Raw genomic sequence first — 72,089 nt, 5'->3', positions numbered from 1 at the left:
AGGGATTTGTGAAAATTACTTGGGGGGCAAAGCTTTAGCTTACAAGATTCTACGAGAAGGATATTATTGGCCCACCATAAAGAAAGATGTGGTTGAACTTATCCGAAGGTGTGAACCATGTCAGAGATATGCAAATATACAACACCAACCGGTAAGTCAGTTAACATCAATTGTTACGTCATGGCCCTTCGCACAATAGGGGATTGATATATTTGGTCCTTTCCCTCCGACATCTGGTCAGAAGAAGTTCATAGTGGTCGTCATTGATTACTTCATCAAGTGGATGGAAGCTGAACCTCTGGCATAAATCACTGAGAGTAAGATGAAAAACTTCATTCAGAAAGCAATCATATGCAGATTCAGTTTGCCACACACCATTATCACTGACAATGGTCGGCAATTTGACAATCAAAATTTTAAAGAGTTCTATGCAATATTTCATATTAGCACAAACTCACACCAGTCAGCTATCCACAATCCAACAGAAAGGTAAAAATAACCAACTGAATAATTCTGCATGGACTCAAAATTAGACTGAATGAAGCTAAAGGTCTCTGAGTAAAAAAACTATATCCGATCTTATGGACATACTGAACGACTCCTCGTATACGAATGGGAGAATCACTATTCAATTTAGCCTATGGAACAGAAGCAATGATCCCACTTGAGATCAGATTACCTTCAACAAGGGTTGAGCAATACAGTGAGCCGAGCAATTTTGAATGTCGGAGAGTTGATCTAGATCTACTTTCAAAAGTCTGACAACAAGCTTAAGTTCGGATGGCAACATATCAACAAAGGATAGCCCGGTATTACAATACAAAAGTTAAATCGAAGATCTTTCATTCTGAAGACCTGGTTCTAAGAAAAACGAAAGTCTCAAGACCTCTTGATCAGAAAAAGTTATCTCCGAACTAGAAAGGTCCCTACAAAATAATGGAAACACTTCGACCGGATGCATATTGGCTAGAAACTCTGAAGGGAGTAACCATCCCCAAATATGAAATACTGACAACTTAAAAATGTATTATCAATAAAGTTATCCATGTATACATTATTCAAAATAAAATATTGAATTTCAGAATTACAAGTTTCAGTCAACTATGAAGTGATAATGAATTGACAGATAGATGGCCAATTCATCGATTATCGACTATATTTTGATTTTTTCACTATAAAAACTGACATATCAATTATACTTTGGATTTCATTGTAAAAGTCACAATACCGACAGTGTCTTGATACTAAATATATCTTGGCTTTTTACTGTAAATGTCGATCATAGTCAAATGACTATTATGCTGACTTAATCTTAACTAAACAGATGCTATGCCAATACGATTAAGGTTGGATTGAAATTATACCGACTTGACTACGATCGATCGAAAATATTCGGCTTACCATCGATTATCAAATAACTTGACGTACTAATCCGACTAAGGTCGGACGTAGGGTATTCGGCTTATTACCGTTTATCCTAATGCTTAAAAGTATGTCAAATAGATATTCGACTAACGGACGATTCTACAAGTTCTATCAAACATTCGGCTTGCCAATTGATATTCAATAGTTAAATAATTACTCTACAACATTACAAACATACAGAAAAGAGAGTCTATACTTAGAAAAAAAATTTCATTCATTTATGGAAAAGAAAATTATAAAATTAGACCAAAGTCCAATTACAAAAATTTTAAGTACAAAAGGAAAATAAAAATTGCATCGATTAATAGTTACCATCTCCATCTTTTTGCTCCGATGTAGCATCAGAGACTAGAACAACTTCTGGTGCTGTCGGTGCTCCATTTTCAGTCAATGCAACTTCTTCAGCAACTCCATCTTTTGAGACAGGAGGGATGCTGCTGCTCAAGTCAAGATCTAGGTATAACTTTTCGACCGCATCTCGATCGTCTTCGTACCCAACGTAGTAAGAGGTGAATCCATCTTCGAGGATCTCTTCGTTGAACTCTTCTAAATTCTTAAAGTCTTCAATGGCATGGTTCAGAGCCTCCCTTACCGACTTTGCTTTCACTCTCGCCAACTCTGTGTCAACCCTTGTGGAAGCCAATTCGTCATCGGCCAGTTCCAACCTTTCTAGGTTGGCCCAATGTCTTCTACGTTCGGCTTCAAGTTCAATGATGCACCCATCTCTTTCTTGTCGAAGCCGATAGATTTAATATTTCTTGCTTTTGATTCGCAACTCAAGAGCCAAGATGTTTTGGCGAGCCAACTCAAGTTTGGCTCTAGAAGATTGAAGGTCGGCGATCATATGGGAGACTTCCTCTTGAAGCTTCGCCTCCCGTTAGGTCGCCGTTCGAAGTTGTTCAAGGGTAGCCACCTTTTCAGCATTAGCGACCGTCATTTTATCCATCCATGTTCGATGGAAGCCTGCAACCTTTCGATAGCCGACTTTCAAGTCGAACATATCATGTGCCAACTGAAAATAGAAGATAAGTCAGATCAGTCAAAAAAAAAATATATGTAAAGAAAAATTTACCCCGAGTATCATCGGATAAAAAGAGAAAAATATTTTGATGATGGTACGGCTTTTCCTATTCTCTCGATCAGTCAGGAGAAGGGTAGAGTGAATGAGCCATTTGGCCAACTCTGGATTGGCTAAGGCCGACTCATCCTCAAAAAGCCTGATGTCGAAGTGAACGGTGTGCCCTGGCAATAATCCATCATCAGCCGAAGTCACCGGTGCCTTCCTCTGATCTTCTGTTTGCAGTCCCGCGCTTGAGAATGTGGAGAAACTAGAGCTTGACTGCACTTGAGAGAGTCCTGCTGGAGCAACATCCGACGTAGCCACTGATTGGTCCGACTCGGCCACAACTTCTGCTTCGGTCCAAGCCTCTGTTGATGGAGCCGCCGATGGTGCTACAGTAACTTCATCTTCTCTTGCCGCCCCATCTTCGGTAGACGGCACTTCAGGAAGCACTGTCGAGGTGAACAGCACCAAAATCAACTCAGGAAACCAACGCTGATGGTACATCAGGTTTTCTCATCGGTGCAGATGTAGTTGCTCGACCCTTCTTCGACGGTCGGGAGGATCCAGCTTTGGATGCCGCTGTCTTCTTTTTGGTAGCATACTGACGAATATCGACAGTCGATACTCGCACCCTTGGCTGCATAGCTGCAATCGAAACAAGGAAGTCAGTACAATTTAGAAACAAACAAAGGAAAATAAAAGTGATCGACTATGCTATACCTAAATTGGTGACCGAACTAAGACCGACATCGTAGAAAGCTTGTTCAGTCATCAGCTCTCTCTGCGATAGGACCACCATGTCCTTCAATCAGTGAAAGTCTTTTCGATCATCGACCTCCACCCGACTGTTCTCATTGGGGTGGTCCTTGGATCACCCCAGCGTGAAGGGAAGCCCCAGGGAAGAGAAGAAGTAATGAAGAAAAATTGATTTTTTCATCCATGAATGAACAATAGAAGATCGATGATGAAGGAAAGATCTTTTCTTGAGTTGAAGAGCCACCAACCCTTGGCATTAGGATGGAGACGGAGAACAAAGAAGGAGCGAAAAAGAGAAGGATGAGGCTCGATCGGTATTAACCGATACAACAAAGCAAAGCTAATTATAAGCCGGACCAAGTTCGGTGCCAGCTGAGCAGGATAAAGATCATAATAGTCCAAAAGATTTCGAATGAATTTCAGAATCGAGAACCGAAGACTCGTCCGAAGATCTTCAACAATAAAAGCAACCTGGCCCGAAGGAGGGGAGTTCACCCGACCATCAGCACCAGACACAAAAAGCTGATACTACTTCGAAATACGATATTGTTTCCAGAACCGTTCAACATTGACTTTGAATAGTGAAGAGGCCTCCATTTTCGGATCCGATGGGGAGTCGTCGGTCAGATTCTCCAACCGACTATCTCGAGAAGAAGAAGCCCTAGCCATGGGAGAAAAAGACTAAAGAGAATAAAAAAAAAGATGGACCCAAAAAGGAAGGATAAAAACACTTAACCTGAAAGCTAAAAGCAAAAAGGCGGAGAAGGAACCCTGATCTTCTGGTGCTGGGGCGACTTTCCGGTAGAGTTTCTACAGCAGAGGATGAAGACAAAAAATAAAAGTCTGGCTGAAAGTGACCCTATATATATAGGATCCTTCAACGGTCAGTATGGAAGCGATCAAATCGGAGTCTTATCAGATGACGACATGTGGCAATATCCGAACCGATCATTGATTGGACGGTTTGATGCACCTGCTCCTGATCGTGCCACCTCACCGTCATCTGCATGAACAGCTTCGATCCAATGACATTCAGACACATGGTCAAAATCTACTAGTCAGAATCGTATCGTCCGACACCGAATTATTTTTCTGAAACGACGTCCGACATCGAATTATCCTGTCGACGTGACAGCCCAATAATGATTTTGCAACCACCGAAATGACAAAACAGTCAGAGAATTCTCGACTAACAGTCAAGTCGGGGCTCGAGGCAATACGTGACAACTTCCTTCATCCAACGTGATAGACCACGTGATAATATACACGTCGGATCACTTTAGACTTGAGAGTGGAAGGTAACTATTTAGGCAAATCAACCGACCTCTGACTCTGACTCTACATCGGCTGAATGAACATATTACTCCGGCTCATAATCGGTGACCGACTGACAGTCGGCTATTATCAACCAACAACAAGCGACTTCCGACTGAAGACTATCAACATATCAGAGTTACCAGCCAATGGTCATTCGGATCTTCTACCGACTTATCTCTATTGACGTATCAGTATTACCGATATATAGTCGGCCAATTTGCTCAACATATTCTACCGTTATGAATGGTTATCGACTACGTATTACGGTCATTAATGAGAATAAATAGCCCACTAACTCCACGATTATAGTCCGATAATCTAGCGTCATAAAAAATGGGATCACGTGCTCGATGGTTACATCAGAATCATCTATAAAAGGTTAAGTAAACGAGCAATACGGATAAAAAAATTCTGAACCAAAACTCTGCCACTCTCAACATTCTCATTAGCTGTTCACAAACTTCCTCTCTGACTAAGCATCGAAGGATCTCCGTCGGATACAACTTCGATCTGCGAGAATTTTATCTTGCAAATGCTCTTCACCGACGACAAACGACAGTGAGTTGGCCGCAACGAGGCAGATGCAGTAAAATCTGTTTACTATGTTATTTATGTAAACATGTTTATATATCTATATATTTATGTAAACCTGTTTATAGTACTATGTATTTTGTGTAACGATCATAAATTAAATCCGCTTTTTTTTTTAGGTTGGGGGGGGGGGGGGGGGGGGTTTGTGCGTGTTCAGCAATTTATTTAATTCAAAAACTATAATTTAACTCTAAATGTATATCATAATCCAAATTTGCATCTTTATCTTCTAACTTCAACCTAAACCAACTTGCCAATGTGTCCGGCTTTCTCCAGACCAACTCCCAGCTAAACTGCTGTTGTGCTCTGCTGGGTTTGTATTTGGCTAAGTTGGTTAGGTTATGCCGAGTCGGTTTTCCCATACTCTTATCTTATATATATATATATATATATATATATATATATATATATATTAAAATGAAAATTTTTCAATAAAAAATCCTTCATTCGATATATATCGAAATATAAAAATCTTTGTTTCACACACGTCAAAATGGAAGGGATCTTTATTTACAAAGATGAAGAAGTGAAAAAGGATATCCGTGTATAAGAAGAAAACTATGGGTAACCAGGTGCAACTCTTTATGTGGCTGAGCCCCACAACAAAAGCCAAGGGACATGCGAGTGGTTGGGCGTTGTGGGATTGAGAAATTATTGCCTGGACCACACCTAGGTACACCAACATAAATCTTGGAGCACATGCATTGTGGATAACGTGCGGATAACGTGCAATCGGGAATTCGTGAAATATAGGGGTATTGTGGTGTGTCATCCATTTGGATTTAAGTGATCTACCTGGGCGTGGTCCAGACAATAATTTCTTTATGGGATTTAAGTGGTTGAGTGTCATGGGATTTGTTTAATTAAAAATAGGACTGTTGCTTATTCACCACGGAAGGAGGATAAATAACTTTTAAATCATAATGTTATTATTTTCTTGATGAGTGACACATGTATTAATTATCCCATGGATGAGTTGGAGAATTAAGTCAGTGGCCTTACAAATGGATTGTTGACCGACCATATCCTCAAAAACGATATAGACCTCCAAAGTAGAGTCGAGATCTAGATCGTGGATATATAAGTAGATATCGATTTATTAAATTCGAATGAGTTTCGACTCTCTCATAGCATCTTGAGCCCCGTTATCATGACAACGGAAAAGAAAAAAGAAAGCGAGCTTCGAAGATGAAGAGAAAAATAGCAAAAAATGAATGCTAATACAAAAAAAAGATAAAAATTTTAAAAGGAGCTAGATGACAAAAAGCTCACAAGAAATTCTAAATTTTTTAAAAAATAAAATAATTTATAAATAGTTTATAATTCATATCATGCATAAAATATTTTTTTATTATTTTAATTATTTTGAAAATATATAGAATGTGTAATAATAAATTAATAAAATAAAATATTTTTTAAAATAAAAATTATATTTCATGCATGATATGGAGTTATAAGCTAGTTATTATATGTAAATTCTAGCCCAACAAATTAGTTGTTTGGACATCTCCAGGTAGAGGCAAATCTAATTGGAACCTTGATATGAAAGACTATATTTGTTGTGATAGTTGCAAGCAAATAAGGTCTGCTGCAATGAAGCCAGGATATGTATTTGGTTAATCCTATATGTCTTAACATGAGTGAATCTATCTTTTTTCATTGGATTGGTTTGATGCTTATGGATCAAGTCCCCTGACTTTGCAAAGGTTGGATCAAATCTCTATGGCCCACAAAATTGAACACGCCATGACGTGAGAGAATCAACCCAATAACGAAATTTGGTTGATTATACAAAATCATCTCAACCACCACCTACCATGGTCCCTACATCCGCTTCCATCTCTTATCTCCGTTCTTCTTTTATGTCAAAAGAGATAGATAGACGTACATCGAAGGCTCTCGTATGCAGAAAATTTGGATAGAAAAAATTTATTTCATAAAAATTATTTATAAGAGTTGTCAAAGTTTAATCGCGAGTCAAAAAAGATTTTAGTTTATATAAGAAAAGTCCATTGTTTCTATATAAGATATCTTTTGAAAGATCAAATCATAAGCCTATAGATCAGAACGGATAATACCTCGTATGTCGAGTCATGAGTCTTTGATCACAATAATGACACGTCAAGTAAGGTACTACTACTGCAACTGTGAAACTGTGGACTCCTCTTATCCATATATAATTTGTGATAAAAATAAGTAGGATCCTTGATTGGAGGACTATATTTTGAATGACAAAATCATAAAATCTATAATCAGAGCAGACAATATCTCATATATTTTGATTATAATAAATTTTTTTTAGTTTTTCAATATCATGATAAAAGAAAAACCATTAGCACTGCAAAAAAAAATAAAAATTACCAGCATTTAGTAAATACCTGCAAAATGTGAAAAATTGCTAGAAAACCAAGTACCGATATTTTTAGCAAATACAGAATAAATACCACTTAAAGTTAATTAGAGAATTATTTTCAGTATTTTTATAAAGTGCTAATAAAAGTTTTTTTTTTTTTTTAGTGGTGTGCCTGTTAGGCTTCTCTGGCATTATGATAATGACGTGACCTTAATCTAGGGCACTTCCAGATGTCGGAAGAAAAATACTATAATAGTCATCTTAATCAAATATAGAAAAACTTAGCAGGCAATAACTATGCTGATGTCTGTCTTAATCATTTGTCGTTTCGAATGGAAGAAAAAAGATAAAAAAAGATAACTCTTCGGAGAGTTGCATCTCACCGAATCCTCAAATTAGCGAGATAAGCCTACCAAACGGGCCTACAAGTAATTATCTACTCGGCCAGCTCCAAAGTCAGTAGTCCAGGACTCAGTGGAAAATTCTAGAACACAGAATTCTTTGAGCGGCACTTGATGCCCCCCAACAGTAGCCGTTGTTTACTTTGTATTTATCGAGTTTACGAGTCTTGTCCTACTCACATGATGTGCCTGACCCTTATCTCTTCATCTGAAGCCCATGGGCAGCCACTGCCCTCTCCCCATCTTTCGGCATAGTTTGTGAGACCCCACTAAAAAGAGGAGATTCCACCGTATGATCATGATAAAAATAGAGTAAATTATAATGATTTTTTTTTCAAATTTAAGATAATTATAAATTTGTATCTAATATTTTTTTATTAAACAAATTAATGATCTTACTAACATAATTACTATCTAATCTATTTGAAAAATATTTTATATTTTATATTTTATATTTTAATATTTATTTTATTTTTTTAATTTTTAATTTTTATATTTGATTAGGAGATTATGTGTATATTTTTGAAATATTAGATGGGATCATGTAGTTATCCTAAACTTTGAGAAAAATCAGAATAATTTACTCAAAAATATATAACATATGGATGATGACCTCGACTGGCTGTCTCCTCTGTAAAACCTCTTTACAAGTTCCTAGACTCAGGAAGCGCTTGCAAGGAAAGGGTATTTCTGTGTGAACTTGACACTCCACTACTAATTCACCAAGGCTATCTGGAGATACTTCTATAACAAGATTTTCAGGTTGACCTGGGTCCCTGCAGTACTCCTTTTAATTGGAGTGAATGGACAAGATATTCCAACTTAAGATTAGGACTTGGGACCAATTAGTGCTAGCTTTTTGCTGGCCTATCTGAAGAGAGAGAAACAAAAGATTGTTCCTGAGCAAGAAATCTTCAGTTGCAACTGTAATTGCCAGAATAACCAATCGTTTCCTCAGTGGGGGTTGTCTATGTTCTGACAAAACAATGGATTCTCCTCTAGCTCTCAGCACCATCCTGAGGCCCTCATCTACTAGCACTTGCCCTACCATAGCGCCACTGTCTACTGATGCCCACTAAGATGGAAAAAATCTGGTCATTGTCACTATAACATCATCTTATACTCCTCACTGAATTCACCAATAGGGCATGCCCTCTCCATTTCACAATAAAGAAGATAAGCCAGAGGAGAAGGCCAACTTTTTTTGTAGGAGGATACCAAATGGAATATTAGAAGGACAACTCCCATGAGATAACTAATTAAGGAGTCAGTTGTTTTCATTAATGTGGCATCAGCCAACCCATGCCACTTATTCCAAATAAATTGATCAATTGAACCCTTTTTTTTTTTTTTTGGATAAACTAGTCACTTATAGAAGAAAGCATCAACCAGCTGAACTAATAGCTACTGGATCATCTCACGTAAACAAGATAACGGACTTGTCAACATAAGATGTGGTCTCGCTGCATTTTTATCTGAATTAAAATATTTTTTCATAAGATTCTTGTCTAGCATTATTATACAAGCCATCTATTTAATTGATTTGGCTCTCATAAAATTTGTTCCTTAAAGTTTTGTAATTGCAAAGACTATTCTAATACAAAATCTTGTTAGAAAACGAGCTATTTGGGGCTGGGTGAAACTTATTGATAGATGTAATACTTCATCTAAAGATAAGTATTTTATCATGTGACTTTCTAGCTTTCAAATGCTTCACTACTCTTTTTTTTTTTTTTTTTCCTTCCTACCCAAAAAAAAAAAAAATTGCTGCACGACTTTTGGCCCCCCTTTCTCAAAAGCCCAGTACCGTCTGACTACTCTGAAACGAAAGACCTGGTCAACGGCCGAAAAGATTACCCAATGACGGCAAGTGGAACCATAACAGGAAACTCCACCCTCAGGAAATATAAAACCGTAGCCAAATGCGGTAAAGCGAATCCAACCGAGATATGACCAATTACTAAGTTAGAGTCACCTCCCATGGGATTAAGGAAACTCTCACCGTCTCCCATTCAGCTCCAGAAGCTTCTCAACATTCGCCTCAGCTTTAAGCTACCATGCGAATATGTTAGTGCCCGGTGATGGGATCCAGGTGATGGGATAAGGCCGAGGACCAGCTTCAACACGTCCGCCGAAGGCCCTGGCATTTTAACCCTCACCGGTTTTGGCGGTAACCGGTGGCCCCTCCTTTTTAGACTCATAAAAAATTATTCATGAACCAGGGCCCCGGACCAATCGAAATCCTAGATGCTCACGATTTTGTAAATTGGAGTGATAATTGGAGTGGTCCACTGGATCTAGTCCATCGAACAATTAGACCTGTTTCTAAACTCCCGCGGCCGCCAAACCGCTCCAGACCCTCACACTCAATCCCAGAGCCCACCGAAACCCTATACCTCCCCTTCAATCAATGTCTCTTATTTATTCTTCGAATCCCTATAAATAACAATAAGCCCCCAAAAGAATCCCTAATAACTTCCGCCACAAACTTCGTATTGGAAAGGAAATTTCGCTTTCTGTTACCATCTTCGACAAAGAGAGAAAGAGGATTAGGGTTTTGAAAGAAGGAAGGATGATACTGGTGGCGATAGTGGCCGAGCTGCTGCAGGAGTACACGGCGCTGGTGGCGAGGGTGCTGGAGCAGCTCCTCCACGACGCTCCCTTCCCCCGCCGGATGCGCTTCCTCATGCTCAGAAGCCTCCCCTTCGCCTCCCCGCCCCGCCCCCTCCCTCCGCCCGCCTCCGCCCGCCCCGCCGCCGCAGCCACCCGCTGATCGGTTCGGATGTTAGGGTTAGGGTTCTTCGCGGCCTGAATCGGTGTACATGAGCTTGGTTTTTGTCTTTTTTTTTTCGATTGTCTAAATTTAATCTTTAATCTCTTTCAGGGGTTGGAATTTCTCTGTTTTTTTTTTTTTTTTCTTTCTTGTTCTTGTAAATCATATTATGTGAATCGATTTTCATCTGCTTGGTCTTCTTCGTGTGTGTGGATTGGTATCTTTATTTCTGTTAATTAGTCTCTGTTGTGGAATTCGTGAAAAAAAAAAAAAAGAAAGAGAGTGAAACAATGGTGAAAATTTTGGCCTGGTGATCTCCTAATTCAAACGAGAAGGGGAAAAGCAAGGTTATGAGGGGGTTAACATACCAGTATTTCTGTTGAATGAAAAAAAAAAAAAGACTATAAATAAAATAAAAAAAAATCTAATTGTTGAAGAGGTCGAGACACTCTAGAATTGTTAAATAGATGGGTTTATAATTTTTTTATTTTTATTTTTATTTTTTTTGATAGGAAGTAGTTTTCGAATGGTAAATAACAGGTTTTCTTTGCAGGTGTTAAGCTTTCAGAATATTAAATTTTTTAATTTAAAAGATGATGTGCATGACAAATTGACAATGTTTCCATTATTTGTTTTATTTTACATAACACATGGGCTAACATGAAATGCATATCCATATTTATGTTGTTCAGTGAATACTAAATCTATTTATCAGGTTATCAATCCTGACTTGATTTCTGAATTTTTAAAAAGATAGTTAACGCAGCAATTTAGGCTTAGGCCTCGATTGTTACAACAGAAAAAAAAAATACTATTTTAAATATCCAAAATTGAAATACAGTATTTTTTTTTTGAAAATCATAACCCCACCTAGAAAACTCATTTGTTTAAAGCTTAATTCTTAATTTTTAAAAAAAAATTAGTTATAATTTTAAAAGCCAAATTGGGTTGATTTTTATAATCATATTAGCAATTATGGCTAATATGATTTATAGTTACTTTTCTGTTAAAGCTTGTTTAGACAATTGGTTAAATATTATAATCAGCAAAATCAGGTGGTGTTAGATCTATTTTAATAAATACATAGTAGGTTTTTTTTTTTTTTTTTTATTTTGATGGGATTCGGATCAGTACATCCCAAAGGTATTCTAGCTATTTATGGATATAGATCTAATTCAATTTAATTTTGCTAGTTATATTGATCTAACCTATGAATCTCATAGGTTGTATATCCAATCTAACCTATAAATTTTATGATCAAGCAATGGGATTCAAACTATCAATGGCAAGGTGGGCAATGACATTTAGAAGAACCAGTTGGCGGGTCAGGTCAGCTAGAGCTCAAATAATCTGTACCAAAAAAATATTATCCATCAAGACCTTTGGATTTGATCTAAACTCAATTGGCTTGGTTAAGGATGCTTCATATGAAATCGATCCACCTGACCCAGATCTGATCCATGACTTATTTTGTTGACCTAGACCTATTTAAACGTTATATACTCTTCTTTAAATTATGAATTATTGCAGAAAAATTATAATATGTTTTATAATATATGTAAATATATATTTCTAATAATCCGGTGTGACAATTTTGACTCTAAGTCTAATATAATCCGCTGTTTGGTCGATATTTGCTGACCTTTATCCAACACTTGGACCCACCAGATCGCACGAAGGTTGTGGAGATTGCCACCTGTAGATAAAGTTAACCAAGACCATGTCACTGAATTTAAAGTTAACCAATCCTGTGTATAAAGCTAGGACTATTACTTTCCATGTGGTCCTTGCAATCTCCAGCATTCTCGATCAGGCACAAAAGAAAGTTATATGTCCCGCAATGATGTCATATAAAGGTATAAGGGATACTTATATCCCTGAAATTTCTCTTAGTCTGTATGTAGGGATGGAAATAGGCTCATCCGATTTGAAGTCCATTAGACTAGGCCGATTGTAGGTCAGGCAATGGGTTAGATCGGAATAATATCAAGCTAGATTTGGACTTATCTAGAGTATTTTTTTTTGGACCAGGTTTGGATATATTATTGACCAATTTGCACATGAGTCCTAATTCAGATCCAATTGGTATAAGCCCTTCATCCTAGCATGGCCTGACATAAGCCTTCTTACATCTTCCAACCCCTTGTGTTTTACATAGGGTTAGAATTAGGCCAGGCTGGGCCGGCCATACCCCCACTCGAGCCGGTCCAAAAAAAATTTTCGGACTTTGGGCCAGATTTGGTCTGATTATTTTGGAAAAAAATAGTCCCGGGCTTAATTGGGCCAACCTTAGTCCACCCTTCGCAGCACCGACCCTCTCCTCCAATTCACTATGTTGGCTGCCTTCCACGACGATTGCCGCACCCACATGACGTCGTTGCATCCACTACTGCCACTGGAGCACCCACCCATTCAAACGATCGGACACGATGACGATGTCGCCTGATGGGTCACCTCCGAGTGCCATGATCACACTGAGGCCGATCGATGGCACTCCGAATCTTTCGCGACCACGCCCTTCGTGACCACGTTGAATCTAGAATGAGGGCCTCGGCGAGCACCACCTCCGCTACTTGAACGATGAGATCGACAATCCACCATCACCACAAGTTCCTCTTCGACAACCATTGTGGCGCCGACCCCTCGTCATGCTGAGATGGAGGTGCATCAGAGAGGAGAGGGAGCTGGGATCTGGAGATTGGTTGTCGGAGATGTTGAGGACGGTGAGGCAGGAGAGACGGCCGATGTCGGCTAGAAGGGGATCGATTTGACTGGAGCGGTGGTTGCCGATGAGATCGAGTCTCGATCATCGAGGATGTATTAGAGGGGAAGAGAGGTGATGCAGGGGGGATGGGGTTGGAGATCTGCTTCCAATCGGCGAGGACGAGGGTGGTGAGGCATCGAGGAGACTGATCTCGACGGAGATGCGATCGGACATGATGCCATCGAAGCGGCCGGCATGGGTGAGGATGGGGTCTTCAGACTCGCTGCGGAGGGTGATGTCTATGATACGACAAGTGGTGGGGTTCGACACCGAGGCAGGCCATAGTGGTGGAGACGAGGATGGAAAGAGAGAGAGGAGAGAGGAATGCGGGAAAGAAAAAGGGGTTCAGGCTTGGGCTTTAACCTTTATATTCGAGCTCAGATCCGGGTCGGGCCAAAGGTCCATCCGAGCTGATCCGAAAGAAAAACGGATCCTATTTCTAGGCTTGAGGCCAGTCTTAATGATTTCAAGCTGAGCTGAAGCCGACCAAAGCCGACCCAGCCCAATGGGCCTCGTGCCAGCCGAGCCTACTTTCAGTCTTAATCTTACACTAATGGTAGCACCCTCCCATCCTCAAATAGTAGTTTGTCAGCCAACACCCCTTGCTCTGCCACTCCTCCTTCTAGCAAGGTGCCCCTCACCATGTCATCCTGGTGTATCCACCATCACCTCCATCCCCCATGGTACTACCACCACCAACGCCTTTCCGATGCCCCCACTCTGCTTCGGCCCCTTCCATCCCTCCTCTCCTCCTTTATTGCCATTGTCATCGATGTTGTGATGCCACTGTAGTAGAACCCTCACCAGTCGGACGGTGATCTTTGGAAAGGCTATGGAAGAACGAATCTATTGGGAAGGCCAATCCAATTTGCTTACTGGATCTGCAGTGGGATTTGGCCCATGGGATTTGGGCTAGGCTCAACTTGGATTTTTCCAAACAAATCAGGCCTAAGCAGAGCTTGAAGCTCGAAAAGAAATTTCGGGCTGGGCTCAACTAGGGGTATGGGCCGATTCAGTTCCAGCCCTACCTGTGTTTGACTGATCAGAAGGGATTTGGTAGGTCTGTTAATTTCTCAGTCCACTACACTAGGGTGCTGTTTGGTATATCACCGGTGATGTAATCACTGGAGTGATATGATCACTGGGGTGATGTACAAATACTGAGGTGATATGTAATTACTGTATTTGATATATCACTGGAATATCACTGAAAATAAAACTTCACTGTGTTTGGTATATCGCTAAATAATGATAGTGATAATATATAAAATACATAAATAACCTTATATATTAGTACATAATAATTATTCTACAACTTGATTAAACATTCTTCATTTATAACTTACAAAAACATGCAGCAGTATAATTATAATATTATTTATTTATTTATTTATTATTATAGATATTATTTTGATGAACCTATTAAAATGATATTACGATAATATTATATATAATCAGGCTTGACTAGGCTCAGCCAATTTTGACCATTAATATCAGGACTGCCCATTATGAATGATTTAGCCCATCAAAATAAATTGAGAAAAAAAAAAGCATGAAGGATTTAGCATATCCATCCATGCCAATTAATCATATCTACCTATAAAAATAAAATAAATATTTAATAAATAAATAAAAGATATCCATATCATTTAACTAAATCTGTCAATAAAAATAAAAAATACATCTAGTAGATAGGCATTTATAGAAAAAGAAGAGGAAGATTTTTATTTTCTTTCTAATTTACTAACTAGGGATATTTTTATTAATTTCAACACATCACTAATACCTATGATGTGCTATCACCTGAGATATATATGGTGATAGCATCACTGATAATACAGTGATGCCATCACTTAATTTATCACTGGATCTTCATCACTAGATGGAATTTTGTAATACCAGACAAGATGATCACATTACTTAACTCACATCATGGGGTGATGTAAAATATCATCGGGGTGATGTAAAATATCACCCCCTAGCAAATAGCATCTAAAAGGGATAATATGCCTTGGTGATGTGGTGGTAACTCAAGTTTGGATTTTCTGTGGTCTTTGCTGCATCACTCGTTGTCTCACTGGTTGATGAGTGGTGGAACAGTGTTGGGATCGTAAATGTCCCTTCCGTCCAACCACTAGCGTTATAAAATAGATTTGCTTCATTAAAAAAAAAATCTATGTCATATATCTTTTAATTGAGAAAATACATCATATGTATTACATACTTGAAATTCCTAAAAAGGTATTTAGTAGTAAGTCTCACCTTGCTTTTTTACACATATTTTTAGTAAATAGGCTGGATTGCACATCATATTAAAAATTTTAAATAAAATATGTAATATTTTGAATAGAGAAGTAGAAATAAATTTTTAGCTCCACTTTCAAATGAATTTTATATAAAAGTACCTATTCATTTCAAACATAAGTTAAAAGCAACTATCTATTTTAGTTAAAATTATTTTTATATTATATTTTTTTATTATATTATATAAGTGTAGTATCTTTTTGTAATAAAGGAGTATTACATTATCATAATGTAGTATTCTTTTATTGTAGTATTACTTTACAATAATGCAGTGTTGCTTTATACTAGTGTAGTATAACTTTATAATAGTATAGTATTACTTTATAATAGTGTAGTGTTGCTTTTATTATAGTACAGTATTATTTTATAATAATATAGTATTACTTTAAAAAATTTTGCTATGGTACTCCATTAATATTATTTTATCATCAAGTGCATTTAAGACATTACACTATTATCATTTTTTTTATATTTTATTTTTTTAAATAATTTTTTAATATTTTTTATTTATTTTCATCTTCTCCGTTGTTTATTTGGTCACCGCCTACGTCCCGTCGCCTGCCTCCCCATTGCCACACACCTCCCCCCATCTTCCTCCTCTGCTCGGCTCTCCGTCGCCGCCCCCCTCCGGCGGACCAGCGTGGCTCCTCTGCCTCCTCCTCCCGTAGGTTCTCCATCTCCCTCCACCCGTGATTCCCCCATCTCCCCTCTCGGCCCACGCCGGCATCTGTAGCTCCTCAGCCCCCTCTTGCTCGTGCCGCCCTCTGCCATGTGCGCTCGCCCCCACTTTCTACGTCGCTCCCTAGCACCCCCCATCTCCCTAGGGCCACCCCCTGCTTTTGTGCCGCCCAACAACCCCACCCTCGCTGACTGGCTTCTCTAAGCCGCTGCAAACCACCCCCACCCTGCGTCACCCTCTCCTACACATGCCCGCCTTTACCTTTTGTGCCGCTCCCCAACACCTCTCATCCCCCCAGCTTCTACGCCGCCCTACAAACCCAACCCCGTCGGTCTGTTGTGCCGCTGCAACCACCCCGTGCCACTGCGTCTTTGCACACCCCATCGTCCGGTTGGTGGCTTCTCCGCGCCCCTGCAACCATAAAAATGGAGAAGGTTTTTTGAAAAGGCAAAAAAAAGAAGTTGGTTGTCATATGAAATAACCCTAAAGTTTGTAATATTTACTGTACCAGTCATACACATTTGAGTTTCAACTGGTTGAAATCTGAGTGATCCATCTTTAATCTGATGGTTGGAAATAGATAAATAGTAAAAAAACTAAAACATCCTTTGGAGCACCGTAGCAAAATCCTATTTTATAATAGTATAGTGTTGCTTTATAACTGCAAAGGCAATTTGATCATTTTATCCCATTTGGATAGTTGCTTTTAAATTATGTTTCAAATGGGGAGGATTTTTTACTTGAAATTTAAGTAGATAGTTATTTTTAAGTTTAAACTAATTCAGTATTTCTCATTAATTTTCTCTATTTTGAAACTAAAATAGGCTATCTAAATTAGAAATCCAAATATTTAATATTAGTATACACATGTAAAAATATGTAAAGTAAAAAAAAAAGTTTTGGAGATCTCTAACTTATATTTTAAAGTTCTGGAGATCTTTAACTCGTAGATCAAATAGGTGCCAAAATTAATAAATTCTTAATTTGCATATCTATTATATATTGTAGTACATTAACAAAACTTTAATGGTTCATTTTTGCAGTTCATATATGGGCATGAGATCATTAAAAAAAAAAGTAATTTTTGGTTTTTAGAGATTTATAGTAGTCTAGATTATGATTGATGACATATATTTCTAATTATTTATATTTTATTTTTATTTCTTTTATTAATTATGTCACATTACTTTATAATCTAATTCTAACAAATTTACTCCACATACTTTAATATTCTTTTTTAAAATAAAAATGTTCATTTTCGAAGTTAGGAGTGCGTATATGAAAATGTATGAATTAGACAAATTGAAACTACAAGAAATACAATAGTAACAACAACAACAACGATAGTAGATGAAGGGCCATCTATAACATGAGTAGACTGATGCTTGAAAGAAGGATTGATGCAGCTTAGATTTGGAGAGTGCCTGTCCATCCCAAGATCAGGCTCTTCCTCTTGAAGATTGTCTGGAACCGGCTACCGACGCGAACTCTTCTCAAAGATAGAGAAATGGAGGTTCCGACCACCTACCCAATCTACAGATTAGAGGAGGAGTTGATGGAGTATGCCCTTCTTCGCTGTTTGAGGGTGAGTTTGATTTGGAGGATGGTAGGTGTCCAGCCGTGGAGGGCAAACGATGGCCCTTAGCTTCCACCATTCTTAGATACGATTCGTTGAAGCACAATCGAAAGCTCATCAAGGGCTGTAGGATGGCATATGTCGCCTATCAGATTTGACTGTCCAGATACAACTTGATATTTCGATGCGAGGTTGTGCCTACATGGTGCTGTTGGAGAGAGCATGCTGCTTAGCTGCAGAGTACTGCTACTTTGATACTGCTAGCTCGAGCCTTGCCACCCCGAGTTTCTAGGACTCCCCTACCATGCATGCAGCGACCCAGCGGGTTCTGTTCATTTCTTGGGAGCTCTCTTCCTCGAGGTTTGTCAAGGTTAACTTCGACGACAATATTAAAGAGGAAGAGGTGGGTCGGACTTTATTATCTAGGGTTCAAACTCTAGATCTCTGGCGACATGGGGGCACAACTCTTTGATCCGACCATTCCTGATATGCTGAGCTTCGTGCCGCTTGGACGGACATCATCTGTGCGAGGCAGAAGTTGCATGCTGAGAGGATATTCATTTAGAATGATTCAGCCATGATTATTGACTGGATCAGAGATGAGACGAAGCATCTGGATGCTCATCCGCTTCTGCACGACATCTGAAGGTCCTTCGCCATTCTGCCGAGGTGACTATTTGGCATGTTTACTGAAAGATTAATAGTGCTATGGACTGAATTACCTCCTTTGTTACTCAGCATATTGGAGTTTGGATCTAGCATTAAGGACTTTACCCCCAAAACCTAAAAGATATTTTATACTTTGGCTCTTTGGGCTGATCTAGTACTAAAATGGTGCGGGACCACCCGTTTTGTAGTAAGTAAAAAAAAAAAAAAAAAAGAAGGCCATTCAAACTCCTTTAATGTGCACTGTTACGAGAATGACCGTGCGCACGCCGGAATCAAGTAAAACTGATAGGTGATAGCTGAGTGCCTCGCCTTTCCTCTCCAATTTCCTTCTCCTCCATCCTGTGCTATTGGAAAGCATTCTTAGGATTACATAGGTATCCATAAACAGTGATGGATTCCAAGTTTTCTCAATGAAGTGTTTGCTATCCAAGCCATCTTTTACTGATTAATACACAAAACTGACACTTCGACCCAATCCTTGGAGCTGCATATATTCCACTTCTTGATAGCAAAGGAACTCTCATGAGAGATATAGTTATTCTTGGAAGAGTGCTCTGAAGAATCTAGTAAATTCGTTTCTATCTAAATACAGAGCATCACCTCAGGAAGTTGGTCTGCTTTTAAGTTCGCACTTAATATTCCTACAACACAACCAACGGAACAGGTGGATGATTTATGGGTATAGAAGGAAACTATTAATATTTCAGCATTTTTAACTTCATAACAAGGTTTTTATAATAGTAAAGGAAAATAATAATCTTGATAATGTAGCCATGGATTGACCTTTTGATGGACAAAACATCATTTATTATAATAACAGTTATTACTAATTATGATAAAACTAATGTTGAGCCTTAACACCTGTAATAACGTTCCAAGCTTTTTTGAAGTTGGAGCATTCAAGGGGACATGCATATAAGATATAAACTATGATCAAGCAAACATAGCTCATCTTGGTTGGCATCCCTCTGTTCAGCGCTTGCTCATAAAAAGATTCCAAAGTCAGGTTAGAAATGGTGGCATCTCACTGAGTCTGATGAGAAATGGAAGAATTTCTACTGCTGTCCTCACAAAAGAGAGAGAGAGAGAGAGAGAAAATGAAAGAAAGAAAAGAAACCATCTCTGAAGGATGGAGGGTTGTCAACAGCTTGCTGAACCTTGATTGCTTTATTCTTGCAATCTCTTATCTATGTTTAGTGCAGTTACTTTGTCCTCTTCTTTATCTAAGAACTTTTCAGTATGTTTTCTTCCCTTAACATTAAAATGATTAGTAAATATAAACAAGAAACTAGAAGCTTAGAGTATGGCATGCAAAATGAACTTTATTCCTTCTGTTGAGATGAGAAGCAGGTGTCACAATGCTGCAGTGACAAGTTTTATAGCAAACACCCTGGTTCCATGTGGAACCTAGGAATCTTTTCTATTACTATCAAAAATTATCTTGCTCTCAATTTGCTGTCTGAAAATGCAACAATTGCGTATTCTATTAAATGAGCCGCGTAGGTTTTGAAAGGCTTATGGTGGAAGCAAGCTTATAGATGCTTAAAGCGCAGTGATGGACGGTACTGGAAAGAGTACTTAAAGCCTCAAAAATTCCTTTCCAAAAACCCCTTTCTATGTACCCTTTATCCTTGATTTAACTTGTATTCCTCTTGGTCTTCCACGGCATATAATCCAAAAGCATAATTGGTTGGAACACTATAATGAATCCGTTTAAGACCCGCATAGTGCATGCCTTGCAAGCCAAGACTGAATATAATTTTGATAAATATATAGCTGGCCTGCAACAATGAGCATGATTATTTCTTTGTTTTTACAATGAACTTGTTGAGCAAAACTCAAATTGAACTCTACCCAACTAGTAATCGGATATACAGACCACTGTCTAATCTTGCTAAGATGTGAAATAAGAATCTAATTGTGGCAATCTTTCTCTTGAATCTTGATTCCAATTTAGGCTTTCAAGATTAGGGTTTAATCCGGCAAACATATCGAGAATTGGATATAGTTAGCCTAGGTTCGGTCATATCTTCATCCTAATTTTCCCCCGACTTCCTCCGATTATAATTATCGAATAAATAAAATAAATCAAAATATTATAAAATAAGATAAATAAAACTCAATCAGGTTATTTTTCTAAAAATGCTAGGTTTGTTTTCAGAATTAGGATTTAATCCGGCAAACACACCGAGAATTGGATATAGTTAGCCTAGGTTCGGTCATGTCTTCATTCTGATTTTCTTCCGATTATAATCGTCGAACAAATAAAATAAATTAAAATTTTATAAAATAACATAAATAAAGGTTATTTTCCTGGAAATGCTAGGTTTGTTTGATGCTACCAAATGAATGCGCAATCCATTGAATAAGAAATGTGAAATGCTTAATTAAGTGAGGAATATTTAGTCTCAAGCAAACGCAACTTATTAATAAATCGGATCCTGTATGCAGATCCAAACCGAACCCGCTAACGGCTGTATTGTTTTCTCCATCAACATTTCCAAGGCACGGCCTTTGATCACAATGGCTAATAAAATTATAAAGTAGTGCAGCAAGTGGTCAGGCCACTACGCTGCCTCATAATTATCGTGACGGCCATAAACCGAGACAAGGACAGAGAAGTAACGTGTGTAACCATGCAGTCTGTACAAAAGTTAGCTTGGACCGAATAACTTTGCTAGCCGGGAGAAGGCATATGCATGCATGGAGAAGGCATATGCATGCATGGCACGGTCTTAAAATAAGAACATATTAAAATTCTTTTCCTTCGCATCTAATATGTATAATTTATCCTCATTATTGTTCCTTTTGAATTAAAACTAGATATATATATATTCTCTCTTGGTGCTATGCATGTCCTTCTGGTCGGGGTCTTGAGGCAAGGGTGTGAGCTAGCATTCCCATCCCCTGAGGTTATATTATTTCAAAGGGTGAGGAGAGCCATCCCCCAGCTTCCAAAGAATTCGAGCACAAGGGAAAGAAGAAAAGAAGGGTGTGGAGGGGAACCAATGGAATATTAGCTAAGAGATTTAATAATGCTATGAAAGGAAAGGATTCCTTGGAGGGAATATCTTGTGCTGCCATCCTTCCAAATCGCTCAACCCGTCCAAATTTCCTCATTATATATATCTGCATCCTGTGAGCCATGGCAACAACTCTACTTTAGGAAGCCATCATCTTCTTTCTCTCCACCATCTGTTACCTTTTCGTTATCAGGGCAACAACTATAGTAGTAGCAGCAACACCTACTGCTACTTTGACAAGATCTACATCAACAAGAAGAACATGGCCAAGGGACGACCACTCTCGCTGCAGGTTCTCCTTTATTTACTAATACTATTACTTAACTTTGTTCTTGTGATCTACGTAATAAAAGAAAATAGAACAGTCTTCTTTCTTATCTCACATATAAACGGTAGCTCGAGATACAAGTATGAGACTGGTTAGATAGAACAAGTAGAAGTATGGGACTTGTTAGATACAACAATGAACATACCCAGAATAATTCTTTTACTGTATCAAAAGCTACATGAAGCAACAGGTAAAGAACCTCGTGGTTTAGGTTTGTCACAAATATTGCCAATATTTTTGTTAAGTTTGAACACATGTGAACTTGAGTTTGCATGCCCCATTTTTCATTAAGTAATTTGCTCTTTGGCTTTTTCTTTGTCCGCTGGTCAAGGAAACAAACCTTAGCGCCTTCGGCGTTGGTAGAAGGTACATTTGGGAGATGATATATGTTGCTTAGCTTGACTATTATAAATAAATAAATAAAAAGATAATTAAGTAACTGCTTTAACTTGGATATATACGAAAAGAAGAATATTTTTTCTCTTTTTCGGAACATAAAGTTCTATTACGTAATCCAAGACAATGACCCGAGGTATATATCTTTTTTTGATACCCCAGGCATCATTCACAAACGTATCCTAGTCAAGAATTTTCATTTCTTTTGATTTATCTTTTGCAGACAGTGGAGCTTAAAGTGAGGATGTGCTGCACAGGCTGCGAGAGAGTTGTCAAAAATGCTCTCTTAAAGCTGAGAGGTAACAAGTATCCTAATTAATTAACATACTTCAATACAGTGGCCAACTACTACCCGTATATCTAATCTTACGAAATTTATATCACGTATCATTCTTTTAACACATACGTAATCAGAACAATGACAATAGCCAAGTATAACGAAAAAATTTCTACACCATAGGAATTGATTCAGTGGAGGTGGACTTGGAGATGGAGAAGGTAACCGTTACAGGGTACATCGACCGGAATAAGGTGCTCAAGGAGGTGCGGCGGAGCGGCAAGAAGGCCGAGTTCTGGCCAAACCCAGACCTCCCGCTCTACTTCACGTCGGCTGCCAACTATTTCCGGGACGAGGAGTCGTTCCGTGACACCTACAACTACTGGCGCCATGGCTACAACGGGGACAACCACGGCCATGTCCCAGTGCCTCGTCGTGGTGATGACCGTGTCAGCAACTTGTTTAATGACGACGACGTCAATGCATGCCATGTCATGTGAGGGGGGATCCAAAGGACCAGCCTCCATGCATGGATGACTAGCTACTTGGTGTGATGATGTGGGTGCATTGCATGGGGTTCTTATAATAAGGGGTGGGGTAATCTATGGGTACTTTCTGGGCAGTGTGCAAGTTACCAGGTCATACTATATAGTAGCTGTGCATGTTAAAATAATTAAGGTTGTATATAGATGGGCGTATGTATCACCTGTGATCCGTGCTGAAAAAGGTGTTGGAGTGTTCGGTTCATCAATTTAATTATGGTTTGCTAAGCCAACATCAATGAGGCGATTTGAGTCCAGGTAGGTTCGTGCATGGCAGGTGAGCAGTCTAAGTGGCTAGATAGCGTTTCACGTGGCTCATTACCACTGGCTTTTTATGGACTTCTAATGTCCACTGTCCTTTAGAAAAAAAAGAGAGAGTGTTTTCAGACTTTGCCGGATGTATTTATATTCTATATATCTGAGCTGCATTTCCATTACGTCTATGCTCACAAGCAAAAAAAAACAAAAGGGAAGTCGCATAATGTTTGGTTGTGGGATGCTGAATGAGGAATTATAGCATGATATTATCTAGACAGGTAAGCTATAATTATTAAAATAAAATATAAAAGGACTTTAGAAAAATACATGGAGAAATTAAGCAGCAATGATAAGAACTTATAGAAGCCTTAAGATATGGATTGCTTATTAGGTAGAGATGAAATGAGGATACATCATTGCTTCTTAGAGATGATTTCCGGTATCTCCATTTTTTGGGATCGCGTGAGCCAAAATTTCCTTCATTAGGAACATGGTAACCTCTTCCTCCACTATTTACCATTACTAGTATATCCTCTAGACAGCTCTGCCAGATGAAGACAACATGCTGTAATAAGATTCTAACAAACTCATCATCAAATCTATTTATTTAAGTTTTTTTTTTTTTTCCTTGAGCAATGCCTATATGAATTTTGGATCTCCTTTGAGGACAAGCTCTTGAAGCAGAGACGCCAACCGAGCAAACAGTTGTTGGCTACTTAATTTGTTAAGTATGATCAAAATTTGAGTTTGATTCAAATCAGTTTTGGGCTTTCGGCCATATCGAAGATGCTTTCAGGTACTCAAATTTCTCATTTATTTCATATACTCTATGAAATTGAGATATTTATTCATGTTCTTTCTAAAAAAAAGTAATCTTTTCCATCAATGCTCGGAAAAAAGAAAAGAGGGTCTACATGAAGTACATCATAGATAGTCTAGAATTGCGACAGAGAGAGAGAGAGAGAGAGAGACAGACTAGGCTCTCTTATACATGATATCCAAGGTTTCTGAATACTAAAGAACCATGTCTTTCAGTGCACATGCTTTTGTGGAGTTAGTTATACGAGGCTCTCTGATTTTTTTGAAATTGGGAGATCAGAAAAATATGAATCGAATTATTAATTTGATCCGTATTCTATCTATTATAAATAAATTTAAATTTAAATTAAATAAATTTAAATCATAAATAAATTGATTTATTTAATTTATTTTATAATTAAATTAAATTTAAATTTTAGATATTCAATCTATTTAATTTATATAATTCATTTAATATTCAAACCAGATTGAGTCAGATAATCTATTTAACATGTTTAACCTGTTTAATCTATTTAAGATCTGTTTAACCTGTTTCTCATCCATTTAATCTGTTTAACTCGTTTAACCTAATTTGATCTATTTAATAAATAAATTAAATGGATCGGATCGGATTATTTGTTTAATAAACAGATCGGATCCAGATTTGAATTTTTGACCTGTTTAATAAACAGATCGAATTTGAGTTGATGATTTTTTGATCTGATCCGTATTGATCCGATCTATTTATGGTCTGATCCGATCCGATTGCTATCTTTGGGAACAAATAGAGAGAGAGAGAGAGGACTAGGTGATTACGTCAATACGGCCGCTACCGCTTTATTGGCGCACAGCGGCAAACTGCGTCTAGGCCCATTAGTACTTGCATGGTTCTCCTAGAGCATCTAATCTTATGGGTTGCTTGGATAGCTTATAACAAATGTAATAAGCCTAGATGACAGACACATCTTGGCCATTTTTCTTGACATACGTTGCATCCTTGCATTCGGCACTTCATTTTGGTCCTCCCATTTCATAATCAAAGATTTTGGCCAACTCCTTGTTGCTCTACCCATCTCTGGAAAGCTCAGCAAACTCCTACAAACACGAACTCAAGATATTGAATGTGCATTATGAAACATGAACAACAAATTGCATGGCTAACCTTGGTTTATATATATTAACCATCCATCTGTCCTTGTATATAATATTTAAATACCAAGCACATAAAAAGCCTAAAAAACTTGTATTTTTAAGCACTCACATTAAAAGTCTCTCGTTTAGTTCATTCAAGTTGCTATTAAGTTGGCTAAATTTCTAATTACTCGAATCTCTTGATCCGATCGGGAGGGAAGAAGATTTTACTCAATCTATTCAACTAAAATCCCTCGAAAGAAATTTTGAAGAAGGAGAGAATTGGAAAAGTAGGTACATTCGCTCAAATTATTATCTAAAAAGAAAATTTTTGATTTATCAGTTCATTTTAAGTTCCAAATGATAAAATTTGGGCTTGATCTCTTGGGATGCATCACATTGTAGATCTCACAAAGTTATCCAAGATGTCATATGATTAAGTTATGGTCTTCAAAAATTTAACTCGTGACTTGGCTTCTTAATATGACAAATTTTGTTTTGAATCCTATCATGCCCTATATATAGGGGCTAAAATGCTTCACATCAAACCTGAAAGTCTTTCTAGATCATCTCTCAAAGAAAAGGGAGGAGTGAGCTCTTGGTGCTTCATCAAGGAAATGAAGAACAAACAGGCTACAGAAGGGGCAACAACCAAAAGGAGAAGGGAATTTAGAAAGATTGTGAGTCTCTATTACTATCACTCAAATTATTCACTCTCGTATTACCACAATTGCATATGTGAAATGGGCTGGCATACTCCTTTCTATGGAACATTAGGGAAGAGAATCAAATGGCATGCATATGTAAGAGTGAGAAGGCATTGATCAAACATGACTATAGCCATCAGTATTCCTCCAACATGATCACATTTGTTTATATTTCCATCATGTTTTCGGTCAATGTCCAGCATAATGAACATGAGATCAAATTCTAGTCTATCTAAATTTGAGGTCTCCCACTTTCACCTTCACCTTTTTCTTTGGCAGATTTGATTATCTAACATTTTAAAAAACCAAAAGAAAAAGCAGAGAGAATGGTCTAGAGACATACTACAGTACTATTCCTTAATTCTAATAATGTGCTGGTCTAATAGATCTCCAAATGCCTTTAATCCTCAACCTACCAGACCACCACCACATGCTTGTCAACTTTTCTGAGGTATGATCCGCTTTACACAACCACTCACATGTGACCCAAACCCCTTATCCTGTCAGCAAAGCAACGAAAACCTTCAACCCTTTTGGTGCATCATGACGCATCTCATACTCTTTTCCACTAATCAAATCTTTTCTACCCTACAGAATTGGACCAACAAGAGGAATCTCACTGACCATCACATTGAAACTACCATAACTACATCTCCATCAACAGCAGTGGAACCGAAAAAAAAAAAAAGAGCAAGGAGATAAGAAGTAAAGAGAGAAAAAAGGAGAATGGAACCACAACCAAGCCACGCAAGCCCATCCTTGTCTTGTTATTGGTAGGGTAAGGACTCCATTTGTTCTTGCTTTAGGGCTTCTCAGAGGTTATATATAGCACAATTAACCCCATGAAAAGAGAGTCACCTTAAGACTTGGACAGGTGCATGCAGGCTAGTTAATGGCCGACTTGCAGATTGTTCCGGCAGGCAAGCATGTGGAGGCCCAGTATGTGGAGATGAAGGTGCCACTCTACTCCTATGGCTGTGAGAAGAAGATTAAGAAGGCTTTGTCACATTTGCGAGGTAGATATCCAAGCCATGCTTCACAATATCAAAGAATATCTCCTCCACATTGGGAGTGTTTGGAAATTGAAACTCTGGATAGCTTAGGCAATTTGGATTTGAAATATGGATGTATATAGTATTAGTCTTCTTTCATTAGACTAGCCACCGGCAAGAATGTCTATGGGTCTTTTTAACAAATGATTCTTTATTTGAAAGAAAAACTACTATGTTTGCATGTGAACTCTGTACTATGCCAATATTTCTCAGTGATCCTCTGTGATTAACTTCTCTCATGGAGACCCATTTGATTTCAATGATAGCATTACTTCACCAAGTTAGAATAAATCAAGAACTGTCAAAGGCACATGGTAAAATTTTATTGCACCAAAAATCTATCCAAATTCATCAGCATGCAAAGCACATGAAAAAAATTGAGAATAGTCGAAGGCACAGAGGAGTTTTGCCATGTTGTTTGACTGTTCTTGATTTTCTTATGTGCTTTGCATGATTATGAATTGGGATACATTCATGGTGCAAAGAATTTACCATGTGCCTTTGATTGTCCTTAATTTACTCCAACACACCTAAAGGAAGGATGCTTCATCTTTCTAACCTTGTTATTGAAAGGCTTTCTTTCTTCTCCACGAACCAGGTTTCATTACCTTTTTCTCTACATGATAATTGAACGGTCTTTCGAGAATATATGAAACAATTAAAGAATATAGCTTATTTGCTTATAGAAACCTAAAACAGAAATTTGAGAGGGCTGTTTAGGAATTTAGGTTTATTAAATTTCATTGCTGCAATAAACAACTTGGCAAGAACTAGAGACAAATTTCAGACAACAAAATGAATCCCCTTTCTAATAAAAAAAAAAAATCAGATTTTTTTTTTTTAAAGTTCAATTACCATGTTAATTTCCAAAACATTCAAATTTGACAAATTTAATGATTAGCTTATATATATTCTTGGCTTTCATTTGATGATTTCATTGAAACAACAACAAGCATTCCAGCTAATAGCTAGCCAATTCTTCTGTTGCAGTAAAAGATAACTGCTGCACAATAAGAGACCTGAAAGAAACGTAGCAGAACCTTTCATGACTTGATGTGTGAATAATTGTTCCATTATGCAGGGATACACTCAGTCCATGTTGATTACCAACTTCAAAAGGTGACAGTATGGGGGATATGCAACAAATATGATGTGCTTGCCACCATTAGGAAGAAGAGAAGGAAGCTCGCTTCTGGGACCAGATGGAGACAGAGGTTAAGAGCAAGGTTGCTGAGGAAGAGGCTGATGCTGAAAAAGCTCCCCGCCGTGCAACTATAAGCATGCGCAAGTTTAGGAAGTCATGGAAGAAACTGCTCCCTCTAGTCCTATATTAGAAACAATGTTTGCCACATCCCCCTGTACATGTGATTCATAAGACAATATGATGGACAGTATGGCATCTCTCTCTCTCTCTCTCTCTCTCTCTGCGTCTGTGTGCCCGCATGCGCGTGCGTGTGTATGGGTGTATATGTACACCCATACACATGTGCATATGTATGGGTGTATATGTATATGTGCACTTGAACATACTCATGCACATGTGCTTGTGCCTCTCTTTGCTTTGTTCCTACACTGTTTTTCACTGGTCAAGCGGAATTTGTTGATCTGGCTATTTCCTTAAGTTCTGAAAATTACTAAAGATCAGATTTAGACTCACATTAGTCTCGTATCGATGATGTCTTTCATAAATCTTAAATATTTATGTAGAATCAAAAAATCTAAATAATATTTTTTAACTAGCTATTTGGGCATGGCCATAGGTGTTAACATATGCTATTAGAGCAAATTTAGGATACGACCCATGGGGGCTAGTAGGCAATATTGTACGGGCATATTTGGGATGATAGGCTGATGGAAGTGTTTTTTTTTTTTTTTTTGGTAGAACCAGCACTTCATTGCTGATAGACCAATTGGTTTGCAATCCCCCACACGGCCCAAAAGCTGCTTACAGAATACATAAGAACAACAAACGCAAACTGTCTAATCAACATGCAAGACTAACTTCGTAAAAGATACTGCAATGAGTGGGAATAAAGTTAAGAGTAAAAGCAGCATAAGTAGAAGCCAGCACGGGATGAGAATGAAAGGAAGGAAGGCGGGCCTTATTCATCTATTGGGAGTCCCTTTCTCGAGGTGTGTTAAGACGAACTTTGATGATAGCATTAGGAAGAGCAAAAATGGAACTGATTTCATCATCCACGGTTCTAATGCTTGGTTGCTAACGATCAAGGATTCCATCTCTATGAGCCTCATTTCAAAATGAAACTTTACGCTACTTGGACGGGTGTTATTTTCGGTGTGCAGGAGCTTCGTGCGGAGAGAATCTTCATCGATGTGACTCTGCTACTGTCATTATCTGAATCCAAGATGGTTCAGATTAACAGAAAACCATCCGTTGATCCATGATATTTGAACCTCCCTTTGTCATTCTGCTGTGTCATCTATCCGCACCTTTGTCAAGAGACGAATAGTGCGGCAGACTAGATTGTTGTCTTTATGACGGAATATTTGAGGGACTGGATTTGAAGGTCAGAAATGTTTGTCCGTCTCTTCTGCAGGGTATTTTATATTTGATCATTTGGACTACTCTCACATCAGAATGGTGTGATCGTCCACTTGTATCAAAAAAGAAGAAGAAGAAGGAGGAGGAAGAGATGAGGATGCAGCTGCAACAGCAAAGAAAATGTGGGTAATGATTGATGAAGCTTAATGTCTTTGGGCTGTGAACCAGGGCGCTGCAAACTGAGTATAGCCAAAGATATGTAATTCGGCTACAGTTAAGCATTCCAGGAGCTTCTTCTCCATGAATATAAATAAAATCTGAATGCTACCCAAGAGAAGATAACATATGGACCTGCAGGTGAAGTAAGCTTTTACACAGTGAAACAGTGGCCGAGTAGAGAAATATAATAATTTATGTATAATGTGCCACTGCAAGAACAGTCGTGCCATTTCCAGCAGAAAGAAGTATATCGAGCATTTAGAAATAGTGCAACTGACTGTTCCGAACATAAGATACAAATCACAGACCACATAAGCATTATAATCCAGTCATGTGAATTGATGAAGTCCAAAAAATTGATCAAATAGACCGGCCACATGAGAACCTTCAAGAATCAGGGCTGATGGTAGTATTTGTAATTGACTTTATAATATTTATGATAAAGTTTAAATAGATTTGAATTTTAGTTGACAAAATATCAAAATTTAAATAAAAAATATATGAAAATTTATGTGGATATGTATTTAGCTCGATATCAATTATGTATTAAATAAATTTTAAATATTTATAAAAAAAAATTCAAACAACACCATTCAATCAAACTTTTTTTTATCGATGTTGCCTAAGATCCCTACAGTATCTATCGTGAGAAAAACAATCTTTCCGCTGCCCAAGGTCCAGTCTTATACATGATGAGTCACCAGTCATCATCGGAAAAAAAAAATGCTGAGTCACCAGCTGGTGAGGCTCATCAGCACTCAGTTATTTCAAATATTGAATATGATTTATTTGTATTCTGATTCCCTCAGCTGTACTCACGTTAGAACGGTGCGATCTCCCATCGGTAATTAATTAACAAAAAAAAAAAAAAACGGTTCTCAGCCTACATCCTTGAAGCTGGCCATTTAGGCCAGACATTGAAGCCACTTTCCACCGCATTCAGTTGTCGCATTGCTGCCATCTCGAGACTCTTTCCTTTCCGGCTGCTGTTTTACACGTCATCCTACCGATAAAGGCACCACAGTCAGAGGAAAAGAAGGCCTTCGCTTCAAATGCAGTGTTTCGACGGGACTTGGTGCTATTGCGCTTTCATTTGTTAGGCTTTTAAAAATATCCCTTATAGTTATATTTTTGAGTTAATTATCTAAATAATTTTATATTTTTTAAAAATTTTATAATTTAAATATAATTTTTAATTTTTAATCAAATATGTACTACCTAATTTGTTGCAATGTTGGTCAATCCGTCATCAATGGATATTAAAATTTATCGTTAAGATGCATATGTAGAAATGAGATATTATATTTAATAAAAATAATTAAAATAATCTTGCAATGTTGGTCTGCCATCAATTGATGTTGAAATTTACCGTTAAAATGCGTATATAAAATATAGTTAAATTTAATAAAAATAATTAAAATATTCAACTTTTATATCTCTTCTCTCCCTGACGTCATGGATTTTCGGATCTATGGCGGCTCTGACGATCCTCTTTTCTATTTTGCTGGTCTCCACCACCAGCATCTGCTCTGCATTGCCGAAAAACCTGATCTCCCATCTACACCCTCTCCATCACCCTCAATCTCCCGTTAGAACTCGGCATCCACTCCCCATCATCCTCCTTGATTCCCACTACACCAAGCTTGCTGAGAGGAGCTTGCTAAGAAGGTGTGCAGAGGAGCCGCAGCACTGGGTGGAGAGGAGGGGCGCTGAGGGTGCGACTGAGATGGGAAGAAGTGCCATGGTGGATGGATGTGGTGGTGTACGGAGGTTGCGATCGAGAGGAGAAGTGGCGCGGGCCCCGAGGGGTGTGAGGGGTTCCTTGCAGGCCATGGGAGATGGAGGGCACGATTGAGAGGGGAGGTGGTGTAGGCTTGGGGGGTTCTCTGCAGGCTGCGGTGGATGGAGGTGGTGACGCACGGAGGTTGCAACCGACGCGGGCCCTGGGGGGTGTGGGGGGTTCTTTGTAGGTCATGGGGATGGAAGGCGCGATCGAGAGGGGAGGCGGCGTGGGCTGTGGGAGGCACGGAAGAGTGTGGGGTGGGGCGCACTCTGTCAATCCTCCCCATCTATGATGCCATTACTCCGACCCCACCTCTAGCCTCGGCTCATTTTCTGAAACTTCTTCCCACAAATTCTCTCCCATCGTCCAGGTTCTTGATCGTGCACCGTTGATCATTATCATCATCACCGCCGTCGTCGTCTTTGCCGTCGGATTCCCCACGTTCTCCCACAGACAGCCAAGGTCTCCGATCGAGGGGTGGCTTATTGGGGATCACGGCCTCAAACGAGAGCGGAGTCCGAAACAGTTGCTGTCTATGTGCATAGCTGGGATCCACCGAGCCGTCGGATCTGGATCGGGTCATGAAGACAGCCATGACCACTGTGGGGAAATTGGGGGGGGTGTAAAGGCTATGGATGGGGTGGTGGCGTAGTGGATGAGTGTGGTGGCACATGGAGGTTGCGACTGAGAGGGGAGACAACGCGGGCCCCTGGGCGATGTGAGGGTTCTCTGCAAGCCGTGGGGGATGGAGGATGTGATCGAGAGGAGAGGCGCGGGAGAGTGGGGGGCGGAAAGCGCTCTGTCAATCCTCCCCATCTATGACGCCATAGCCCCGACTCCACCCTTGCCACCACACACCCCCCCGATCTTCGTCCTCGGCTCATTTCCATATATTTTTATTAAGTTAGGCACCTCATTTCCATATATGCATCTTTAATGACAAATTTCAATATCGGTTGATGACGGGCCAACATTGTAATAAATTAGATTGTATGTATATTTGATTGAAAAAATTAAAAGATTATACTAATTAAAAATTTTAAAAAATATAAAATTTTTTAGATAATTAACCGTATATTTTTTAGCTAACTTTGGGTCTCTTGCAAGGGTTTTCAAGGGAAATGAACTTCCAAAGTTACATCATTTTCCTATTCTGAAGCTTTGACCCCTTGCTAATTCCAAGTGTGGCGGTATGACCACCACCGAGCTAAAGCTTGGTTCATAGGTTACACCCCGTTGGGATTGTAGTGCACTTCAGGTTTCTAGGACAACTACTTCAGGGTGTCTTGTAGTATGGTTACATCTTGGTACTAAACAACCAATGAATAAGTTGCGCCAAGGTAGAATGAAGTTTGTTTGGAGAGAAACCATCCATAGCTTGACCTGAACGAAGTAAGACAAATATCAAGAAGTATAATGTTCATACACTACAAAAAATTGGGCCAAGAGAGATGGCAAAATTCATATCCAAAAAGAGAAAATTAATATCTGAAAAGTATATGAGATGGAAAGAGCTATCTCTGACAATCGTCTCTACAAGTCGCATCACTAAAGAAATCAGAGCCGGACTTATCGAGATAGTTTTTTAGAGACGGCTATCCGATTGCCACACCGTCTTTAAATATAGCCATTTCTAATATGGTTATTTTTTGAATTTTTTAATCATCATTGTCAAGCCATCTCTAATGGCTGTCGTCACAGATAGATACCGTCATCACGCCGTCTTCAATAGTTGCCGTCTCGAAGCCATCTCTGTTCCATCTTTATTAAGGCCGTCTCTATTCCATCTTTGATCTTAAAATTATTTAACTAATTTAAATAATACTATTCATATTATATTTGTATTAATTATAACTAAATTATTTTTTTATAGATCAACTAATTATTAACAATATTAAATAAAAATTATTTTTAAATTATTAATTAATTATATAATTTTTTAAATTATAAATAGATGAAGAGATGTGACCACGTGAAGCCTTTTCTAGAAGCATTAGAACGAAAAAATATTCTTTGCAATGGTGATACCACGTCACTGTTGTAATGAACCAATCAAAAATTGGGAATAGGTGAAATATAAAGGGATAACACGGGATATTATCCATGAGAATGAATGAAATACCTTTTGTATTTCACCCATTCCCGACTTTTGATTGGTTCGTTACAATAGTGATATGGTATCACTATCGCAATGAATATTTTCTCGTCAAAAATGACCCGTGTCCCCCCATCTAAAAGCCTCTTCTATAATCTCGATCGTCGGGCTTTTAGATAGAGCGGACAGCCATCGGAGAGGATCACGTGGCTCCACCGCATCTGTCCCCTTGCCATGGCCCCCAGCACCCAGTCCACTGCCTCGTGAACGACCCATGTCCTTTGCGGCGTGGCCATTGAAGAGGATCGTGTGGCTCCACTGTGTCCGCCCCTCGCCACGGTCGCCAATGCCCAGTCCGTCGCCCCCCGAATGACCTATGTCCTTCGTGGCATGGCCGGCAATTAGTTGCCAGAGAAGATCGCACACTCCACTGCTTTGCCCACTTGCCACAATCGCCAACGCCCGATTCGCCGCCTCCTGAATGACTCATGTCCTTCGTGGCATGGCCGGTGATGAGCCCCTAGAGAGGATCGTGCATTTCCACCGCATTCCCCCCCTCGCCACGGTCGCCAGCGCTTGGTCTGCCGCCTCCCAAATGACCCGTATCCTTCATAGCATGGCTGACAACGAGCCATCGGAGATGCCTCAAAGCCTCCAGAAGCTTCAAGAAGTAGATTCGGCATTCGACGTGTTGCTGGGTTGCTTATAATATAGTTGGGTGGGCTATTTGAGATGGGTATTGGAGATGGCTCGAACCATCGCTACTGATTTCTATTAGAGATGGCTAAGAAATCTCTGAAAGATATTAATTAATTTTTAATTTAGTCATCATCGGGCCATCAGTATAAAAGAGAAACAGTGATGGAAAAAGCTATCGCAAAAGAGATATTAATTAATTAAAAAAGCCATCATCGAAGAGTATTAATTAATTTTTTAATTAGCCATCATCGTGCCATTTCTGAAAGTTTATTTATTTTTTAAATCTCTCATCGCAATGCCCTCTTAGAAAGTCCAACCGTCTCCAATCTATCTCTATGCCGTCTCTAATACTCAATTAAAATAAAAAAAAATTTAATCACCATCTCTAAGCCGTCTCAATTGATCGTGTCATCTCTATATCATCTCAATATTGTTGATGAAAATAAATTTCTGAGACTGCTTTTTAACCATCTCAGATAAATCATCTCTAAAACTATACTTTTCTTATAGTGATAGAAAAAATTTATTGAATTATATTTTAACAAAAAAAGCACATCCTTCATCAATTCTCCTATCACAATGCTTGTTTTTATTCCTTTATTTTATTTTTTAAGCTAAAGGCTAAAACATGATTATCAATTTTTGCTATGATACAAAATCTCTAAATAGTTGATAAAATTTGCAAAGCCTTTGTTAATTATTATTTTTGCACCTCTACATCAATATTGCAATGCATAAGCCTATCTTACCATTTTGTCATAACTTTAACATCTTTTTGCTATCTGATAGAATCACCATGAATTCCAACTTCCAAATTATTAAAGAAAAGCAATCTTCTCTACAAGATCAAGCTAATAAGACTGTAATCAATTCCAAGAGATAATACCAAATCAAGTCAAATCCATTCAAATATGTAAAACTATCATTCCTTGATTCTAGCACTATTTGCCGTGACTTATCTTGTATTGTAGTGCTATTATTACAGTATGATTCTAATAATATTTATTATGAATTTATCTTGTATTGTAGTGCTATAATCACTTCTTGATTCTAGCACTATCTGCTATGAACTTACCTTGTATAGCAAAGCCTTATACTATAAATCCTATACAAATCCAATAAATCATTGTGTGATAGTTTTCTATTCAAATACTTGTCTCTTTATAGTATCAGAGCCATAGCTTCACAAGAACCTTTTCTTTTTCCTTTCCACTTATCATGGCTGAAGAAATCTATGAAAGCACCACCACTGTAATATCGATGACCTCCTAAATGACTCTTATCACTATCAACCTTGGAGTACAGCTGCCACTCAAACTAAGTTCTTCAAACTTTCCATCATGGAAAGCTCAATTCATTCATTATTGATGGGCTATAATCTACTTGGGTATGTTGATGGGACACTATCATGTCCATTGCTAACTATTACTCAGAATAATGCTCTTGTATCCAATGCAGCACATACACATTAGGTAAGATAAGATCAACTCCTCCTCAACGCCATCTTTGCATCTATATCAAAAACTATTCTTCCCTTGATTACTTCAGCTTCTACCTTACAAAAGTCTGGGATACATAAGCTCGTCTCTATGCTAACAAATCTAGATCACGAATCATGAACTTGAAGGATAAATTCTCCAAAATAACTCATGGTTCTATATCTATCTTAGAGTATTTACAGATTCTCAAATCTATTTTGGATGAACTGGCCCTTATCAATGCCCCTATTGATGACTTGATACTTACTGGCAATGACTCTCACTTTCTGTCTAAGTTTATTGACTCTCTTTCTAGGAGATTTTCTATCAAGGATTTGGGTCAACTTGATTATTTTCTTGGTGTCTAAGTCACATCAACTACTAATGGTCTCCTTTCTCGACACAAATATATCCCAGACTTATTAGAGCAATCCAACATGCTTAGTGCCAAAGCAGTCTCCACTCTCTTGGCTACCTCAATGTTTCTTTCTTTGTTCGATGGCTTCTCATCTATTGATGCAATTGAGTATAGACAACTAGTTGGCTCTCTTCAATATTTATCTCTTACACGGCCTAATGTTGCTTTTATTGTCAACAAGTTGTCTCAGTTTATGCAGTGACCAACCTCAGTTCATATGACAGTTCTTAAACATCTACTTAAGTACTTAAAGGGACTTTATTTCATGATGGATATCTTAATGCAACTCATCTCTCAACCTTTAAGCTTATGCTAACTCAGATTGAGTTGAAAATTCTGATGATCGTACTTCAATCTCTGGTTATATATCTAGTTTATCTTGATGTCAACCTAATCTCATAGAGTTCTAGGAAGCAAACATCTATTGGTCGATCCTCAATCGAGGCTGAATACCAAGCTATTGCCAATGCTGCCGCTGAGGTTGCATGGTTGAGTCTTTATTGTTGGAACTTGGTATTTCTTCTTCTCGTTCACTAATCATTTATTTTGATAATCTTGAAGCAACATACATCTATGTCAATCCAGTTTTTCACTCTAAAATGAAGCATGTTGCTCTTGACTATCATTTTATTCGACAAAAGGTGAACGATGGCTCTCTTCGTATTACTCACATATCCACACTTGATTAGCTAGCTGATGCTCTCACAAAACCTCTCTCCCATATTCGTTTTGAGCTTCTATGGTCCAAGATTGGTGTCTCTGATAGATCCACCATCTTTCAGAGGTGTGTTGGATAAAAGCAATCTTCTCCATGAGATCAAGCTGATAAGGCAGTAATCAATCCCAAGAGATAATGTCAGACCAAGTCAAATCCATTCAAATATGTAAAATTATCTTTCCTTAATTCTAGCACTATGCTGTGACTTACCTTGTATTGTAATGCTATTATCACAGCTTGATTCTAGCAATATTTATTATAAACTTATCTTGTTTTGTAGTGCTATTATCACTCCTTAATTCTAGCACTATCTGCTATGAACTTATCTTGTATGACAAAGTCTTGTACCATAAATTCTACACAAATCCAATAAATCAATGTGTAATAGTTTTCTATTCAAATACTTGTCTCTCTACAAATTATGGAGTAACTGGTTCAAAACAAGAGGAAGAAGCGAGAAACAAATGAAAGGGGGTCATATATATAACTCCCTGGTCCATGGATAAAGAGAAACAACGCCTACTTTATGTGAATTGGGGCTTGTCCTAATGATCATCTCTCCCTGCTTAATAATCGAAAGTTTCAGGTTCGTTAGTGCATCTCCAAGTATTTGAGCCTCGATCGGTAATTAAAATGTAGATGGCTCTGTCTCCCCTTCTCTTAAACATATCTATAATATGCTTCAAACCATGTGCGTGTTCATGGTTTATCATTGAACACAAAAATATGATAATTTGTTTTGGAAAATCTATCTCATAGGAAATATAAGCTATTCCATTAAGGAAATATAAGCTATTCCAAGGACTATGTCTGACTTTCTTGCCTCAATATTATTCTTCTAGTTATATTTCTTTGCTTCTTAGATTACTCCATTCGTTCTTATTTTCACAATAGATATTCTTATAGTTTTAACCCAATGGTACTGGCTCTCTCTCTCTCCCCCTACCCTCTCCCTCTCCCACCAAAAGCTATGCCCTCTTATGCCACCACTACGTTATCGATTTTGCAACTACAAGCTGATATCGCAATCAAAACTTCCATTTGCCCATCCATTTGCGGTGCATTATTTCCAAATCTTTATTGTCTAATTGACAGTGTCCTTTTCATTCTGACATTGGTCTACTAGGGATATCATCAACCTGGAAAGGTGAGGAAGAACACACTAGTAACAAACGAAAGGAAGACTTATATGACATCCTGGCGTAAAACTAACGCTACCATTCCACGCTTTCTTTCAGTTGCAGGCACAAATATTCCCCACCAAGCTCTATGCCTCTAAGATGTCCTCTATAAACGTAAATTTTAATGTCCTAAAGAAAAAAAATTCTTTCGCTTAAAGCATGATGAGTTGGAGGAACAATATGCCACAATCAATCACTCCAATGCTTGAATGCTTTAAGAATGCATCAAGTTATATGTATGATCTTCTACCTCCATGCTCTCACGTAAAAGGTTCCCCAGGGGTAAAGTCTGCCACCCTTTGCAACTAGAAAAGCAATGTTCCTTATGGGAAAAGGTAATGGATGATTTCAATTTTAAGGGACAAAAAGCCCTCCATTGCATCACACTTTTCTTACACACATTGATCCCTCTCCCCTTCCTCATCTATATAAAGCACTCTAGCTCTCATGACTCCTAGCACGCCATGTTCCGTTTCCAACGGCAGCGGACCTCATTGTCCAATGCCATGTCCGTAAGTATCTCAGCAACACATACGTATCTAAGCTCATAGTTAAAACTCTTCTCATTCTAACCACTTGTGGAACCCATGTCCCTCTTTTTTTTTTTTTTTCATTGTTAATGTATTCTAATGTAGTCTGTCTTCTCCTCCTGTGCATGTCGAGATTGTGGAGCTTAATGTCCACATGGACTGTGAAGGATGCGAGAAGAGAATACGGAAGGCAATCTCCAAGTTGGATGGTAAGATTAGCTAAATCTCCATCAACTAGAAGTTGTCATTAAGTTTAGTCCAGGTTAGCAGATAAAATTTTCTTGCAGGGGTTGATACTGTGGAAATAGACATGGATAAACAAAAGGTGACGGTCACTGGATATGTGGATCAGAGGAAGGTCCTCAAGGCAGTGCGGCGGACCGGCAGGAAGGCTGAATTCTGGCCATACCCTTATGACTCTCAGTACTATCCATTTGCCATTCAATATCTTGAGGACTCGACATACTCGTCAACTTATAATTACTACCGGCATGGATACAACTCCAGTGTGTGTGGATATTTTCCTGACCCAGCTTACTCTATGATAGTTGATGATGAGATGGCTGCAGTTTTTAATGATGACAACGTTCATGCATGCATGATAATGTGAAAATTACAAGCACTTGGAATTATGAATAAATGAATGTCTTTGGAGTACTTAGATATAGTTCTAAATAAAATTGGTGCTTTATGTGTTTTGCTAATGTTAGTATATATGATAATACTTAGATTTAGTTAGTGTGCAAGTGCATTTTTCCAGTGGTGTTACCTGTGAAAAGATTCATGGATGTTTCTCTCACAGAATATATTCTTGTGCTCCTGTAAGGCAACAAAACAACAAAAGGGAAAATAGAAAAAATATATATATAAAAATTAAAGGGTACCTTACAGATGGAATGGAATTTGTAAGGCTCTTTATGGAACCACCAGTTAGCAAATTATTTGCAATTTAGTGCCACAGGCTACTTGGAAACATGGTACAGAGTCAGCCTTATCCAGCATTAGCTGATTACAGAAGTGCTAGATATGCATCTAGGAAACTATTATGTAGCTTTCACATTGCTATAGCAATGATAATAACAATAAACTATACATAATAATTTTTCAGAAAGCAACATTAGGTGGCTTCTTGTGAATGGAACAACCGGCAATCCGAAGAACCCCTTGCGAATGGATTAGATATGATTTTCTAGCTACTGGACTTTAGTGTTTGTGAAAAGAACGAAATGGGAGATGCTTTGAATATCATGCATATCTTTCACATATTATGGTCCAATAAGCAGCTAGGCTTTTCATCTCTTGGACAGAACACATTACAGGCAAGGATTTAATGCCAATTCAGCTAATCAGGAACTCCCTAAACAAGTTAACTGGATAAAACTGGCTGTATCCTAAATAGGAAAAGCGACCGAAGCTTGGCAGCTGCACTGCTCAAGTTCTAACGTCGGCATTTCAAAGCTGGATTCAAAGACAGATAGGTTCTCATGAAGTATAAATTTTGTAATTCCGTAGTGACATTTTGGTAACCTAATCCCTATCAGTGAGCAGATGCCTGATGGGAAATCAGTACCCTTCTTCTCATATTACTTCATATGTATAAATAAGTATTGTAAACTTTTAGCTAAGCTAATATAATGCTACATGAGTTAGGTCTTCCCTAACTCTTTGTATCAGAAAAAACAATAGATGACTTCTTTGCACATTTCACTATAATTTTCTTTTGTGAAGAAAGAAGATAATTAATGTACACACCAGTTCATTACAAGAAGAGTACCTAGAGAAAGGTCTCAAAAAGGCCAAAACGAATGTTAAAATAATATTTGACCATCCAAAATGAATGGACAATAGCCCAATATTTTAACCCGAATTACCTAAGCATTTGGAGTCAGGTAACTCCAAGTAAAGAGTTTCCCTTTCCTTTTCCCAAAAACAAAATCAATACTAGCACTTGATAAAAAAAAATACTCAAAAGCCCCAAAGTCACAGGAGGAATAAAACATCGTAACAATTTTTGTTTTTTCATAGGATTTTACCATCCTTCTTCTGCATGGGACCATCCATTTCTCTAGGGGCAAAGCCATCTCTCTGGAACATTCTCTTTTAAAGAAAAACTCAATCATCTTTGCCGAACTTTGAGATTTGGCAGAAGTTTAGCTTGCTAAGCTCATCAAGGGACTGGTATTTTTTGAATAAAAGGGACTTGTTTTATTGGACGAAAGTAGTTAAAAGGGAGAAATTACAGGAGTTTGAAGATTCTTCTCCAAGGAGACAAGTACAGAGATGATATGATCTACAAGCACTATAAGTGGCCATTCAGAGCATGAATTTAGAGGTACAGGTATGGTATACAGCAAGGGAAACCACCAAGGAAAAGTGCAGATGCTCTCAATCAGCTTTTTTATGCAGCAAGCAAGATGTATGCAGATGAAGGCCTTATATGCAGTTGAAGATTCTTTGAAGCCGAACAGTGAACATTGCTGGAGAGTATCAAGATGAAGATCTTGTCTGAGGTGCCAGGTCGATCCATAGTCTGTCATGACCATCGCAAACCTCGAAGAGCAGAGATGCTCCCAGAATTTACATAATTGTAGAACCTTTTGTAACACTGCAAAGATGGAACAGTTCTTGTTCAGAAAGATACTGGTGTTTCTTTCTTGCCACACCTTCCAAATATAAGCTGCGAAAAGCTGATACGCGGCACGTCTTACTGTGAGTTCAAATTTTGACTTCCTCCAAGCTGTCCAAAGATTGTGTAAGTTAGCAGGCCACCCCATAAGTTTGAGCTGAGATTTAATGGCAGTCCAAATGATACAAGAAGATGATTGATGGAGTACTCCACCCTTGCTCCACAAAGTACACAGCCAGAGAGCTCACTTGCCATCCTTTTCTTGCAAGAATTTCACCTATATAGAGCTCGTTTCACAGTGCAAACCAAACGAAAACCTTTACTTTCTCCAGAATCTGTGCTTTTCGAAACACCAAGAGAAGATTGCATTTGGTGTGAGTTTCCAATATGATGGATCAAGAACCCAAGATGGTTTGACAGAAGCAAGATTTTTTTGCAACACTTCCAGTGGCCTTGTTTGGACCAAAATCAGTGGGCCTCTGAGTTTAATATCCAAGTTAGTGATCTCCAAGACCATTGAGAAGCCACCTAGCATTTCCGATTCAACGGTAGATAGTAAAGCTCAAGGAAGATGGAACAAAGCGGTGCTAGGCCATATCAATTATCCTCCCAAACAAACCATGTCAGTGCTGCGCCTCCAAATGCTTCTGATGCATCTCTGTCGTGAGCGGAACTCTAAGGCTTGACCTGAACAAGAATGTAGACCGAGTATAAGGCAAAAAAAAATTGACTGTATTATAGATTTGTTTCTCTGACCCATGACAAAGTTGTGCTTGGTTCTCTCATACTCAATATAGCCTACATGACTCATCAGATCAGAAACTGCAGAAATTATATTGAGCTGACTTTATTGTCTATATTTGGCAATACAAGAGCCAACTCTAGCCTTTGCCAGCAAAATGAAATGTTGTGAAGCCTATAACAATTTTTAATCTGTCTTGTTTAAATGGCAGAAAGCCAGAAATTAACTTGGGGCAAAAATAAAACTTCATAGTGAGACCTTTCCACATTACCAAGTATATAAAGCTCTTTTTGATCTGCCACAAGATGCCAAGGTCCATATTCTGCTTGCGCTTAGGTGAGCAATGATGAGTCAAGTTGTACAAAAGAGCATATTGGTGCATAAAACTCCTCTGTTGAACAATTTGAGGCATCTCAAAACCACTTTGTTGAACAATTTGAGGCATCTCCTTTTCCTTCATTTAGATTGGCATTCACATAGCTGAACACGGATTGCCATCCAATTTTCCATCTCATGGTTATGGCCAAATGCTTTGTGCAACATCTTCTTCGAGTCTAAAATGACAGTACCATGGGGCATTTAATTCAGACAACCAATGGATGCAGAGGACGTAGGGAGCTGAGGGAGAGACACTACCACACGCTGATATTTTTTTGAAGAGTGGTGGAGAATTAAAGACCATGCCAAGTGGTCCCATTTTACAAGAATCTCATACCCTTTCTCATAGATGGTCTGATGATAAAGAACTGCTTGACATGACAAATTAAGTACAAGAGGTGATATACAAATCAAAGTCTGTAGATGGGAAATCTATGTAAAAAATTATGCTCTCGTCAATTGGGCAGTTGATGTTTCCTTGATTCCTTATCCTACCGATGCAATGGAAAGAAGAATCCGGGGGAAGAAGTAGGGTCCATGACAGCAGACACAAAGGGAAGCACATTCACTATGTTCCAAGCAAAGGTAGGAACTAACCAAATGGTTCTTTAAGTAACAGGGTTTCGAAGAAGCCCCAAGTTAAGGCAGTAGTGTTATTCATCTGAAACCAATTCTTGATATGGTTTCATTCCAGCCTTGGATTGCACGGCCCTATGATACTCTTTTTGTGAGAATAGTGTCTCCTGAGATATCTACTGTTATAAATTATCATGAGATGTTCAGCTAGCTGGATGCTTAACCATCTGCTGAATAAATGACAGCAGATCCTATAAAATCCATGCCAGACAAAAATTTAATGGCTTGTGCATGTGAGAGATTTTGATGTAGAAAATAGAAAGCAAGGTGAGAATTCTGTGTCTTAAAAAAGAAAAAAGAAAGAAAATGAAGTTAGATTCTCTTTCCATTTAAAACCAACCATCCTAATGCATTACATGCAGATACAAGTTGCGCAACTCACAGAAATCTGTTGCATTATCTCAATAATAGGAATTTCCTGCAACCATATATGGTTGGAGAGGAATTGCATTCCTGAATGTCCTATCTATCAACTACTTTTCCCTCTCATTGCCAAGAGAAAAGCAAAAACTATGGCGACCAAAAGTGCAAGTGCATTTGTCACATCTTAATTCTAGTATCGCAATTATATATCAAAAAAAAATTCTTACGTCAAAAAAACGAAAAAATTCTAGCATTGCAATTATATAGCTGGCTTCTTATAGCTGGTAACAGAAAATAAAAGCATTTTTTCTTTCTCCTCCTCCTCCTCCTCCTTATTGTTCTTCTTATATCAACGCCTATAGCAATATATGTGGCCAAGGATGCATGAAAATTTGAAAGCCAATTGGGCTTGACTCTAGCATGTACTGGAAACAAATAAGTCAATATGGAAAATCCCTTTTATAAAAACTATATTTACTTCTTAGTGTATTGAAAAGTGGAAACATATGGCATCACATAAAAAACCATTAAAATTCTTTTATTTAGAAAAAAAAGGTTATGTTGCCGCTGAAATCTGAAACTCAATCTAAAATGTTGGAGCAGTGACGCATCCTCCCGGAAGAGAATCCTGCAAGACAAGTCCTGGCAGAAATTAGCGGAAACCCTCCAATGCTTAAGTCAAAAATCAGAAAAATAGTGAGAAAAAGTGCAGAGAGATTATTCACGCGTGCTTTAGGAGTCTCTTTGAGATTTTTTTGTAGACGAAGGTTGAAGAACTATTTTGGACAAGTTATATAACCGATTTAGGTGCGATATGACGGAATTTTCGATCGAAATTTCCGAAATAAGATGGTTATACCTGCTTTATCTGTTCCGGAACCATCGTGGGCGTCTTTGAATTTTGAAATAGGGACGCTAATAGGATTGGACCAACTTCATTCGTGAAGAATTTAGTGTGGTCCGATAGAGACAGATGTCGAAGGAAAGAAGCAGCTAGAATCATCTGCATTCAGTGAGATAAAACCAGTGAGGATTGAAGTATATCTGCAACTAAAGTCGAAGATCGACCAATTTAGTTGTCTAGTCATCTGCAGATGTTGGATAGAGGTCAAATATTGGTTGTCATGGAGACTGTGATAGGCTTGAGATGGAAGTCAGGATCGGTTGATCCTGAGTGTTATGCTTAGAAGGTTCACCAGGAGTCAAGGATCATCGGAGCCGAAGCAGGGATCAGGAGGTTCCGAGTTATGTACTGAATGACTTCGGATAGCTTTTTTATGGTACAAAAAAAAAAATATTCCTTCAAGATCGAACATTTTCATTTCTGACTATGCTGTGACATCGACCTTCCCTCTGTTAATCTATGTCTTTAGCGTAAGTGACAAATTTCCTCTCAACAGATTATGTTTCTAAGAAAGCAGTCTTGGGATGGAGACAGTCTTCCGACTCAAGTCAGGGATATTGTGAGAGCTGATCGTCGACAGAAATGTATCTTTACAGACTTTATAACTTCATATATCCACCAAAATGAAGGTTACGTTTTATTTGCTTCTGAATGGTCACTTTGAGAAAATTTGGTTTAGTTGGTAAAGTCACCCAGGGTTGGGCATTAGTGACCTAGAAGTTCATCTTGCCTCCACCACGATTCATAATATCTCAATAGGCTCTTGGCTTGTCTTCTTTTAGGAAAAAAAAAAAATAAAGACTCAATTTAGAACACTTTATATAAAATTCTTTTGCACTTAGAGGCCACAAATTAAATTGAATTATTAATTAGACTTAGTCATAGCATAAAATAGCCCACCATACATGCAGCATGACTCTTCTTTTGCATTGTACTTCCATGATACTTCAACATTAGTAAGCCACTAAAATTCACTATTCATATTATCTTTGGGCATATCTATTACATTTGAGAGGAAGCATATATAACAATTAAAAGTAGTTTTTTCCGTTATCATTTAGTTTGGTAAATATATTCTTTTTCCAACTGATTTACTTTTTTTCTATATTTTTAGATGATGAAGAGTTTATGAGTATGTTGAGAACAATGTGTGAGGCTAAGTCCCATATAGAATAATTGGTGAAAGGGAAAATGAATGAAATAAAATGACTGGGATCAAAATCAAGCTTTTAGGTTGAGTTGGATCTCGACATACATATCGGGTCTTTGTACTATCTAATAGGATATAATGTGATGATCCTCTCAACGAGTTTGCACTGTAATAATAGACATTTCTTGCACCATTTCCTCCAATTTATTTTAATATTAATCAATGTACTTTATGAGCCCAAGTAACAGTTTTGGCAATCTATGTTTTTTTCACCCACTAGCTCAAGTAAATCACTTCCAAGCATCATTCCCAGTTATACAAAAATTGGCGAATTGCTATAAATTTTAGATTTTTTGGCACAATGGTAGTACTATTAGAGCTCAGAGAAACTTGGACCAATGTACATTTTCGAGAGAGTTGCCTAAGGTCCGGTCGGTTCAACATTGAAACAAGCATGACACGGACCCAATTTAGTTTTCTTTTAGGTGACAATTTGAGACCTAATCAAACCCTTCGCTAAGTATGTTGGGCCATGCTTGTAAAATTTATTTAGACCCTCCAAGGTCATTCAGGTTGCGTCAATTTCAACATGACCTTACTTGAGCATCATTTTAGTGGTCACACCCCCTCTAACTTTAGGCAAGGGTCAGAATTTTGAATTTTGAGTTATGTTATCCTTAAGATTTGGACCCTGGAAATTGAGTAAAAAAATGTGTATCCGTGAGAAAAAAAAAGTTGTTTACCAATCTAGATATCTCTTTGAGAAAGTCTTTGTAAACCACGTGTGGTGGATCAAATTATATTGGAGCATATAACCATCATTTTTCAACACACATTTAATAGCATATTTAATACTTATAATTTTATTTTTTTATTTAAAATTTTGAATGACAAAAATATTCTTTCTATTTTGAAAAAATTATGATATCCTATGGTCATATTATAATATTCTACAGTCAAATGATAACTTCATGCACACAAGTGGTTATGATTTTTTCACAAGTCATAAAGAGAAAAGGATATTTTCATCATTGAAAAATTTATAAAATTTTTAAATAATAAAAATATCTCTTATATTTTGTGACCAAATTATGAATAGGAAGTCATAATTTGACTATAGGACGTCATAATATGGTCATAGGATGTTATAATTTTTGCAGAAGAGGACAGATATTTTCATCATTCAAAATTTCAAATGAAAAAATAGAAAATATGTTAAAAAATGATGGCTATATGATCCAATCAAATAGGATGGTGTATTTTTTGTACACTGTATATAGTGTACAAAGAATTACTCTCTTTCTTTTGTTATGAGGTGGGACTTCCTTTTCTTGGATGGGATAGGGTATCCAGCCCAAATGTAGCTGGGACTAGGCCAAGTCAGATCCAGATTTAGATCCAAAGAAGGATAAAAAAAAAGAGCCCATTACCCAAATAATATTAAAAAAATTACAAAAATAATATATATTTTAACTTATTTACAAAATTAATACAAAACCATAAAACATCATTTGGATTGGCATTTTCTTGATAGAAAACGTCATTTGAAATGGTGATTCTTTAGTCCACGTCACCTCCCCCATCCCTCGTAGACCTTCGAATGCTAAAAAATGCCATTTCAAATAGCATTTTTGAAGATGCCATTGCAAATGGTGTTTTCAATCCTCAACCTCTCCATAGGAAAAAAAATGAAGTCAGCCACAGAAAAAAAAAAGACAACACAAGAAAAAAAAGAAAAAAGATAGAAAATAGAAAAAAAACCATCCCATCAGGACACAGAAAAAAATAAAAAAAATTTAAAAAAAATTAAAAAAAAGAGAAGCGCCATATGAAATGACGTTTTTGAAAACGCCATTCACCATGGCATTTTCAAAAATATCATTTCCACCCTCCGTTTCTCATATATATATAAAAAAAATCATAAAAAAAAAATCATATCTCTTCCTTCTCTCTAGCAGCGACTTCCCTCTCTCCGACGACTTCCTCCTCTCCGATGGTGATTGATCTCTCCTCCTCCTCCTCCTCCTCCATGCTGGTAAACTCCTCTTCCCCTTCTTCTCTCTTCCTCCTCTTCTCTCCTTCTTCTCTCCCTCTCCCTCTTCTCTCCCTCTGCCACTGCCAGCGGCAGCCACCCCGAACACCCCCAGCCACCCCCACCCTCCCGGCCCAGGCAGCTCCACCCCCTTTTGGCTCGGGGCGGCGGCCACACCCACCCCCCTTGGCCCCTGCTGCCCTTTGGCTCTACGGCAGCCCCACCCCCGACGATGACTGCCATCCCCACCCGCCTCCCCTCACTCCTCGGTGGCAGCCCCGCCCCTCAACGGCGACCGCCCCCGTCCCCACTCGCCTCCCCTCTGTCCCTGACGGTAGTGGCCCGATGGCAGACCTATCCCCCGACAGCCCTGTCCCCCGATGGCGGCCGCGCTCCCTCCCCACCTGCCTCCCCTCACCCCCACTGGCGACAGTGGGCTAGCAGCAACCTCGCCCCTTAACAGCGACCGCCACCCCTCCCCTCCTGCCTCCCCTCACTCCCTCTGGCCAGCGGTAGCCCCACCCCCGGCACCCGCCCCCATCTCCACCCGCCTCCCTCACCCCCCTAGTAGTGGCAGCGGCTGCCCCCTTGCCCCCCTCCTCTGACGGTCCCTCTCCCGTCATGGGACCCCTCCCCTCCCACCCCTCGTGCTTCCGTCCAGAGCCTTCAACCAACCCCCATCCCACCACTACCATATTTTTTATTTTTTTTAATTTTTTTATTTGAGTTAAACTCAATTTGATTAATATTGTTGATTAATTTAAGAATTTTAAATATTCTACGGCATTCGGCATCCGACATCCATAGACCCGTCAGTTGAGTAATGTAGAATATTCTACGGCATCTGTAAACAGAAATATATGATTAAATTATAAATTTTTTTTTTATTGAGGTTAGATCAAAATTACCATATAAGTTCAATGTTTTGAAAAATGTACACCTACATATCTAACATCTACGAAAAATCTACACGTTAACCCCTTAAGATGGGGATTAAATTATAGGTTTTTCATAAATATTAGGTTGTAGGTGTATATTTTTTCAAAATACTTGACTTAAGTATAATCTCAACCTAAATTCAAAAAAAAATTTGTAACTTAATTATATATTTTTGTATGGATACCATAAAATATATATATTGATCAATTGATTGTCCAGTTTGGACAGTTTAAAAATTATATTTAATTTTATAAATAATTACAGTAATCAAATGATATGCAGAAGATTCGAAAAAAATTTTGGACAGTATTTTTCTTTAGTTCTTCTCACACATTTTTAGCCGTGTGGTGAGAACTAAAGAGAAATACTGTCGAAATTTTTTTCTGTCCCTATTGTGTATCATTTGATTATTGTGATTAACTTATAGAATTGATGTAATTTCTGAATGGGATAGGATATATCTTTGCCTATAAGATACATATTTATCAAGTTATTTGAAATGATAAAATAATTATTAATATGAAATTTTTTATTTTGATATTGTCATAGATTTTTGTGAGAAAATGGATACTATTTGGGTTCATCTACTATTGTATTATGATGGTATAATACAGAATGACGAAGCTGGCGTGCAGTACAGTCACTCTGCAAACCGGATGATTAGGATATTTTCGTCATTATCACGTCAAGAATTATTGGACCATTTATACAGTAGTATTCTTGTAGACAAAGAAAAATATGAACTCAAATTGAAATGGAGACCTTCTAATCTGTTGGGGGGTAGTTAATGTAGAGTAAGTATATCCTAATACCAATTGATGATGATGAAGATATCCAAGAAATATTGACATTTCTTTTGAAATATTCAGAATATCGATTTTTAAAATTATATATTGAAAAAGAAGATGTACCGAGTTTTGGGTACTATAGTCAGCTTTTAACCCAAGAAGGCAATATTCCTGAGCCTTCTTCTCCTTTAGTAACTTCGATGGTGCAAACGGATAGTGTTGAGATCATATTTGTAGAACAATATTCTACTACTGTTGGTCCTAATTATCCAATTATTCAAAATCCTATGGTGACTTCTCCTGTGATATCTTCTGCTATGGTGACTTCTCCTATGGTGAAAGTAGTGGTAAGTGCAGGATACGAGACTCATATAGGGGATGATGATTGGGTAGATGGTGGAATAAATTCTGATAATCTAAGTTTTGAGTCAGATAAAAGTGAGGATGAAGACTATTGAATGGATGAGGACAATAGCGATGATGATGATGAAGATAAAGATGGTGATGAAGATGATATCAATGTGAGAGAATCTCAATCTCGTTTGCACGAACCTTCATAATTTTTTAACAATATAAATTTAGATAATGGTGGTTGTATTAGCACTGGTCGAAGATTGAATTCTGACTATCAATTTTGGGACTCCTCGATGACTGAATTTTCGAAAGATCTAATATTTGAAAGTAAAAATTATCTAAAGTGAGCTGTTGATCTTTATCACATTATGAAGCATCGGACATACAATGTGATGCAGTCACATTCGAAGTTGTGATCCGTATGATGTGCATCATCAAGTAATGTACAAAATTATAAATGGAGGCTTCGTACTGCATTGTTGAAAAAGTATGGATATTTTCAAATGACAAAATATGAGGGTCCTCATACTTGTTTGTTTACGAGGTTGAGTCGAGATCACAAACATATCAGTGGAAGGATGATTGACATACTAGTCCAACATATTATTGAGAAGGATCCTAGTGTTAGAGTTGAAGCTATTGTGGCAACCGTTAATGATCAATTTTAGTACACAGTATCTTACAGGAAAGCATGGTGTGGAAAGCAAAAGGTATTGATTGATATTATAGAGAATGAGAGCCGTCTTATGCAAAATTACTTTATTATATGGCTGCACTCCAACATGCAAACTCCGATACTGTTATTTCATGAGATTTTTTTCAAACTATAAATTTCGATGTTTGAATTTTAAATTATATTTTTTGGACTTTCAAACCATCCATCCAAGATTTTAGACACTGCCATCCTGTAATTAGCATTGATGGCATGCACTTGTATGAAAAGTTTAAAGGTAAGATATTAATTGCAACAAAAATTAATGCAGAGAATAAAATTTTTTTCTTAGCATATGCAATTGTGGATGAAGAGACGACTGCCAGTTAGAGTTGGTTTCTTTTTCAGCTCAGAACACATATCGTCAAAGACAGAAATGGAGTATGCTTAATTTCTGACAGACATCTAGGTATATTAAATACCATTGCAGATGAATCTATTGGATGGAGTCCACCATGTGCCTATCATCGATACTGCTTATGACATATCTGCAGTAATTTCAACACTCATTTTAAAAATGTGCAGGTTAAAAGAGCAGTATGGCAAGCAAAAAGCACTCATCAAGTTCGTAATTTCAATTTTATCATTGGTAGGATCAAAACAGTGAACGAAGAGGCTTAGAGTTAGTTGTCTGAGTTAAAAAAAGAGAAGTGGACATTGGCACATGATGATGGTCTGTGCTATAGTGTGTTAACTACAAATTTATCGAAGATTTTTAACAATGTTTTACGGAGAGCTAGGAATGTGTCAATTACAGCTTGTGTTCAAATGATATTTTACCATCTTATGAAATACTTTAATACGAGACATGCCCAAGCCTTAAGATATATACAGGAGAATCCAAATAATCTTTTTACTCCTTATGTTGCTATTAAGATTGCTGAAGATCAAGTTAAAGCCAATCAGCATCGAGTAATGACGTTCAATCTTCAAAGAGGCATACATGAAGTGCTGACGAGGAGAGCAAGTGCAGGGTTACGAGGTGGAGAAAATTCACATACTGTTACTTTAAGTGAAAAAAATATTCTTATAGAAAGTGGAGCATGTATAAATATCCATGTTCACACGTTTTAGCTGTATGCTAAGAAATTACAATACATTTTAGTAGATTTATGGATGATGCATATACAATTACAACATATATGAATGCTTAGAGTGGTGAGCTTAATCTATTATCACATGAAGATTATTGGATAAATACAGGTATGTTCAAATATATTTCTAATCATCATCATTTGAGATCCAAGCAGAAAAGCAGATCAAAGTCAATAAGATTGCGAAATGAGATGGATAATAGGTAAATAAGAAGCAAGAATCATTGTGGTATTTGTAAGGAACAAGGTCACGATCGCCGTCGCTGTCCTAGGATACTTTAATACACTTCAACTTCAAGCAGTGGAAGAAATTAAAGGCTGCGGAGATATATTTTCAATATTATTTTATATCATTTTTTGGGATTGTATTTTAAATATTGCTTTATATCCAGAAATATATTATGTAACAATGTTGTATTACCAGACATTTACTAGTAATGAAATAGTCACATCATCGTTTTCATATATTGAAAATTATATTTCTTATGCTCTAATACACTTGGAATATATATCATTATTTTAGATATATTTATGGCGTACAATCCACGACATCAAGGCCCTACAATATTAGCATGTTAGGCGCCTAACCTGGATTGTAGGCACCTACAATATTTTAGATATATTAGCATGTTAGGCGCCTAACATAGATTGTAGGCGTCTACAATCCAGATGTAGGCACCTAACACGCTGATATATCTAAAATATTGTAGGCTACATCTAGATCGTAGGCGCCTACGATCCAAAAATATCTAATTTTTTTTATTTTTTAAATAAAATATCATTATCCATATTTAATTAAAAAAATTAAAAAAAATTAGGCACCTGGATTGTAGGCACCTACAATCTAGATGTAGGTGCCTACATCTGGATTGTAAGTGCCTACAATCTAGAAACATCTAATTTTTTTATTTTTAAATAAAATATTATTATATATATTTAATTAAAAAAAATTAAAAAAAATTAGGTGCCTAACTTGGATTGTAGGTGCCTACAATCCAAATGTAGGCGCCTACATCTGGATTATAGGCACTTACAATCCAGAAACACCTTTTTTTTTTTTAATAAAATATTATTTTTTATATTTAATTAAAAAAATTAAAAAAAAATTAGGCACCTAACTTGGATTGTAGGCGCCTACAATCCAGATGTAGGCAACTACATCTGGATTGTAGGCGCCTACAATCCAAAAACACCTAATTTTTTTTATTTTTTTAAATAAAATATTATTATTTTATATTTAATTTTAAAAATTAAAAAAAATTAGGCGCCTAACTTGGATTGTAGGCGCCTACAATCCAGATATAGGCACCTACATCTAGATTATAGGTGCCTACAATTTAGAAACACCTAATTTTTTATTTTTAAATAAAATACCATTGTCCATATTTAATTAAAAAAATTAAAAAAAATAGGCTCCTAACCTGGATTGTAGGCGCCTACAATCCAGATGTAGGCGCCTACATCTGGATTGTAGAAGCCTACAATTCAGAAACATCTAATTTTTTTATTTTTTAAATAAAATATCATTATTCATATTTAATTAAAAAAATTAAAAAAAATTAGGTGTCTAACCTGGATTGTAGGCCTACAATCCAGATGTAGGCACCTACATCTGCTTAGCCGCCTATTTTTTTTAGGCGCCTACAATCCAAATGTAGGCACCTACATGGGTGCTTAATTTTTTTTGGATTTTTGTCAAAATTGGATTGTAGGCGCCTACAATCCATGGTTAGGAGGCGCCTATAATCAGATGTAGGCACCTACATCTGGTTAGTCCTGTTGGGTCATGGGTCGGTCAGATCACAGGAATTTTAGGTCAATTCACAGTATCCAGGTGCTTTAGGTCAGGTCACACAGTGCTTTAGGTCAGGTCAGGTCATACTGAACTTTAGGTTAGATTAGATTACAGTGTTCTGTCCACATTAGTGCACATCACAAGATTGGTTGGCTGTTAGCGACCTCTGATTTAGGGTTTAAGGTTTAAGATTTAGGGTTTGGGTTTAGGGTTTAGGGTTTGGGTTTAAGGTTTAGGGTTTACTGGTCAACATCCATACACATCCATGATGATGATGACGGCTTGGAGATCATCTCCAGATTGATCATCAAACTACGACCTCCGATGAGAGCTGGGAGGATCCTATCGGTTCGAATCGGAGGATGATCAGAGGATGAGAATTGGGAAGATCTGGATTCTACTAGAGGACGATCGAATCCGATGAGAGCTGGGAAGATCGGATCCGATTGGAAGATAAGAGCTGGGAGGATCCGAAGATGACCAGATCTGACTAGAGGATGAGAGCTGGGAGGATCGATCGATTGGATTCGATCAGAGGATGAGAGCTGGGAGGACCCAGATCCATCGGATGAGAGCTGGTAGGATCCGACTGGAGGATGATCGGATCCAATCGGAGGATAAGAGCTAGGAGGATTCGATCGTTTCTAGCGGAGAATAAGAACTGGAGGATCTGATCAAAGGACGATCGAGTATGATGAGAGCTGGGAGGATCTGGATCTGATTAGAAGATGAGAACTAGCAGAATTAAACTGGAGGACGACCGGTTCCGATCGAAGGTAGATTATTTTCGTAATTTATTTTAAAATTATCTTCATAAATTATTTTAAAATTAATAATAAATCAGTAAAAAAATTAAATTTAACCAGATGGTGGTGGATTATTTTTTTTAAAATTAATTTAAAAATATCATTTTTAATGATGCTTTCTATTTTTTCTATCAAGATGACGTGTATCGAAGTGCCATGGAGGTGGAGACGTATAGCGAAAAAATGCCATTCCAAATGGCATTTTCTATCCAATAAACGTCATTCCAAATGACGTTTCATGATTTTGTATTATCTCTATAAATAAGTTGAAAGATGCGTTATTTTTGTAAAAATTTTTATTGTTAATATTATTTGGGTAAAGAATTCTTAAAAAAAAAAAAAGCATACTATTAATTAAATACTAAGAAATAATAGTTTCATGGGCACAGGTAGTATTGTAGAAGAGATTAAATGAAAAGCTAGCGTTGTCCTCTGATCTCTTTGTCATCAATTCCCGTCTTTCCCGCTTGTCTAATGGAAACCCTTGCCCGGCTCCAACCCTGCTCCCCTCTCGCCTTCGCACCCACCCTTCGTCAAGAATCCTGCCGTCTTTCGTTGGTCAGAGCATTTCTTTCTTTTTCTTCGATTGATTGAATAATTTTTTTAAAAAAAATTCCAACCATATTTCTTGTCTGAACATTTTGTTTTCTCCAGGTAACCAATTCGGCCAGAAGCTCCGGTTTCATGGCACCAACGTCACGAGTCCTTTCAAGAAACAGCATATGATTCACAATCGTGAGATCAAGAGATTGCCTCCACTGCGGGCTTGACCGATGATTCCGCGTACTCGATAACAGGTTCTTCCAAGAAGCACATTGATAAGAATCTTGGTTTCTTGAATTGTTTTGGCTTGTAGAATCTTTGCCAATTTTGATGGTGACTACTGGATAATATATAGCAGCATTGCCGTTTGGTGACGCAAATGGGATCACCACAGTGATCTAAGATCACCAGTGATCTGAATCTTGTGGTGATCTGATCATCGATGATCCAGATTGTGGCATTTGGTGGGCCATGGTCCAATGATTAAAGATCTTCGGATTTCCATGAGTAACCTATTTGGTATTCTATAAGAATCCAAGATCACTGATTATATAATACCAAAACTATCCATAATATATTCCATAAAATTATATTTATTAATTATATATAATATATTACAAATAAAATATCACTATATTTACTAATATATTAACAATTAATAGATTCTATAAAAATATATTTATTAGTCCTGTAATAAAATATAAATATGAAGTACAATAAGATATTTTTACTCTAATATAAAATTATCATTGAATCATAATACGACAATAATATGATTAATCATATGTATAATGTAATATATATCATAAATATAATATATAGTATCAAATATAATGTAATATCATATATACAACGTTGATATAATATATTAATGGCATAATGATACATTAACTTTTTTGCTAGACTAAAGGATATTTTTGTCTTTATATTTCAGCCTAAAATCACTGTTTAGGAGTGATTTTAGATTCCCAACCTCGAGGATGAGTATTTCGTCATTAGGTTCGGGGGTGATTTGAAAAGTGGAGGTGATTTGAAATCACTGCCATATGGGATCATCATGGTGCAGTCAAATACGGTGATCTCATCACCTCCACACACATCATCCTTGACTTTGGATGGATCACCCTATACCAAAAGCCCCTTATGGGTTTTTATATCAAAGAAGAAGAAATAGAAGATCGATTTATCAAATTTCTATGACATCTATTATCTTTAATAACCATCAAGCAGCTAGGTTAGCACAAATAGGTTTATAAAAGAAAGGGGAAGAAAAATAAAGCCAACATTTTGAAACTTGATCAGTCCTTAAAAAAAAAAAAAAATCTCCATGGCAGCTACTTGATGGCAATCTGCTTTTTTATACAATGAAACATAAATAAAAAAAAAATTAAACTTATTTCTTGAACATTCGTAACATTGTTTTTCTAATATTTATTGGTGGCTACTTGATACTATTGAAATTTCTATAACAATCAGAATTCCTACTAGGTTTGAGAACCGGTGCAGTTTGCTGTTACTCCGTGACTGTCATGATTGTTATAAGGACATGTATGGACATGTGTTTATCCCCATATCAGTTATGCATGAGGAATATCTAGGACACTCATACAAGATTAAGGAACCGAACTAACATCTTTCGCGTATCTTCTTTGGATGAGATTTTGGGTTGCTTCAAATGGTATTAGATCGAACCCAACTAATGATCCATATGGACTAGGGGCTATTGCAACATGAGCCTATTGTGGCTGCTATGGGATTATGGTACTTGTGATTGAATTTGAATAGATTTGAAGTCTTAGCCTAGTAAGGATGCTAAGGCTTAAGCAGGGGGAGTATGTGAGGATCTATGTAGGCATGTGTATAATTTTATGTTGGTTATACACTAGGGTGATATTGGATACTTATATGTGGCAAAAGAATCCAAATAACACCTTTGACTAACTTTTTTCAGTGAAGTCTGGGGTTGTTAAAAAAGAATTTATATGAGGATTCACACAAGCATGTGTTTAGTACGTCATTGGTTATGCGCTAGAGATATTTTGGATGCTTATATAGAGTTAAGAAATCTAAATCACACCTTTCAGATAGTCTTTTTGGGTAAGATCTTGGATTGCTGTAAATAGTATCAGATTAAACCCACTCATGGACCATATTGACTAGAGGCCATTGTCACACAAACCCATTAGAACTAACCATGGGATCATGGTGCTTGTAATTGTATTTGAATGAATTTGGACACTTGGCTTGGTGAGAGCGCAAGTGCTTAAATGGGAAGAATATGTGAGAATTTGTACAGGCATGTGTTTACTCCCATAGGTTATGCTCTAAAATGATCTTAGATATTTATACAATTCTAAGAAACCTAAATAACACTTTCCAACAAGCCTTTTTAAATGAGGTCCTGACTGTTACATTGCAATCTTTCTGTTAGTGGCAATGGCGATGCCGCACCCATACATTCTTTTGTTTGATCGGCATCTTTGGAGAGCTTATCACTTGATTGCTAAGATATGGACAACCTTGACCATCACTCCATCTTATAAGTTTGAGTTTGACAAGATGGAAATCTTGCCCCTTAGAACACTCCAATGGTGCATATCTTCAACCACCAGAGCTTCTTGCACATTTACACCCCTCTCTCTTGGGTGGTGCTTCAAGTTCATAAGGCAAGAGAAGCATTTTTCTGTTTCCAATCACTGGTGAGCAATTCTCCTTATGGGTGTCTTTCCTTTTAGCCAGACAAACAGGAGTCAGTTGGTACTGGTTCTTCTTCATTTTTTTTCTTTCCTTTTAATATTTGACATGCACCATGAAGTAGTTGTTGATTTTGTTCTGTGATTGCAATCATAGAAAATCTTACTCCACATCTATTATACTTGCTGTACAATGCATATTGCCAGGAGGCATGGGACCATTAGTTTCTTAAATTTATCATTATGTCAGCCATCTATAAATAGTACCACTGCACTGAAAACATATATGTTCGGACTGTATTATCTTGATTCTGTTGCAGTCATCAATCCAGAGATTATCCATTTATTGGATGCCCCAGATTGGCCTTCATGTTTATCGAATTGTAAAGAGTGAGGAATGTGTTGTCTAATTGAAAGTTGTTCTAGTCCTCATTTCATCTAAATTTGGAAGTTATAAGACGATAATTAGTGGATGAGTGTTCTATACCCTTGTAAGGACCCGGTTGTTAACCACCCAAAACATTTTTACATTTGTTCGCATGATTTTTAAAGTAGAAAAAAAATTTTAAAAAAATTCTAAACCTCACATGCTAGGCACGTGAGGTGAAAGAAGTAGAGAGGCTGACTCCCGATGGAGTCCGCCTCGTCTTCCCGACTTTGATAGGGATCAGGAGTCTAGAGTTCATCGGAGCTCTAGCCTTCAGCTATAAAGCGCCCTCCCCACTTCCTCTAGGCATCTTGCCCCTCATCCATGATCCATTGCCGCTGGAGCTTCGGATCCATCTAGTTTGTTTTTCTGTGGATGGTTCTTAAGGATTCACTGCCAATTGATTGCCAGAATGAGGTAACCCACCCCCAACCTCTCTTCCACGCCTATCTCCGGGTCATTTGGCCACCGTTGATGGCCCAATTACCATCGACGAGTTGCCGGAATTAATGAAAATCCGATGCCTTATATGGAGTTCTCTTTCCCCTATTTTTTTCTTTTTCCTCTATCGAGCCGGCCGCCACCGTTGGATGATGCCGTGCTCAAGTTGTTGAAGGCCAAAGTTGTCGGAGTCCCTTGCTGATGTGGGTCACTGCCATGGGTTGTGGCTGACCGAGAGTTTTTTCTTTTTTCCGTTCTTTCTTCTTTTCTTCTTCTATCGAGTTGGCCGTCGTCACTGGACTTGGCTGTGCTCAAGCTACCGAGGGCTGGAGCCACCAGGGGTCACCACCTCTGTCTGTCTTGGGCTTCCTCCATTGAGATCATACCCCACCCTTCCCTTGTTTGTCAAAAAAAAAAGGAAGAAGAAAACGAGAGGAAAAGAGAGGAGAAAGGAAAAAATCAACAAATAAATAAATTTCTTCCCTTTTTTCTTTCTTCTTCTTCACTTTTTCTCTCTCTAATTTGTTGATAGCCTAGGACCAATGGAGGGTCCAGGTACATGATAGGTTTGGGTCGACGCTAGGAGGTGTTTTAGATTGGGTTATGAGATCTGAGGTCTTGGGCTAATGTCATGCAACCATGTATCTTGGTTTTTCTGTAATTTTCCACCAGAGATTCTTGATGTTTCAATTGATTTGATGGTGAGGATTGGCTCTATAGGTGAGCAATTATTGGGACAAGATGACGTTAAGTCGAATACTTTGCCCCCAAGTTCATAGACCGAGGAGCAGGTCAAGGTTCGCGGTAATTGGATATGTCATCAGTAGAGGTAAGGGTTCATTCACACAATCATCTACATGATTATGAAAAATTTTGTTTAAAACTATACCTGTATAATTGTGTTATATATATGTATACCAGCTCATATATCATGCGTTGATGGATTGGTATTGTATGATTCATGATTAATTTGTGCTTTATAATTGTTGAGTTAGGAAAACATAATTTAACATAATTGATAGGGTGTATGTGGCATCTAGATTGGTCAGTCATGCAAGAAACATGGCGTGTATACTAGACCAGTCTTGGGCTAAGGTGTAGTATTGTTTTTGGCCTACCACGGGCTGGTGTATGACTATAACTAATCTAATGCCAAAAAATAAATTATGACTTTAATAATATAAATGGGGTATGGGCGGTGTTTGGACTGATTGGCGATGCAAGAAACGTGATATGTGTGCTGGGTGGTCAGCCTTAGGCTAGGGTACAGCGTTATGTTTGGCCTACCAAAGATTGAAGCATAGTTGTAATTAGTCCAATGCTAGAAAGACAAACATAATTTTGCATAGTTATTAGAGAGGAAGAAAAGGGAGCATGTGGACTACTCTGTCATATGGTGTATCAGTTATGGGCTAAAATGTGATTTATGGTTGCTGACCATTGGTGGAAGCATGGTGTGTGTTTGGTCTGTCATGAGCTGGAGCATGGTTGTGACTAGTCCAGTACTAAAATTAAATCAAGATGATTAATCATATCTAATTGAATGATATCTGAACTAGTCGGTATGTATGAAATGTAGTATTTATGATATTAACTGTGGCTGAGATGTAGTTGCTGGTCATGGGCGGAAACGTGGGTGTATATTTGGCCTACCACAGGCTGGAGCATGAGTGGATTTAATCCAGTGCCGGAGTGATAATGTGGTCATGATCCAACTATAGTAATTAGATGATAAAAAAAGAATAATTTCATTGGAATATTGTTGAATCAAATTGTTGCTTGCATGATATATAAGTAACATGTATCTCGAGATTTTTGTATGGTGCTATGTTTGCAACTGAGTAGCTATACAATTAGACCTGATGTGTATGTTGGCATGACTTATATATGTATGTTTTATAGCATATATATTGTTATATTGAACATTATTCAAATTATTGATATATGAATCTGACTATTTTCTTATCGGCTAAATATTATCGTAAAGATATTTTATATTTATGCTGGTTTGAGTGTGGGGGATTCTTATTGGATTGTAAAGCTCACAACCATCCTTTCCTTTTTCAAAGTTATAGGATACATAGTTTCGGATGGGCTTGATCTAGAGTTTGAGCGATGGAGTCATCTTATAGGCCTTGCATTATATTTAGGGCATTGCTTTAGGGTTCATGTGGCCATGTCACGTGGTCAATCCAGGTGTTAGGTTCGGGGTGTAACAACATTGATGTCCAGTTCTTTATTTTTTGTTCCTTGAATACATGATATGTGACCTTTTTCTTTAATTAATTTATTGATTATTTAGAATAGGGTTGCCTCAATATTGCATGGATTTGGTCAAGAAAGGGGCATCTGTATGTTTCTTTCTAGAGGGAACTCAAAGTAAGGATGGAAAAGTAGGTTCCTTCAAGGTGAGTTCTTCAGCAGATAAACTAAATACAATTACATATAGTGGAATGTAACTTTACCTACATATTATTTTTGAAGCAAATTGAGATAGGAAATTTCATTTATGATCATGTAGAAAGGTGCATTTATTATTGCTGCAAAGATGCGTTCCTTTTGTGCCAATTACCCTTTTGGGAACTGGCAAGCTTATGCCTGCAGGAATGGAGGCTGTACTGACTCCAGGTTCAGTGAAAGTTGTTGTTCACTGGCCTATAGAAGGAAATGATGCAGACATGTGATGCAGTGAATTAGGAATATCATAGCTACTTGCTGCTAATGGCTATGGAGTTCATGTAATGCATAAAGTCGCCTGCTGTTAAACTTATGACTCTCATTATGAGGTCTGCATTTTTTGGGAAAAGACTCATGAGTCATGAGTTATAAGGTACTTCTGTCCTTTCCTAATTAGTTTTTATTAAGAAGTTAGATGATGCAAATGGTTCAGAACATATGAGAATAGAAAATAATTGTTCTTTATATTTGTGAAGCTAATACCGTAAAGATGGATACTTGCAGCCCTTCTTTTGTCACTATGCTACTTATACCTTTTAACATATTCAATGGTCAAACTATTATGTAGTTCATTATTAGGTGCAGCCCCCTTGAATTTTTTCTTCTAATGGGATGCTGTCTTTAATGTCTAAAGTTGCAACAAGCAAAAATGCTTCCTTATAAAATCACAAGTTGCAAGTGGTTTTTTTATATGTGATAGGATTTCCTTTGTGCAGTGCTTTTCTTCAGAACCATGTATGTATTTTTCGAAAGTTTAACTTTGAAAGATCTTGTTTATGCCCAAAAGAATCATCTTAATAACTTAAGGTCTTTAAATTTTGGTGATTATAAGAAATTGAATAGATTGATGTTGTTTTGCTTGGGTTAATTGGAAGGAAGTGTGCACATATGTATTCCTTTATACAAGGATATTTAGTTTCTGATCCTTTAAAACATCTACCAGGCAATGTATATACCATTGGAGTTGGAGACCTTAAATGTAAAAAATGCTGAGAATATTTTTTTCCCTAATAAATAAATCTTCTACCCTTCTTCAAAATTGATTGGAACTCATGTAGGGGCAACAAATGGACAATTGGTTAAATCGCATGGATAGCATTAGGTCGGGACATTGACCATGAATGTTCGTCCAATCACCATGCAAACATAATCCTCCTCATTTCCAGCCAGATAGGAGACTTCCATTGCCATGCAAAGAGCTGTCCTCGTCCCTTTCCTGCTCCTTTTAATCCTCTTTGATCTTTTTCGGCTTTCTCCTCTCCTTGCATGTGTTATCTGATCTCTACACAAAGAAAAGAGTTGGAAAAGTTTATGTTCTTGGTTTTGTATTTTGCTGCATTGCTTCATGACAACCAAGATGATTGACAGGAAACTCGTAGTATGGACAGCAAAAAAATAATATGACAATCAAACAATCAGAAGCTTTAGACTTTAATAGTGAGAGAGAGCATGGGAAGGGGGTGATTTGTGAAGTAAAATCAATGTTATGGACAGCATAAAACTATACAAACTAATAGAATGGACAGCATAAAATGATATAATTATCAAGCATTCAGAAGCTTGAGACATTAACAGAGTGAGAAAGGATATGGGGAACGGGGTGATTCATGAAGTAAGATCAATAGTATGCATATGGAGGCTGGGAAATGAAATTATGATAAAACAATGAGGAAGGCTGCAAAGTTCTTAAATATGGAATTAATGGCAGAACCAGGATTTGGTTCAAGGGCAGCAACTTGTTCCCCATGGTAAATTGAACCCATGTTTGACATCTTTAACAGTCTTCTTATATTATTTAAAACAGTTGTGACTTTTGGCTTTTCCTTTTTCTAAGATTGAAAGAATATAGGTCGAACATGGTAGCAATGCAAAATTATCACTGTACATTGAATCAAATCTAAAAGAGTAAGATAGCCTGTCGCATATAATCCTGCCACAGCAGTGCCAGAATATAAGCTTCCTATGGTACCAAGAATTTATGTACGACGTCTATTTTCATGTTACTTAATACTATATAATGCACATGTCAGATGCCTTTTAATGCCATCTCTAGAATGCATTATGATGCCAAAATTATATACGTTAGCTGTGAATCATGCTTATTCATTGAAACAAGTCTTTAAACTACTATGAGCCCCTATCAATTTTTTTTGTTGTTTTTATTGTTACTAGCAACCAGGTACATGCAGGCATGTTTGAGAGGGAAAAGAATGGTGTCCTAGTGTATGAGGTTCTTGCCATTGTAGGTCTCGGAAGGGTTAGACATACGCAGACTTATCCCCCCATGCAGAGAAGCTTTTCCTTTGTTTCATACCCATGACATCTAGGTCAGAATAGAGCAAACTTATCATTGCGCTAGAGCCCATGCTCAAGAGGGAAGATTATGAATGTAACATATTAAATTACATCAAACAAAAAACATTATCATATTAAATGGATTGTAGAGCGAGAGAGAGAGGGAGATAAACTTAAAAGAGAAATACTACCCTATGGGGATGGAAGACTTGAAATTGAATAACTTAACAAGTTAAAATTCAAATTTCAAATGTTAATTGATCATGAATTGTTTAATTGGTTTTTGATTAGCAAGATAAATGAATCAAATGATCCAAATAGAGAGAAAAAAGAGAGGAAAAGAGAACTAATGTGCATTTGTTGATTGGCCAGATTTCTATCTTTGCTAAGCTTCAACTGGAGATACATTGGTAATTTTGAAAACAAGTATAAGATTATTTTAGGAAAGGATGTTGATTGGCAAACTTTTTTTAAGGAATATTCTAAAAGTCAAAACTTTTGTTTTGATATATCAGCGAAAAACTTTGTATGCATATTTTGAAGAGCATAGTTGATGCTGGAAAAAACTCGATAGCCAATTGAGTGCTAGTCAAGTCATTTTAAATAGTGGGCAAGACAAAATCTATATGATCAGATGGTAATAGAAGGGAAATGGTAATAAAAGAAACTCAATATGTTTCAGTTCTAGGATGACTTAACTGAGTTATTGTGATATAACTTCATTTTCCATTTCCCAGATTCTAGCAAATCCATATATAGGCTCAGATGGTATATACTATATTTATCACCTCTGTTTTAAACCACACTTTATAAAGAGATAGTATTTCGATTTTTTTTACTTCTGTCTTGATATATCATTTTTCTTCTATTTTGACGTATCATTTTTTAGATTTAATGCATTTGACTTTTGAATTTCATATATTTTGTAATATAAGATTATGAGATGTTGGTTTTACGGGTTGAGTGTCGGTCAAAAGGTTTCTAGCTTATTCTCTTTTGATTGTTTCAGAACCAAATATTTCTCTTTGCTCAGTCCATTGACAGTCATGTCAGATCATAAGCAATGATTAAGAACCATCTGTCAAATGCCTCATCTAATATTTGGATTTGTGGAATGATAGAGTCGTGAGTGCTCCTGACAAAGTTCTATTTTTATAGCAAGAGTATGAAAAGTAGAAAGACATGAGCGGCCTCTAAAAGATGGATCCTAGATAGTGGTATCCAATAGCAATCAGGTAAGGGTATGTTTAGGGTGTTTCCCAACACATGCCAAATATATCTTAGAAATACGTATCTATCTTTATTTTTTTTTCCCCATCCAAAAAGCACAGGTGCTTCAAATTGTATCTAGTGTCCATTTTTGATGTATATAGGATTGGATACTTGATGGACACAGTAAGCAAACGCGTGGGATAATTATTAAGTATCCCATTTTTAGAATTAAAAAGAGACTCCAGATGCTTCAGGGATAGGCCCAGGACGCCAGATAGCTCTGGTGATGGTGGTGGACTTTCATTCTTTCTTTTGTTTGATGAATGAATATCTTTCAATTCAAATAGTGAATTGTGGTGGTGATATGGAGTATGGATTGCAGTCTATGGATTTGATGATGACTAAATAAATAATAGTATTTGTAGACTTTCATATTATTCGATGGAGTGTATAGAGTATGTTGTGATGATCCATTATGCTTCATAGATTCCTTTTTTTTAATGCATGTAAAGAATCTATGAAGCATAGAAAATTTTAGTCATCACAACCTTGAAAAATTTTCTTTACATGCATTGAAAAATTCCTTTTTTTTAATGCATGTAAGAATCTATGTATAGAGTATGTTGTGATGATCCATTATTCATAGATTCCCCTTCCTATGTTTTTCAAGGTTTATAATGTCCTATCCATATATCACATCCTTATATTTTAGTAATTGATTTAGGTTGTCTATGTGCTAGATGTGGACTAAGTATGTGGGTAGGGTTCAATAGTAACAATGAAACTGAGTTCATGGAAGTTAGATTTAACTGATTAGAGGCTTTCCCTTTCTTCTTTAGGAGACTATTTGAAACATCGGCATGATGGATGGACTGTTCTGTAACTTATTATCTTTATGTCATTGCTTGTATAGTCTATGGATATGGATGATGCCTATATGATAAAGTTGATGTAGCACATTAAAATTTATGGAATTTTTTTACCTTATGTTGCATCTTAAACTCTTAATATTCTATATATTTTAACTGTTTGGGGCGAATAAGGGCTTCTTTCTTTATGAATAAATTAAGGATGTTCGCATGGTTATCTGATTACTTTATTGTAGAAGTATTAGAATTTTTAACAGATTAAACAAAATCATACAATAAAATATATACATGCATATAGTTGCTGATTTTTCACCTCCATATCCATGCCCTATTTTTTTTCAAAATCTACCATTACTATATCATCTCACATCGTTATTTTGAGTTTGTATATGGTATTATTAATATTAACTAAAAAGAGAGAATCAATAGGAGTATGGATGCTTTAACAGATAGTATGTTTATAAGTTCTGACCACCTGCAGGTAGGGGGGTGCAAATGAAACAAGTCAAGCCGAGCAGCCGGCTGCTCGAGCTCAGCTCGGTGTGCTACTCGGCTTGGCTCGGTGTATATATGAGTTGCTCTAGCTTGGCTCAATTTGAAGCCAAGCTCAACTTAAACTGTTCAAGCTCCACTCACATAGGCTTTGAGCCAAAGCTTTTATGGATTCGAGCCAAGCTTCTTTACTATATTTGCAACCGGCTCAAGTTCAATGATCTGGACTCCAAGAACTGGGTGATCTTGGTTTCTTTCTAACGGAACCAAGCCTAGAACAAAGCTCAGGCTGCTTATGAGAAGCTCGGATCATTTGCACCCCTACCTGCAGGCCACATCCTTGGGAAAGGCATTTCATTATATACAGTAAAGATGGCAAAAATAAATTACAATATTTTTTAGCTTGTAAAATTTGTATTTCATTCTCAGAGTATATGGCTTTATTTTATAAAAGAACTGCATGTATAGAAGCCAGGAACTGAAATTATAAATATAGATTTATCTGAACAAGCACCCCCTTGTAGGGTCACATTCTGCAGGTATATGAAATGTGTGAATGAGTCTTGAAAAGAGCAATGAACTTGTCAACATTGTCCTGCATTTATATTTTGGTGCTCACTTCTGCACTTTATGCTGTCTATGCATTCTAATGATTATTTACCACCTCATTGACAATAATCTTCTGATTTAACAAGAAGGAAAACGAACTGCAAAAATTAAGCAAAGGGAGTAACATGATAACCCAGGAATTGGTGACTGGGATCTGCGGGCAGAAAAGAGGACAACAGTTTTCTGTGAAACCGACTGAACAACGAAAACTTCTCATAAATAATCTCTGTTGAAATAAATCACTTTGCAAAATTTTACTTTCGCTGTCAACAACTTGGACTAGTTTGACAATGGATTTTACTTTGTTGACAGGTGAATGCTAGATGTACAGGTGTGTAGGTTAAACGGGGCACGCTTGGCCTGCTGTCTCTCATGTGTCCCAGAGCAAGTGCAAATTTGTGCATGTAATGGAGATCGATTTCATTTTTCTTCTCCATGGCAGTATGCACAGCTTTTGCATTTGTTTTCGGACGCGTTGCCATCGGCTTGTTTCCATCCTCATGCTTGCGCACGTACAATGACGATAGGGAGATAAAATGAGAGAGCAAGCAAACTAACAAACTGTAGCCTCTCCCTGGCAACCCGTCCGTGTGGGTACGTTTTAAAAGCAAAAGCAAATGCAAACCATTTTTGGGTCCTCGAAGCCATAAATCTGCCGCAAGGCTGGCCTTATACTTCTTACTCCAACGCATGAGGACACGTTGGGTTTGTGGGAAGAGTTTTATCTCACTAAAATATGTTTTCTAAGAAATTGATGCTTTGGTACATGATGTTTGAAAAAGTAATTTTTTTCATGTTTAGTTAATCATGAAAAAAATAATATAGGAGGTGCATTTTTTAGAATAATTTATATGTGGTTGTTTATCTACTTTTTTGAAAAACTTGTGTGAAATACTTGTTATGCCTTAGAATTAGATGAAATATTCCCACTTATAATATTTGGAATATCAATATCAGCAATATAAGTAGAAGGAGAATGTTAAGACATGGATATTGCTATTGGCGCTTCATTTCCCAACCTAGTTTGCAAACTAGAAATATCTGAATCTGGAGATAAATCATTATTAATGTCTTATCCCCATTTCTTCTTATAAAATCATGATAATTATTTTTAAAATAATTTACCGATAACAGAGTATTTTAGATTTGAAGCAAATGAGTCATGTGAAGTTGCTATACACATTCCAACTTGTTTGAAGAGACAAAATTTGATCCATTTTAGTATGATCTATTTGACTATGATGGCTCAAGGATATTTTTGAAAAAAATAAAAATTACAATAATTTCTAACTAGTGGAAAGATGGCTTTCTCATATTCTACATAAATTTTTGTTCTTCATGAAATGTGAGAACTTTATTCTTTAGAGAAAATTTCTTTTCCATCTCTCTCCTGAGAAATCTCCAACCAAATATGATTCATTTTTTCATTTTCTTGTTGACCCCCTATTTTTCCCATGAATAAAATGAGTCCTTAGTGTTCCATCATTTGATGGCATGTTGAATGTAAGTCCATGGCTATTTTTCTATCTTGGCTGATTTCTCAATCGAGTTATTTTTTGTATCAGTATCAAACATATCTCAACAAAAATCTTGGTGGATATTGTTGGGATATATCGACCGACCCCTGTATGCCGATTTATCCTCGGACCTGTCTGACCGACGTCCGACTCTACCGACCGGACCGACCGACGGTGACCGCCGATAATGGCTGCTGATAATATCTGGTTGAAGGTATGTCGGTCGAACAGATCCATACTGTTTCCGACCGACCAAGCGGTCGAATCCAAATCACTGACTCACTATCGGGGGTAGCAGCCGACGTTCGACTTCCGCAAGGCATGATACCAGCCAACGGTGTTTCCGGATCATCATCCGATGTCCCGACAGTCGAAGATCGACATATAGTCGGCCAGCCCACCCAAACGCCGTACGACCGCTATGGGCAGTTGTCCTGTCAAGGACATGCGACACGGCCGCCCTGGGGCATTGTCCTGCCAAGGACATAGATTGATCCCAGTGACTTGACAGCCCACGGTGATTTGACAGCCTCCGACGATTTGATAACTCCCTAATTGTCTGCACCATTAATGGCGGGATCATACCGCGTTCTACTATAAAACGGGGCAAGGCAACAGTATTGGTAAGGGGGAAGTTTCGAGTAAGCTTTCTCAAGCTCTCAGAAGCACCTCTAAACTCTTGAGCTCTCTCTCTTTCTCTCTCTCCCGTTGAGCTCCTGATTTTTCACTGTTGCCTAGTCTCTTCTCTGACTTGACCATCGGAGGGTTTCCGTCGGAGGCATCTCCGGTCTGTGAGGACTTTTCTTGCAGATGCACGACACCGGCGATCGGGCGATGGGGGGATTGGCCGCAATAGATTTGGAACGTCGGGTAGGGGGTACTCGATAGAGGTAAGCCAGTGAGCTCCACAGGGCTTGAAAAATCTCTCGAAATGATGAAAATCAGAGCTCAGCGATCGAGAGCTATCGGGTCGGCGAGGCGCTCTTCCCGTCGGAAAGAGGCCCCTCCTTCACCTTCCATGGCGGAGCCCAGCTCTCCGCATCCGGTGGTAACTACAGAGGCGCAAATCGCGACGATCGTACGGCAAATGACCGTTCTAACGGATGCAGTCAAAAATCTCCAACAGCAACCGACTCAGTTGCCGCAACCACCGGCGAAACAATCGGCGGTGCACCCTATGCCGTCTAGAAGTAGCCGCCGATGTCCGCGTCAGCTTTCGTCTCCTCCTCAAGAGCAACCGTCTCAGCATTCCCATCGAGAAGGGACGAGACGGTCACGGCACGACACCCACCGATTTCGACATCCTTCTCCTTCCCAGCTGGAGGGAGCGAGGAAGGAGAAGTGGCCGCGGACACCGTCCGCCTCATTCTTAAGTTCGTTGGGAGGTTCAACCCCTGGGGTTTCACAACACCGACGGTTGGACGACTACGAACATAAGTTCAAAGAAATCGACCGTCAGCTTGCCCAACTCCAGGCGGATGGTCAGAAGTCTTCAAACGATGTCGACTTTCGGACCACCCAATTTTTCTTCCGATTTATCCTCGACGAGCCGATCCCTAGTCAGTTCAAGATGCCTCACGTGGAGCCTTACGACGGCTCCACCAACCCAGTTGACCATCTGGAGAGCTACAAGACTCTCATGACAATTCAAGGGGCAACCGATGCCCTCCTCTGCATCGGCTTCTCCGCCACGCTCCGTAAAGCTGCTCGGGCCTGGTACTCCGACCTCCACTCAGGGAGTATCCACTCCTTCGGACAGCTCGAGCATTCTTTCGTGGCCCACTTCAGCACCAGCTGCAAGCTGCTGCGAACCTCGGACAGTCTTTTCTTCCTCAAACAGGGAGAAAATGAGACGCTCTGACACTTTGTGTCCCGATTCAACGCGGCCACACTTGAGGTCCGGGACCTCAACGAAGACATGGCTATCTCGACCATGAAAAGGGGGCTAAGGGGGTCCCGGTTCACATATTCCTTGGACAAGACCCTCCCCCGGACGTATGCCAAATTGCTGGAGCGCGCGTACAAATACATGCACGCGGACGAAGGAGCTTCCGACCGGCGCCTGACCGAAGGCACGGGCCAAAAGGACAAGCGAAAGAAAAATCGGGCTGCTGCTGAACCCAGCAGACCCCCGACCGACAAACGGGTCTCGCCCCGACGACGGAGCCCGAGATCGCCCCGACATTGGAGTTCGAGACCGACGCACCGCAGGTATGACTCTTACATCCCTCTCTCCGCTCCTCGTGCGTAGATCCTGATGGAGATCGAAGAAGCGGAATACCTGCGATGGCTCCCACCTCTGAAGGCAAAGGGCCTCGACCAGAGGAGATACTGTCAATTCCATCAGGGCTACGGTCACACCACCGAGCAATGCATCCAACTCAAAGATGAGATAGAGGCCCTCATACGATGAGGGTATCTCAGAAAATATCGAAGGGACCCGTCGGCTCGGCCCCTTCCCGATCGACAGCCCCAACCGACTGAAGAGGTAGCGAATAATCAACCTACCGCTGGAGTCATCAACATGATCTCCAGACGACTGGATCAAGGAATGACTGCTGAGGGAGAGTCGACGAAGAGGCCGCGCCAGGACGATGTAATCATCTTTACAGATGAGGATGCTCAGAGAATCCAAACTCTCCATGATGACGCTGTTGTTGTCTCGGTGACGATAGCGAACTATGATGTAAAAAGGATTTTTGTTGATAATGAAAGTTCGACTAATGTTTTGTTTTACTCAATCTTTTCTCGAATGCGACTGTCGACCGACCGACTCAGGAGAGTCTCTACGCCCCTAGTGGGCTTCACCGAGGAAGCCATCGTAGTGGAAGGAGAAATTACTCTTCCCGTGATAGCTGGGACCGAACCACGACAAAGCACCGTCCACATGACATTCACAATCGTCCAAGTACCTTCGGCCTACAACGCCATACTTGGAAGATCCGGACTAAACGTCCTCAGGGCGATAGTCTCGACATACCACTTGCTGGTCGGGTTTCCAACTAAAAACGAAGCCGAAAAAATACGCGGGGATCAACAACTTGCTCGGCAATGCTTCCAAATCTCTACTCAAAGCAATGAGTCGAAGGACTCCCTGACGGTCGACAAGCTGGACCAACGGGAAGAGGAGGAGTGGGGTGAACCGACTGAACAGCTGATTTCCATCCCGATGATCAAGAATCCTGAACAAGTCATCCAGGTCGGGTCGCAGCTGTCCGACCCAGAGCAACGGCAGCTGATAGAGCTGTTGAAAGCTAACGCCGACATATTCGCTTGGTCGGCAGCAGATATATCCGGCATACCTCCGGAAACAATGACTCACTGACTCAACATCGTCCCTGGTGCGAAGCTGGTGAGACAGAAGAAACGGACTTTCACCCCCGAAAGATAGAAGGCCATCGACGAGGAAGTAGACAAGCTACTCGAGGCGGGCTTCATCAGAGAAACCACATATCCCGACTGGCTCGCAAATATCGTCATGGTGAAGAAAGTCAACGAAAAGTGGAGGATCTGTATTGACTACACCGACTTGAATCAGGCCTGCCCGAAAGATAGCTTCCCCCTACCGAAGATCGACCAACTGGTAGATGCGACGTCCGACCATCGATTGCTCAGCTTCATGGATGCCTTCGTCGGATATAACCAGATCCGGATGGTGCCCGAGGATGAAGAGCATATGGCCTTCGTGACCACCAAGGGCCTTTACTGCTACAAAGTGATGCCCTTTGGTCTGAAGAATGCCAGAGCCACCTACCAACGCCTCGTCAATAAGGTCTTCAAAGATCAAATCGGGCGCAACATGGAGGTGTATGTGGATGACATGCTGGTAAAAAGTGCACAAGCTTCGAATCACGTCCAAGACTTGGAAGAAACCTTTCACACTCTTCGGCGACATCGGATGAAGCTAAATCCGACTAAGTGCGCCTTCGGGGTAGCTTCGGGGAAGTTTCTCGGGTTCCTCATTTTTCAGTATGGAATTGAGGCCAAGCTCGAGAAGATAAAGGCGATCATCGACATGCGGCATCCGAACATCAAAAAAGAGATGCGGCAGCTCAATGGAAAGATCATCGTGCTCAACCGATTCATCTCTCGGTCGGCTGAGAGATGCCTCCCGTTCTTCAAAACCCTGAGGCAGACGAAGGACTTCTCTTGGCCGAATGAGTGCCGGCAAGCCTTTGAAGATTTGAAGACGTACCTGGCTTCTCCGTCCCTGCTTGTAAAGTCAGAGGTCGGAGAAATATTGTACCTTTATTTGGCCACCGCCCTAGAGGCTGTTAGTTCGGTACTCATCCGAGAGAATGAGAGCCGAACCCACCAGCCCATATACTACACCAGCAAAGTGCTCCATGGGGTCGAAACTCGGTACTCAAGGGTGGAGAAGATGATATTTGCCTTGCTCATATCTGCG

At 38.4% G+C, this 72,089-nt stretch overlaps 3 protein-coding genes, 1 long non-coding RNA gene and 1 pseudogene across 4 annotated transcripts; 4 read left to right on the top strand and 1 right to left on the bottom strand.

The window, feature by feature from the left end:
- The first annotated feature begins 21,726 nt into the window (after positions 1 to 21,726).
- Positions 21,727 to 23,668, top strand: LOC105054379 (heavy metal-associated isoprenylated plant protein 44-like). The gene is made up of 3 exons (XM_029267416.2): positions 21,727 to 21,986; positions 22,642 to 22,717; positions 22,879 to 23,668. The coding sequence occupies exons 1-3, from the start codon at positions 21,957 to 21,959 to the stop codon at positions 23,193 to 23,195; spliced, it is 423 nt and encodes a 140-aa protein (XP_029123249.1). The 5' UTR covers positions 21,727 to 21,956; the 3' UTR covers positions 23,196 to 23,668.
- Positions 23,669 to 26,913: 3,245 nt separating this feature from the next.
- LOC105054249 (copper transport protein ATX1) lies at positions 26,914 to 28,584 on the top strand. Its single transcript, XM_010935730.2, is given in 3 exon segments — positions 26,914 to 27,147; positions 28,265 to 28,360; positions 28,363 to 28,584. Coding segments are annotated over 3 exon segments (375 nt in total). The 5' UTR covers positions 26,914 to 27,023; the 3' UTR covers positions 28,518 to 28,584.
- Positions 28,585 to 38,717: 10,133 nt separating this feature from the next.
- On the top strand, positions 38,718 to 39,457 carry LOC140852502 (heavy metal-associated isoprenylated plant protein 45-like). The gene is made up of 3 exons (XM_073245777.1): positions 38,718 to 38,789; positions 38,941 to 39,016; positions 39,095 to 39,457. The coding sequence occupies exons 1-3, from the start codon at positions 38,742 to 38,744 to the stop codon at positions 39,415 to 39,417; spliced, it is 447 nt and encodes a 148-aa protein (XP_073101878.1). The 5' UTR covers positions 38,718 to 38,741; the 3' UTR covers positions 39,418 to 39,457.
- A 1,531-nt stretch (positions 39,458 to 40,988) lies between these two features.
- Positions 40,989 to 42,728, bottom strand: LOC140852538 (uncharacterized). The gene is made up of 2 exons (XR_012135428.1): positions 42,447 to 42,728; positions 40,989 to 42,120 (listed from the first exon to the last, which is right to left on the bottom strand). It is a non-coding gene; the product is annotated as an uncharacterized lncRNA (long non-coding RNA).
- Positions 42,729 to 47,599: 4,871 nt separating this feature from the next.
- LOC105054380 (1-acyl-sn-glycerol-3-phosphate acyltransferase BAT2, chloroplastic-like) lies at positions 47,600 to 61,317 on the top strand (annotated as a pseudogene).
- The last annotated feature ends 10,772 nt before the right edge of the window (positions 61,318 to 72,089 follow it).

This window comes from Elaeis guineensis, chromosome 11 (assembly GCF_000442705.2).
Source record: "Elaeis guineensis isolate ETL-2024a chromosome 11, EG11, whole genome shotgun sequence".
Lineage (NCBI taxonomy): Eukaryota > Viridiplantae > Streptophyta > Magnoliopsida > Arecales > Arecaceae > Elaeis > Elaeis guineensis.
Note: the sequence above shows the minus strand (reverse complement) of the source record. Positions and strands in the feature narration are given on the sequence as shown.

Bases quoted from the DNA above. Each gene is read 5' to 3' on its own strand.
- LOC105054379 (XM_029267416.2), top strand. From the start codon at position 21,957: ATGGCCAAGGGACGACCACTCTCGCTGCAG. The intron at 21,987-22,641 runs GTTCTCCTTTAT...TATCTTTTGCAG, and splicing joins GACGACCACTCTCGCTGCAG to ACAGTGGAGCTTAAAGTGAG. The intron at 22,718-22,878 runs GTAACAAGTATC...TCTACACCATAG, and splicing joins TGCTCTCTTAAAGCTGAGAG to GAATTGATTCAGTGGAGGTG.
- LOC140852502 (XM_073245777.1), top strand. From the start codon at position 38,742: ATGTTCCGTTTCCAACGGCAGCGGACCTCATTGTCCAATGCCATGTCC. The intron at 38,790-38,940 runs GTAAGTATCTCA...GTGCATGTCGAG, and splicing joins CATTGTCCAATGCCATGTCC to ATTGTGGAGCTTAATGTCCA. The intron at 39,017-39,094 runs GTAAGATTAGCT...ATTTTCTTGCAG, and splicing joins GGCAATCTCCAAGTTGGATG to GGGTTGATACTGTGGAAATA.